We start from the raw sequence: 71,854 nt of genomic DNA, 5'->3' as shown, positions 1-71,854 counted from the left end.
TGTGTAGATATACCACCTTTTCTGTATCCATTCCTCTGTTGAAGGGCATCTGTGTTCTTTCCACCTTCCGGCTATTATAAATAAAGCTGCTATGAATATAGTGGAGCATGTGTCTTTGTTGTATTTTGGAGCATCTTTTGGGTATATGCCCAAGAGAGGTATAGCTGGGTCCTCAGGTAGCTCAATGTCCAATTTTCTGAGGAACCTCCAGACTGATTTCCAGAATGGTTGTACCAGTCTGCAATCCCACCAACAATGGAGGAGTGTTCCTCTTTCTCCGCATCCTCGCCAGCATTTGCTGTCACCTGAGTTTTTGATCTTAGCCATTCTCACTGGTGTGAGGTGAAATCTCAGGGTTGTTTTGATTTGCATTTCCCTTATGACTAAAAATGTTTAACATTTCTTTAGGTGTTTCACAGCCATTTGGCATTGCTCAGCTGTGAATTCTTTGTTTAGCACTGAACCCCAATTTTAAAAGGGTTATTTGTTTCCCTGCGGTCCTACTTCTTGAGTTCTTTGTATATTTTGGAGATAAGCCCTCTGTCAGTTGTAGGATTGGTAAAGATCTTTTCCCAATCTGTTGGTTGCCATTTTGTCCTAACAACAGTGTCCTTTGCCTTACAGAAGCTTTGCAGTTTTATGAGATCCCATTTGTCAATTCTTGATCTTAGAGCATAAGCCATTGGTGTTTTGTTCAGGAAATTTTCTCCAGTGCCCATGTGTTCGAGATGCTTACCCACTTTTTCTTCTATTAGTTTGAGTGTATCTGGTTTGATATGGAGGTCCTTGATCCACTTGGACTTAAGCTTTGTACAGGGTGATAAGCATGGATCAATTTGCATTCTTCTACATGTTGCCCTCCAGTTGAACTAGCACCATTTGCTGAAAATGCTATCTTTTTTCCATTGGATGGTTTTGGCTCCTTTGTCAAAAATCAAGTGACCATAGGTGTGTGGGTTCATTTCTGGGTCTTAAATTCTATTCTGCTGGTCTATCTGCCTGTCTCTGTACCAATACTGTGCAGTTTTTATCACTATTACTGTGTAATACTGCTTGAGTTCAGGCATAGTGATTCTCCCTGAAGTCCTTTTATTGTTGAGGATAGTTTTAGCTATCCTGGGTTTTTTGTTATTCCAGATGAATTTGGAAATTGTTTTATTTAACTCTCTGAAGAATTGGATTGGTATTTTGATGGGGATTGCATTGAATCTGTAGATCGCTTTTGGTAAAATGGCCATGTTTACCGTGTTAATCCTGCCAATCCATGAGCATGGGAGATCTTTCCATCTTCTGAGGTCTTCTTCAATTTCTTTCTTCAGAGTCTTGAAGTTCTTATAAGACAGATCTTTTACTTGCTTGGTTAAAGTCAAACCGAGATATTTTATATTATTTGGGACTATTATGAAGGGTGTCTTTCCCCTAATCTCTTTCTCGGCTTGTTTCTCTTTTGTGTAGAGGAAGGCTACTGATATATTTGAGTTAATTTTATATCCAGCCACTTTGCTGAAGTTGTTTATCAGCTTTAGTAGTTCTCTGGTTGAACTTTTGGGATCACTTAAATATATTATCTTATCATCTGCCAATTGTGATATTTTGACTTCTTCTGTTCTAATCTGTATCCCTTTGATCTCCTTCTGTTGTTTGATTGCTCTGGCTAGAATTTCCAGGACTATATTGAACAAGTAGGGAGAGAGTGGGCAGCCTTGTCTAGTCCCTGCTTTTAGTGGGATTGCATCAAGTTTGTCTCCATTTAGTTTAATATTAGCTACTGGTTTGCTATATATGGCTTTTATTATGTTTAGGTATGGGACTTGAATTCCTATTCTTTCCAGGACTTTTATCATGAAGGGGTGTTGAATTTTGTCAAATGCGTTCTCAGCATCTAATGAAATGATCATGTGGTTTTTATCTTTCAGTTTGTTTATATAGTGGATTACATTGATGGTTTTCCATATATATGCATGCCTGGGATGAAGCCTACTTGATCCTGATGGATGATTGTTTAGATGTGCTCTTGGATTCGCTTTGCCATAATTTTTTTTATTAACTTGAGTATTTCTTATTTACATTTCAAATGTTATTCCCTTTCCCGGTTTCCAGGCCAACATCCCCCTAACCCCTCCCCCTCCCCTTCTATATGGGTGTTCCCCTCCCCATCCTCCCCCCATTACTGCCCTCCCCCCAACAATCACATTCACTGGGGGTTCAGTCTTAGCAGGACCAAGGGCTTCCCCTTCCACTGGTGCTCTTACTAGGCTATTCATTGCTACCTATGAGGTTAGAGTCCAGGGTCAGTCCATGTATAGTCTTTGGGTAGTGCTTTGCCATAATTTTATTGAGTATTTTTATGCCGATATTCATAAGGGAAATTGGTCTGAAGTTTTCTTTCTTTGTTGAGTCTTTGTGTGGTTTAGGTATAAGAGTAATCGTGGCTTCATAGAAGGATTTCGGTAGCACTCCATCTGTTTCAATTTTGTGGAATAGTTTGGATAGTATTGTTATGAGGTCTTCTATGAAGGTCTGATAGAATTCTGCACTGAACCCATCTGGACCTGGGCTCTTTTTGGTTGGGAGAACTTTAATGACTGCTTTTATTTCTTTAGGAGTTATAGGGGTGTTTAAATGGTTTGTCTGCTCCTGATTTAACTTTGGTACCTGGTATCTGTCTAGGAAATTGTACATTTCCTGCAGATTTTCAAGTTCTGTTGAATATAAGCCTTTGTAGTGGGATCTGATGATTTTTTGAATTTCCTCTGATTCTGTAGTTATGTTTTCCTTTTCATTTCTTATTTTGTTATTTTGGACACACTCTTTGTGTCCTCTTGTTAGTCTGGCTAAGGGTTGATCTATCTTGTTGATTTTCTCAAAGAACCAACTTTTGGTTCTGTTGATTCTTTCTATGGTCCTTTTTGTTTTTACTAGGTTGATTTCAGCTCTGAGTTTGATTATTTCCTGCATTCTGCTCCTCCTGGGTGTGTTTGCTTCTTTTTGTTCTAGAGCTTTTAGGTGTGCTGTCAAGCTGCTGATGTATGCTGTCTCCTGTTTCTTTCTGCAGGCACTCAGAGCTATGAATTTTTCTCTTAGCAAAGCTTTCATTGTGTCCCATAAGTTTGGGTATGTTGTACCTTCATTTTCATTAAATTCTAAGAAGTCTTTAATTTCTTTCTTTATATTTTCCTTGACCAGGTTATCATTGAGTAGAGCATTGTTCAACTTCCATGTATATGTGGGCATTCTTATTTTGTTGAAGACCAGCTTTAACCTGTGCTGGTCTTATAGGACACATGGGATTATTTCTATCTTTGTGTATGTATTGAGGCCTGTTTTCACTTTTTTTTTTTTCGGAGCTGGGGACCGAACTCAGGGCCTTGTGCTTGCTAGGCAAGCGCTCTACCACTGAGCTAAATCCCCAACCCCAAGGCCTGTTTTATTACCAATTATATGGTCAATTTTGGAGAAAGTACCATGAGGTAGTGAGAAGAAGGCATATCCTTTTGTTTTAGGATAGAATGTTCAATAAATATCTGTTAAGTCCATTTGGTTCATGGCTTCTCTTAGTCTGTCTATGTCTCTGTTTAATTTCTCTTTCCATGATCTGTCCATTGATGAGAGTGGGGTGTTGAAATCTTCCACTATTATTGTGTGAGGTGAAATGTGTGCTTTGAGCTTTAGTAAGGTTTCTTTTATGTATATTGGTGCCCTTGTATTTGGAGCATAGATATTTAGGATTGAGAGTTCATCTTGGTGGATTTTTCCTTTGATGGATATGAAGTGTCCTTCCTTATCTTATTTGATGACTTGTTGTTGAAAATCAATTTTATTTGATATTAGAATGGCTATTCCAGCTTCCTTCTTCAGACCATTTTCTTGGAAAGTTGCTTTCCAGCCTTTCACTCTGAGGTAGTGTCTGTCTTTGTCTCTGAGGTATGTTTTCTGTAGGCAGCAGAATGCAGGGTCCTCATTGTGTATCCTTTGTGCAATCTATGTCTTTTTATTGGGGAATTGAGTCCATCGATGTTGAGAGATATTAAGGAATAGTGATTGTTGCTTTCTTTTATATTCGTATTTGGAGGTGAGATTATGTTTGTGTGCTTCTCTTTGTTTTGTTGCCAAGATGATTAGTTTCTTGCTTTTTCTAGGGTGTAGCTTGCCTCCTCATGTTGGGCTTTGCCATTATTATCCTATGTATGGCTGGATTTGTAGAAAGATATTGTGTAAATTTGGTTTTGTCATGGAATATCTTGGTTTCTCCATCTGTGTTAATTGAGAGTTTTGCTGGATACAGTAACCTGGGCTGGCATTTGTTTTCTCTCAGTGTCTGTATGACATCTGTCCAGGATCTTCTGGCTTTCATAGTCTCTGGTTAGGAGTCTGGTATGATTCTGATAGGTCTGCCTTTATATGTTACTTGACCTTTTTCCCTTACTGCTTTTAATATTCTTTCTTTATTTTGTGCATTTGGTGTTTTGACTATTATGTGACAGGAGGAGTTTCTTTTCTGCTCCAATCTATTTGGAGTTCTGTAGGCTTCTTGTATGTTTATGGGCATCTCTTTCTTCAGGTTAGGGAAGTTTTCTTCTATGATTTTGTTGAAGATATTTACTGGTCCTTTGAGCTGGGAGTCTTCACTTTCTTCTATACCTATTATCCTTAGGTTTGATCTTCTCATTGAGTCCTGGATTTCCTGTATGTTTGGACCAGTAGCATTTTCTGTTTTACATTATCTTTGACAGATGTGTCCATGATTTCTATGGAATCTTCTGCTCCTGAGATTCTCTCTTCTATCTCTTGTATTCTGTTGGTGATGCTTGTATATGGCTCCTTGTGTCTGCCTTTGGTTTTCTATATCCACGGTTGTCTCCCTTTGTGATTTCTTTATTGCTTCTATTTCCATTTTTAATTCATTCAACTGTTTGATTGTGTTTTCCTGGAATTCTTTCAGGGATTTTTGTGATTTCTCTCTATAGGCTTCTACTTGTTTATTTTTGTTTTCCTGCGTTTCTCTAAGGGAGTTCTTTATGTCTTTCTTGGAGTCCTCCATCATCATGATCAAATGTGATTTAAAATGAAGATCTTGCTTTTCTGGTTTGTTTGGTTAGTCCATGTTTGCTTTGGTGGGAGAATTGGGTTCCGATGATGCTATGTAGTCTTGGTTTCTGTTGCTTGGGTTCCTGCACTTGCCTCTCTTCATCAGGTTGTCTCTGGTGTTACCTTGTTCTGCTATTTCTGACAGTGGCTAGCCCGTCCTTTAGGCCTGTGTGTCAGGAGTGCCATAGACCTGTTTTCCTGTTTTCTTTCAGACATTTGTGGGAACAGAGTGTTCTGCTTTTGTGCATGTAGTCTTTCCTGTCTACTGGTCTTCAGCTGTTCCTGTGGGCTTGTGTCCTGAGTCTACCAGGCAGGTCACTTTGAGCAGAAAAGTTGGTCTTACCTCTGGTTCTGGGGCTGAAGTTCCTCCTGGGTGGCTGCTTTTGAGCTCTCTGTGAGGGCGGCACCAGAAGGGCCTGCCTCCCTGTTTTCCAAGGGCCCTGGTACACTGGGGTCTCAGAGGGCGTTAGGTGTTTTCCTCTCAAGTCAGAAATGTGGGCAGAGTGTAGTCTCTTTTGGCTTCCCAGGCCCGTCTGCCCCTCTGAAAGTTTAGTTCTCCCTCCCACGGGATTTGGGTTCAGGGGCCTGTTGACCAGGTCCCTTCAGATCCGGGAGGTTTCTGGACCGCAGGGGACCTGCCACTTGATTGCCCCTATCTTCCTGTTCGAAGAGGCACTATACAGTTCCTTCTTGGGTCAGGGATGTGGGCAGGGGTGGGCAGTATTGGTGGTCTCTGCTGCTCTGTAGTCTCAGGAGTGTCCATCAGTCCGGCTGGTGAGCTCTCTCTCCCTTGGGATTTGGGAGCAGGGAGCTGTGGGCAGGGATCAGTGAGGTTTGGGCTCTAGCTAAAAACGGGAAGTGTCCGGTCCCAGAGGACTTCTGCCTCTGTGCGTCCTGAGTCCACCATGCAGGTCACATGGAGCAGGAAAGTTGGCCTTACTTCTCTTCCCGCGGCTCAAGTTGCTCCTGGGGGGCTGTTTTTGAGCTCTGCGTGAGTGGATAAACTAAAAGGCCTGCCCCCTATTTTTTCTCCTTTTAATAGGAAGTGGGAGCATCCGCATTTTGGTCATCCTTCTTCTTGAGCTTTCTGTGGTTTGTGAATTGCATCTTGGGTAGTTCCAGCTTTTGGGCTAATATCCACTTAACATGAGTGAATATCAAGTGTGGTTTTCTGTAATTGGTTTACCTCACTCAGGATATTTTCCGGTTCCAACCATTTGCCTACGAATTTCATAAAGTCATTGTTTTTGATAGCTGAGTAATATTCCATTGTGTAGATGTACCACATTTTCTGTATCCATTCCTCTGTTGAAGGGCATCTGGGTTCTTTCCAGCTTCTGGCTATTATAAATAAAGCTGCTATGAACATAGTGGAGCATGTGTCTTTGTTATATGTTGGGGCATCTTTTGTGTATATGCCCAAGAGAGGTATAGCTGGGTCCTCAGGTAGTTGAAAGAGAAGTAAGAGTCCAATAATTTCATACACACAGAGAAACATGCATACATAATACTCACATATGTTTATGCATACAGATCTACAGACAGAGATATACACATTATCCACACATAGAATGATTAGAGCAAAGCTCCTGTGAGCATGGTACAAACATTCCACACATACATACAATACATACATACATACATATATACATACATACATACATACATACATACACACACAATTATTAGATGGATCAAGCTCCAAATACATCCAGGCATGCTGTAGATATGTACATATGTACATACATACATACACACATACAAGCATAGATACATACATACATTCACATAGTTGATGAGGTGAAGAAACTTGTTCCACCACTCATTCACAGAAACCTTACACATACACACAGACACACACACAGACACACAGACACACACACACACAGACACACACACACACACAGACATACACACATAGACAAACATGGTTGATGGATGGAACGAACAATGCCCCAACCTTCCACTCACACAAACCTTACACATACAAATTGTTGAGGGATGCTTCAATCCCCATTTCTTCCAAGGCTTATACATCTCAGTGAAATCTTTCAAGTGGTACGAAATTACAATGTTATTACATTTTAGTATTCCTCTACTAAAAGGTCATGACAAAACAATGTTTTTTCCAATACTATTATAGGAAATAACATTACGTAGTACGGGTAAAGAAAACAAATTATTCCCCAAACCCTTATACATTTGTAACTAAGCAACTTGTTATAGATTAACAAAGAGCAAGCAATCTCGAACACATGGGCACTGGAGAAAATTTCCTGAACAAAACACCAATGGCTTATGCTCTAAGATCAAGAATCGACAAATGGGATCTCCTAAAACTGCAAAGCTTCTGTAAGGCAATGACACTGTTGTTAGGACAAAACAACAACCAACAGATTGGGAAAAGATCTTTACAAATCCTACAACAGATAGAGGGCTTATCTCCAAAATATACAAAGAACTCAAGAAGTTAGACTGCAGGGAGACAAATAACCCTATAAAAAATGGGGTTCAGAGCTAAACAAAGAATTCACAGCTGAGGAATGCCGAATGGCTGGGAAACACCTAAAGAAATGTTCAACACCTTTAGTCATAAGGGAAATGCAAATCAAAACAATCCTGAGATTTCACCTCACACCAGTGAGAATGGCTAAGATCAAAAACTCAGGTGACAGCAAATGCTGTCGAGGATGTGGAGAATGAGGAACACTCCTCCATTTTTGGTGGGATTGCAAACTGGTACAACCATTCTGGAAATCAGTCTGGAGATTCCTCAGAAAATTGGACATTGAACTACCTGAGGACCCAGCTATACCTCTCTTGGGCATATACCCAAAAGATGCCCCAACATATAACAAAGACACATGCTCCACTATGTTCATAGCAGCCTTATTTATAATAGCCAGAAGCTGGAAAGAACCCAGATGCCCTTCAACAGAGGAATGGATACAGAAAAGGTGGTACATATACACAATGGAATATCACTCAGCTATCCAAAACAATGACTTTATGACATTGATAGGCAAATGGATGGAACTGGAAAATATCATCCTGAGTGAGGTAACCCAATCACAGAAAAACACACATGGTATGCACTCATTGATAAGTGGATATTAGCCCAAATGCTTGAATTACCCTAGATGCACAGAACACATGAAACTCAAGAAGGATGACCAAATGCAAATGCTTCACTCCTTCTTTAAAAGGGGAACAAGAATACCCTTGGCAGGGAATAGGGAGACAAAGTTTAGAACAGAGACTGAAGGAACACCCATTCAGAGCCTGCCCCACATGTGGCCCATACATATACAGCCACCCAATTAGATAAGATGGATGAAGCAAAGAAGCACAGGCCAACAGGAACCGGATGTAGATCGCTCCTGAGAGACACAGCCAGAATAGAGCAAATACATAGGCGAAAGCCAGCAGCAAACCACTGAACTGAGAACGGGACCCCCGTTGAAGGAATCAGAGAAAGAACTGGAAGAGCTTGAAGGGGCTCGAGACCCCATATGTACAACAATGCCAAGCAACCAGAGCTTCCAGGGACTAAGCCACTACCTAAAGACTATACATGGACTGACCCTGGGCTCCAACCTCATAGGTAGCAATGAATAGCCTTGTAAGAGCACCAGTGGAAGGGGAAGCCCTTGGTCCTGCCAAGCCTGAACCCCCAGTGAATGTGATTGTTGGGGGGAGGGCGGTAATGTGGGGAGGATGGGGAGGGGAACACCCATATAGAAGGGGAGGGGGAGGGGCTGGGGGTGTTGGCCTGGAAACCAGGAAGGGGAATATCAATCGAAATGTAAAGAAGAAATACTCAAGTTAATAAAGATTAAAAAAAATTAAAAACAAGTAAAATAAAAAATAACCAATTTAAAAAAATAAAAAAATAAAAATAAATAATTTATGCTTCATAGTAAAGGCTGATAACCATTAAGAACATAAAACAAATAGCAAACAAACAAAACAAACAAACAAAAAAAACCAAAGAGCAAGCAAGCAAGGTAGTTTTCCAGCCAGTTTCTCTTACTGGTCGGCAGCAATGTATGGTTACAAAGAAAGGATTAACCATTTTATTATTTAATTAAAGATAATCTTGTAAAAATCATAAGGGAATCACAAATATAATCTTTTATATAAAATTGTTTATATCTAACATAAATACTCAAAATGCATATCTACTCATCAGCAATTCCTAATAAATCGTATCAGGGAGCTGAGGGCAAAAATGGGTATACGAAATCAATCGTCAAAAAAAAAAAAAAAGAAAGAAATCAATCGTCAATAGTGCAGACTCAGTGAGAATCATTTCAGCCATTGTTCTTGTTCCCTGACCATGGAGTTCTCTTGCTTAACTAATAAGAGTGTTTCTTTCTGAAATTGTTTCCTAAGATTTTTTTCTTTTTACATCAGAGTCAGTAGTAAGAGCATCACAGTCTACCTTCACTAACAGTTTCATTTTTCCAAAATTTTTCAAAGTGTGGTGGACTGACAATCTATGTCTCTAAGTTCTTTCCTAATGTGGTGACTGAATCATTTATCTGCTCCACCAGCAATGCGTGAAAGAGATCAAATATTATTATTGTGTTTGCCAGAGATACTGCCCAGTGGAGGACTGGAAGCTTCCTTAGAGTTGTGATATAATTCTTGGTCTTTTTTTTTTTCCTTTTTTTTTTCCGGAGCTGGGGACTGAACCTAGGGCCTTGAGCTTGCTAGGCAAGTGCTCTACCACTGAGCTAAATCCCCAACCCCCTGTGATATTAAGAGGGATGCGAGGGCAGCAAGCAGAGCAGAACACCATAACAGTATCAAGTCCTCAGGACACGTGGTTCTCGGGTCTGAGGCTCACCCACGTGGCTGTGGTAATCTGTGGGCAGTATTCCTTGAGCTCTAAAACCAATCATTGTTCCTAATGCATGGCCCTTGGCTTGGCATTATTTTTTGCTTCCTGTGTGTGGTAATTACACACACACACACACACACACACACACACAGGCAGACTCCAAGAACTTCATACACACAACACATATGCATACACACTACACACTAATAAACAGTATGGATAGTGATAATATCCTGGAATTTTATTTTACTGTTTGAAAGGGTTTTATGGTTCTAGTGTTTGTGAAGTGGTTAAACATGGCTGTTGCACACTGTTCAGTGCTTTTTCCAAAGTGTTTCTGGTGGAATGTGATTACACCTGATTCATATGATCTGAATATTCATACTCCTGATCATTTGGACTTGACCTCCTGTTTTTCAGTCAAGCTGTAGTCATGAACATCTTCCCCCTCTTCTTTTTTCAGAAATAAAGATTAATTATTGTGTATGTGAGTGTTTTGTCTGTATATACTTCTTGGTACCAAATGCATGCTCAAGGATCCTGGACAAGGGCATCAGATTCCCTAGGACTGGAGTTAAACACAGCTGTGAACCACTATGTGGATGCTAGGAATTAAATCCACATCTTCTGCAAGAGTGACAAGGGCTTTTAACCACAGAATCTTCTCTTTAGCTCCCACCTTCCATTTCTTGATGGTTGTAGAATTAATTATTCATTTGCTGCCATTCACTCTGCGGCCATGACCTGAAGGCGATTTTACTAACAAATAAATATATAAATGTTAACTTGTTTTACTAGCTTAACTTATTCTTCGAAAGTAATTATAAGGTGAATGGAGAGGAACGGTTAAGATACTATCTGAGTAGAAGTACAGGCTGACAGGAACCAGATGTAGATCTCTTCTGAGAGACACAGCCAGAATATGGCAAATACATAGGCGAATGCCAGCAGCAATCCACCGAACTGAGAACGGGACCCCCTTGAAGGATTCAGAGAAAGGACTGAAAGAGCTTGAAGGGGCTTGAGTCCCCATATGAACAACAATGCCAACCGACCAGAGCTTCCAGGGACTAAGACACTACCCAAAGACTATGCATCAACTGACCCTGTGCTCCAACCTCATAAGTAGCAATGAATAGCCTAGTAAGGGCACCAGTGGAAGTGGAAGCCCTTGGTCCTGCCAAGGCTGAACCCCCATTGAACAGGATTGTTGCGGGGAGGGTGGTAATGGGAGGAGGATGGGGAGGGGAACACCCATATAGAGGGGGAGGGAGAGGGGTTGGGGGATGTTTGCTTGGAAATCGGGAAAGGTAATAACAATTTTAATGTAAATAAGAAATACCCAATTTAATAAAGATGGAGAAAAGAAAGATACTATCTGAATTCAAATCTCAGATTTAAACTTCCAAGTCAACATTGGCAGTTTCCCAGTCCATTTCCAATGCAGAACATACAAAACAGAGTACTGCATCATAGGCTCTCATAGGAAGTGGGAAGGAACATTTATGAAAAGCATCAGGGACAATTTATATATGGAATATAGTCCTCATGGTAGGTGAGCTTGAGTCAATGATCTAGAAACGGGGAGAGATAAAATTTTAACAATGTATTTTGGGGCTAAAGTCTATACTTTCTTTTTTCTGCAAAACTGCCTTTAGAGTTCTTTCCCATACAGTTCACTTCCTGGACATATACTCACTAAAGCCAAGTACCTTCTGGAAGGCTACCTTCAGCTCCTGTGTCCTAAGGGCATATACCACTGGGTTAAGAGATGGGGGGATGACAATATGCATCACATTGAGGAGAACTGGGATGAGGGGAACCCTTCTTCCTGCTAGGTGAGTGACGGATAATATAACAATAGCTGTGTAGTAAAACAAAATGAGAATGAGGTGGGAGCTGCAGGTACTGAGGGCCTTAGATATTGCCTCAGTGGAGTTCAGCCTCAGTACTGAGCAAATAATCAAAGCATATGATGCACAGACCAGAATCATGTCACTTCCAACCATAATCCAGGCCAAGGTCAACTGGTAGAACCTGTTAACAGTGATATCATCACAGGCCAGACTAATAACGCCCAAGTTAGAGCAAAGGCAGTGATCTATTTCATTTCTGGAGCAGTACTGTCTCTGGGCAGCTAGTACAGGGACTGGCATGGATAACAGGCTGTTCCTTAGCAGCATGGTCAGTGTGGCTTTGATTACAAAAGCTTCAGTGACTATGGAAGGATACCTGAGGGGATAACAAATGGCTACGTATCTATCTATTGCCATGCACAGGAAGATGCTTGACTCCATGCACATAAAAGTATGGATTGCATAGATTTGAGCAAAACACTCAGGGAGGCTGATGGTCTTGGCATCAAACCACAAGATGGCCAGGATCTTGGGGGTGCTGGTGGTAGCCAAGCCAATATCTACTGCAGCCAAGATACCAAGAAACTGGTACATTGGCTGATGCAGGCTCGGCTCACAGTAGATGGTGATCAAGATAAGGATATTGGCACCAAGAGCTACAATGTAAAGCAGAGCCATAGGCAAGGAGATCCAGTGCTGGAAGTCATGAATGCCTGGGAATCCCAGCAGAATGAACTCGGTCACGTGGAAGTCTGAGCTGTTGGTTTCATGCAAGGCAGTACCCATTTTATGGAGTGTCTGGTTCTCAGCATCTGTCTGTAGATTGAATGAAACAGAAAAATTCTATTGTTATTTAGGCTTAAGGAGTGATACATGTCTCACCCATAATACAGTCATTTGACAATATGAATTCTCAATAAGACCTTTAGAAAAAATTCCAAATAAGTACAAAAAACCCAAACATTGATTGTTTTTGTTATCTTTTCCCCAACATCTTTATGGTGGTTTTTACAGATTATTAAATGTCTACTTAATTATATACATATTTAAAACTTGCATATTGCATTATTGAAACAAGTAATGTATATGATCAATGAAGAGTAATTTTATCAATATTGAGTTCAGAAATGCTATTAATTCTTAATAGTTGAGTTTTTTCTTTATATCATAACTAGTTTTCATGGATTTCATTTGTCTATTAATGTGAGTTATTTAACCAAATTTATTTTAATAATGAATCATAGGTTCTGGTTCCTCATCAAATGATTATTATGCCTCTTATGTCATATAGTAAAGACATACATAAACAGATATTTGTGTGAACATGAACACACTGGCACACAGCACAATTCCGTTCTTGGTATACACTTTCTTTATTTCTGATTATTGTTGTATAAAGCTCAGTAAGCTTAGTAGACACCAAATTTCCTTCCTTTTACCGTTCTCTTCAGTTTAATCTCCCATGCATGTACTCACTTTCATACAAACTTCAGAGAGTCTTGGTCAATTCATAAAACAGCATTGTTTTGTTTGTGGTTACAAATGTTTGAATTTTGGAAAAGAAGTGTCACTTTTGCATCAAGTCTTTTATTCACAAACATGGACCATTTGTTGTCTTAGTTACATCCTTTAACATTCACAGTAAAACTGTGCACTGGGAGCTTGAGAGAGTTCTCTGTGGACAAGAATGCTTGGTCCTCTTCAGACTGTAACTGAGTTCTCAGTGCTCACTCATGTCTGGGCTCATGAACCTCTATGATTCCAGCTCCAGTGGACTTGACTCTTTGTGGCCTCTTATCTCACTCCCACGCATATGTGCACAAATATACACTCATACTTGCACACAAGTAGTAAAAAATAAAGCTTCAGGATGCTGTGTTGTGATGTTCTTATAATTATTAATATCTTGCGATCTTTTAAAGCAAATACGATTTTTATCTATGTTATGTACTGTTGTGTTGATCTTTATTATTCTCATTTTTGTTATTTAATTTTGTATACATCAAGTGTAATAAGCATTACTGCTTCTATTTTCTAATTTACTTTTTGTTATAGATGCTCATATAATTCAAACAGGTCTCAAGTTGACTCTATCCTAAGATGACTTGAAATGCCAGATCCTCCTGCCTCTTCATCGTAAGGATTCCGATTACAGGATCATGTCAACATTGTTCTCAATTTAAAAGCTCTGTGATTTTTGTTCATTTTGTATTTTCCCAAGTAAACAATTAATGCTGGTTAAGAGTGCCTTATATTTTAATTTTTTTGTCCTTTATATCATCCATTTTCTAAAGTATCATTAATTTCTACCATTTCTCATTAGTACATTCTCTACAATATTTCTTTTCTACATGAAACAAAGTTGCACAAAAATGTATTTTTCTTCTTCTCAAGTATTTATAATATTTATTTCCCTTTATTCTATTTTCATGTGTCAAAGTAATGGTTTCAATTCATGGACAGAATATCAGTGTAAAACAATGCCATAATGAGCACTTGTAAATCAAGTTTTGAATTTATGTTAATTGGAATTCATTAGGATTTGATTGAATTCATATTAAAAATTGTCTTTGACACTATATATCTTTTATCAAATATAAAACAATAGTCTGGAATTTATTGTTATTGTTCTAGGGCTGGAGAGATGGCTCAGCAGTTAAGAGCACCCGACTACTCTTCCAGAGGTCCTGAGTTCAATTCCCAGCAACCACATGGTGGCTCACAACCATCTGTAAAGAGATCCGATGCCCTCTTCTGGTGTTATTGTTCTGGGGAAGCTGGTATACTTTACTACAAGTCACCTTGTCTGTCACTCACTGCTCAGTCTAGACGTCAGCCTCATTTCTCTCTTGCTTTCTGATCACAGTTCCCAGTCCTGAGAGAAGGCAAGTATTGAAGAGAACAAATTTTAAAAACAAGAGAAAAGATAAGGAAAGGAATTAAGAGGAAAGAAAAGAGAAAAGCAATTGTGGAAGCCAGAGATGAGGACTGTAGTCAGAGACTAGGGTTGACCTACAGGACAGGGACTCTGCTGCCTCACCTCTCAGAGACCAGGACTCTGTCCTTCCCCTCTGAACCTGCAGCCCCTTCCCTGGCTTACTCACCCATCAGGAGCGTGTGATGAGGCTTCCTGTTACAGGGCCCTGCAGCAGCTTCTGCTTTCCATGCTACAGTACCTGTGCTCATCCTACCATCCTGGACACTTCCCTTCTCTCACTCCTCAGCCCTGAAGTCTGGGGCTTACATAACTCCCTAAGTCTCCTGCTTGTGAGGTGCTGATTCTTGGGCCCTTTTTATTCTATCCGTAAGCGTGAGTCCCATGCTTCACAGGTTGCTATGGGAATAAGACTAAAGTGCTCTCTGGCATGTAGCCCTGGTGCCAGGAGCAGCCTGTAAGACTACTTTTCACTCCAGTTTCCTGAGGGAATCCATGCCAGTCTCATCGATCTCTCTCCTAGTTATAGGGTTATGTTAAGATCACTGTTATCATTAGTTAACATTTCTTCTAAAAACACACCCTACATTCTTCTACTTATTTGTGTTCTACTGACTTTTAAATCTCACAGTCATTTCCTTTGTCTTAACCTAAGCATTGTCCTTGGTAAAGGACTCAAAACGCTGAAGATTATTTCCTTTCTTTTATGACAATTTCGAAGGTGAAATTGGAATAAAGAACAATGAGATTATATTCTTTGTCAGAAGCACTAATCTGTCTTTGTAAAGGCTGTTCTTTTTGGTAATTTTCACCAACCAATCTATTTTGAAAAGAAATGAATTTGCTCTACTGTGCTTGGTGATGGCTTGCTGGACAGATGACTCAGTATTTAAGAGGACTGATTGCTTTTTTACAGGACTTGGGTTCAATTCCCAGCAACCAGATGTTGGCCTACAACCATCTCTAACTCCAGTTACAGGGGATCTGATGTTGTTCACTGGCAGCAGACATGTACTTAAGTGTTGTATAGTCATATATGTAGGTAAAAACCTTTATACACAAAGTAAATAGATCTTTAAAATGGACTCAAATTCTTTATGCCTTCAGTGGAGTTCTATGACAAGTGTATAATGGGATGGAATATACATATGCTTTGGTCAAAGTTGATGTTGTGTGAAATGAACTTTGAATGACAGAATAAAAGCAATAAACCCCAGGATGTTAGTGCTTAATACAACAAATTTGTTTGATTTTGGTGACGTTCTTGTTGATGCTCATCAGAATACTGGTGAATTCAGAGGTACACTAGAATCAACACATTGATACTCTAACCTACTTTCAGAGGAGTCTTCTGGGGTTCTTAGATGAGTAGTCAGGAAGTTGGTCTAGTGATGGGAAGCAAGTGTAGATAGACAGATGTAATCCTTGTCTGATTTTTAAATCCAATGTTGATGTGATGATTAGCAGTGACAACAAGAAATGTGTGGCTACTTTAGCCTTCTGTCCAGACTATTGTGGAACTAGCTAGTGTGTTATATGGTCTCGCAGCATGTACTGATATTTTCTGGTTGGGATAGGTACTTATCCTGGTTTTCAATTGGTATATATGCCAATGGCACAAATGCAAATATCAATAGAGACCTGTAACATGTTCGTTTCTGAAGCAATTTTTCTGGATTTATTTATTTACATTTCAAATATTATTCCCTTTGCTGGTTTCTTTGCCTAAGCCCACTAATCCATCCCCTCTCTCCCTTCTTTTATGATGGTGTTCCTCCTTCCCAACCACCCCCTTTCTTCCCTGACAGTCCACTACACTGGGGGTCCAGCCTTGGCAGTACCAAGAGCTTCTCCTCCCATTGGTACCCAACAAGGCCATCCTATGCTGCATGTGCAGCTGGAGCCATGGGTCTGTTCTTGTGTAGTCTTTGGGTACTGCTTTAGTCCCTGGGAGCTCTGGTTGGTTGGTATTATTTTTCTTATGTGGTTGCAAGCCCCTCTAACTCCTTCAATCCTTTCTCTAACTCTTTATATTGGGACCCGTTCTCTGCTCAACGGTTTGCTGTTAGCATCGCCTATGTATTTGCCATGTTATAGCTTAGCCTCTCAGGAGACCGCTATATCACGCTCCTGTTCGCATGCACTTCTTGTCTTCATTGTATTGTCTAGGTTTGGCGGCTATATGCATATACATACATACATACATACATACATACATACATACATACACACATACATACCTACCTACATACATACATACATACATACATGAATGCACACCCCCCCCCCCACATATACATTATGTGCTGAATCCCCATGTGGGGCAGTATCTGAAAGGTCATTCCTTTAGTATCTGTTCCAATCTTGGTCTCCCTATCTCCCTCTATGAATATTCTTATTCCCCTTTTAAAGAAGGACTCAAACATCTTTAAAGAAGGACTTTGGTTGTTCTTCTTCTTAATGTTTGTGTGGTCCGTGGATTATATCTTGGGTAATTCTAGCTTTTGGGCTAATATCCACTTATCAGTGAATGCATGTGTTTTTTGTTTTTTGTTTTTTTTTTTTTTTTTGTTAATGGGCTACCTCACTCAGGATGACATTTTCAAGTTCCATCCATTTGCCTGTAAATTTCATGAAGTCATTGTTCTTGATAGCTGAGTAGTATTCAATTGTGTAGATGTACCACATTTTCTATATCCATTCCTCTGTTGAAGGGCATCTGGGTTCTTTCCAGCTTCTGGCTATTATAAATAAGTCTGCTATAAACATAGAGGAGCATGTGTCTTTGTTATATGTTGGGGCATCTTTTGGGTATATGCCCAAGAGAGGTATAGTTGGGTCCTCAGGTAGGTCAATGTCCAATTTTCTGAGGAACCTCCAGACTGATTTCCAGAGTGGTTGTACCAGCTTGCAATCCCACCATCAATGGAGGAGTGTTTCTCTTTCTTCACATCCTTGCCAGCATCTGTTGTCACCTGCGTTTTTGATCTTAGTCATTCTGACTGTTGTGAGGTGTAATCTCAGTGTTGTTTCGATTTGCATTTCCCTGATAACTAAGTATGTTGAACATTTCTTCAGGTAACTCTTAGCCATTCGATATTCCTTCGCTGAGAATTCTTTGTTTAGCTCTGTAACTCATTTTTTAGTAGTGTTATTTGTTTCTTGGAGTCTAACTTCTTGAGTTCTTTGTATATATTAGATATTAGCCCTCCATCAGATGTAGGGCTGGTAAAGATCTTTTCCCAATCTTTTGGTTGCTGTTTTGTCCTTTCCCTTACAGAAGCTTTGTAGTTTTATGAGGTCCCATTTGTCAATTCTTGATATTAGAGCATAAGCGATTGGAGTTCTGTTCAGGAAGTTTTTCCCAGTGCCCATGTGATCGAGACTCTTTCTCACTTTTTCTTATATCTGTTTTTATATGGAGGTCCTTTATCCACTTGGACTTCAGGTTTGTATCGGGAATAAGAATGGATGGATTTGCCTTCTTCTACATGCTGACTTCTAGTTGAACCAGCAACATTAGTTGAAAATTCTATCTTTTTTTCTGTTGGATGATCTTAGCTCCTTTGTCAAAGATCAAGTGACCATAGGTGTTTAGTTTTATTTTTGGGTCTTCAATAGCATTCCATTGATCTACCTTTCTGTCTCTGTAACAATACCATGCAGTTTTTTTTTAAATTACTCTTGCTCTCTAATACAGCTTGAGGTCAGGTATGGTGATTCTCCCAGAAGTTCTTATATTATTGAGGTTAGTTTTTGCTATTATGGTTTTTTGTTATTCCAAATGAATTTGCAAATTGTTTTTTCTAACTCTATGAAGAATTGAGTAGGAATTTCAATGGCGATTGCATTGAATCTGTAGATTGCTTTTGGCAAAATGGCCATTTTTATTATATTAATCCTGCCAATTCATGGAGTTCTTTCCGTCTTCTGAAGTCTTCTTCAATTTCTCTCTTCAGAAGCTTGAAGTTCTTGTTGTACAGACTTTTCACTTGCTTGGTTAGAGTCATACTGAGGTATTTTATGTTATTCGTGACTATTGTCAAGGGTGTCATTTTCCTAATTTCTTTCTCAGCTTCTTTATCCTTTGAGTAGAGGGAGGCTATTGATTTGTTTGAGTTAATTTTTTATCCAGCCACTTTGCTGAAGTTGTTTATCAGCCTTAGTAGTTCTGGTGGAACTTTTGGGTTCACTTAAATATACTGTTATTTTCTGTGCAAATAGTGATATTTTGACTTACTTATCCTAAGGAAAGAATTAAACTGGTGGTGTGTAAATAATAATGCTGTTAAGCTTATTACCTGCATTACAAGTTAATTATCAGCTTGACAATACAGAGTCCAAGTCTCTATTGTCAGAGGGGACAAATCAAGTAAACACACATGTCTTAGAGACAATGTGATATTGTTTTAAATTGAAGAAGACGAGTGATTAATTCCAATTCAGGTCTAACTGTGGTATGCCTTATAGTATCCCACTGTATAAATACACTGACAATGTTCTAGTTTAAAATGGCATGGATCAGGGGTTTATACTCCCTTGTGACTGTTTATTCATTCAGCTCAAACTATTTCCTCTCATCTGCTCTGGCATGGACTCAAAAAACAACATATGTTGATTAAAGAATTGTGCTATGGTACAATAACCATGGTATCTTTTATACAAACAGCACAAGTTGATATATGCGATAGTGCTGAAATATATCTGCATCATACTTTTAAGTTTGTAAGCTTTCAGAGAAGAAAACGTGTTCCAGATGATTGAGAGACCAAGACACTCCTGCAAAAGGGCTGAGATATTTAATGAGAAAGGATGTTTTTTGAAAGACTATGGACGTCATTACGTTGGGTTATCCTTCATGTACTTCATAAGGACAATCAAACCAATGATTCATATGGGTGTGGCCTGATCTTTTTAATAAACTCTGAACCTCTGTCTCAAGGGGAGGCTTCAAGGCCTGACACTATTACCGATGATATGGTGTGCTTACAGACAGGAGCCTAGCATGGCGGTCCTCCAAGTGATCCAATAAGCAACTGACTGAGACAGATGAGGATACTTTCTCCCAACCACTGTACTGATGTCGGGCACACCTGGGGTTGAAATAGGGGCAGGATTGAAAGAGCTGAGTAGGAGAGAAAACCCACAGGAAGATCAGCAGTTGCAACTCTCCTGGACCCCTGAGATCTTTCAGATACTGAACCACCAACAAGGCAGCATAGAGGAGCTGGTCCAAGTCCCTGACTCATTTATAGCACAAAACTGCCTGTTCTGGCCTCAGTGGGAGAAGATGCACTTTATACCACATAGACTTGAGACCTTCCTCTTAAAGACAGTTGTGATGAAGAATGATATGAGGAACTGTGGGAGGTTAGACTGTGACATGTTAATGAATGTAGTGTAAAGAAAAAGTAATAATATCTTTACTTTATTAGTACTCAATCATAAGCATTAATAAGTAATAATACTTAATACTTTAAGTTATAAAATACTAAAGACTGATACAAGCATGCTAGGTAATGTAAAAGCTTGATAGATCATAGATTTTTGTGTGTAATTAGCAATCCTCATGACTTTTTTTTCCTTTTTTTTGGATATTTTCTTTATTTACCTTTCAGATGTTATCCTCTTTCATGGCTTCCCCTCTGGTAACCCCCTATCCCATGCCCCTCCAACTGATGCCTGAAAAGGACATCCTTTGCTACATATTCAGAAGGAGCCATGGGTCTCTCATGTCTACACTTTTGTGGGTGGTTCCTTCACCTGGAATACTGTGGGGGAGAGGTTCTGGTTGGTTGGTCTTATTGTTCTTACTATGGATTGCAAACCCCTTCAGCTCCTTCAGTCCTTTTTCTAACTCTTCCATTGTGGACCATGTGATCAGTACAATGGTTGGCTGAGCACATCCACCTCTGTATTTGTCAGGCACTAGCAGAGCCTCTCAGAAGACAGGTATATAAGGCTCCTGTCAGCATGTACTTCTTGGTATTTGCAATATTTTCGGAGTTTGGTAACTGTATATGAGATGCATCCCATGGTAGGGTAGTCTCTGTATGGCCTTCTCTTCAGACTCTATTCCACACTTTGTCTCTGTTTTTCCTCCTGTGACAATTTTGTTCCCCCTTCTATGAAGCATCCATGCTTTGGTCGTCGTCGTCATCTTCTTCTTCTTCTTCTTCTTCTTCTTCTTCTTCTTCTTCTTCTTCTTCTTCTTCTTCTTCTTCTTCTTCTTCTTCTTCTTCTTCTTCTTCCTCCTCCTCTTCTTCTTCCTCTCCTCCTCCTCCTCCTCCTCCTCCTCCTCCTCCTCCTCCTCCTCCTCCTCCTCCTCCTCCTCTTCTTCTTCTTCTTCTTCTTCTTCTTCTTCTTCTTCTTCTTCTTCTTCTTCCTCTTCTTCTTCCTCTCCTCCTCCTCCTCCTCCTCCTCCTCCTTCTGCTTCGCTTCACGTGGTCTGTGAATTGTATCTTGGATATTCTGAGCTTTTGTGTTAATATCCACTTATCAGTGAGTATATATGACAACCAACAAATTGGGAAAAGACCTTTACCAATCCTACATCCAATAGACAGCTAATATCCAATATATACAAAGAACTCAAAAAGTTAGACTCATAGAAACATATAACCATATTAAAAATGGGGTACAGAGATAAATAATTCTCAGCTTAGGAATATCAAATGGCTGAGAAGCTCCTAAAGAAATGTTCAATATTCTTAGTCATCAGGGAAAGGCAAATGAAAACAACCGTGAGATTCCACCTCACATCAGTCAGAGTGGTTTAGATCAAAAAGTTAGGCGACAGCAGATGCTGGTGAGGATGTGGAGATAGAGGAACACTCCTCCATTGTTGGTGGGATTGCAAGCTTCTACAACCACTGTGGAGAACATTGGGGCTGTTCTTCACATAATTAGACATAGTACTACCTAAGGACCCAGCAATGCCACTCCTGGGCTTATATCTAAATAATGCTACAAAATATAACAAGGACACATGCTCCACTCTGTTTATAGCAGCCTTATATATAGTATCCAGAAGCTGGAAAGAACCTAGATATTCTTCAACAGAGGAATGAATATAGAAAATGTGGTATAAGAGGCGAATGCCAGCAGCAAACCACTGAACTGAGAATAGGTCCCCTATTGAAGGAATCAGAGAAAGAACTGGAAGAGCTTGAAGGGGCTCGAGACCCCAAAAGTACAACAATGCCAAGCAATCAGAGCTTCCAGGGACTAAGCCACTACCTAAAGACTATACATGGACTGACCCTGGACTCTGACCCCATAGGTAGCAATGAATATCCTAGTAAGAGCACCAGTGGAAGGGGAAGCCCTGGGTCCTGCTAAGACTGAACCCCCAGTGAACTAGTCTATGGGGGGAGGGCGGCAATGGGGGGAGGGTTGGGAGGGGAACACCCATAAGGAAGGGGGGGGGAGGGGGATGTTTGCCCGGAAACCGGGAAAGGGAATAACACTCGAAATGTATATAAGAAATACTCAAGTTAATAAAAAAAAAATAAATAGCACGAGTAGATACTAGTTTCTAAAAAAAAAAAAAAAAAAAAAAAGAAAATGTGGTATATTTACACCGTGGAGTATGTCTCAGCTTTTAAAAACAATGACTTTATCAAATTCTTAGGCAAATGGATGGAACTTGAAAATGTCATCCTGAATGAGGTAACCCAACCACAAAAGAACACACATGGTATGCACTCATGATTGTTTTTATTGTAAAACATTTTGCTGTGTTAGAGATAAAGGCTTTTTAAAAATTTAAACAGAAGTAGGATATGTTACATGATGTTTGATTACTGTACAGTAGTGGAAAGAAAATTCTTTAGTAAGCAGAACTAGCCCAAGAGAGATGCTCTGTGGACTATACCCAGGAAAGTCATATGAATGAGCCCCTCTCAGTTTTTTTTGAATTTATAGCACAGCATCATGTGCCCTTGATGATGGACATGGATTCTGACCTTAGCCCTTTATTTGGTGGGTTTTGGTCTGGTCTTGTCCCTCCCTTCTGGAGTGAGAGTGTTTGTAAAATATAATTGGATTTTGGAAAAGCATAACTTAATTTCTCTCTCTCTCTCTCTCTCTCTCTGTCTTTCTTTCTTTTCTTTCTTCCTTTCTTTTGGGCTTACAGAAAGTACACCTTAAGTCTCAAGGTGTACTTGGAACTTTGAGAAATGTGGAAATATTGAGACTTCAAGAACTCATGAAGGTCTATGCACTTAGCAGTACATGCATTTTTGCATCATGAGATGGACATGGGCCTTTTGTGTTGAGGCATAAAATATTATAGTTAAGATACCAAGATTCTTCTGGAAAGGCTTATATGATTAAGGTATGGTCCCTAGCTTGTGACAATATTGAGGCAATTGGATTATGAAAGTACTAACATCATCAACACCTTAATCTATTGATAAATTCATAGTCACATGAGCTCTTAGGAAATGGTGCCTAGTTAAAAGACTTAGGTCATTAGGAGCATGGACTTGAAGGGTCTTGTCCTTAAACCTCTTCCACTCTCTCTATTCTCACACATGCTTTTCTATTCTGATACCTCTGCCTTACCAGAGACATGAAACAACAGAACCAGCTGAGAGTGACTGGGCATCATTAGCTTAGTCTTAGTATGATTGAAGAATGTCAAATAAACTCACAGGTCAAGTTTTGCCTTATTCACAGGGGATGGCCATGCTATCCAACTCACTCTTCGATAGAAAAGAGGATCCAACTCCATGGGAGTCAATAGTCTATCTTTTGGCTTCCAAATTACTGGCACAGTTCTTCTTTTTATTTTTATTTATTTTTATTTTTTTTTTCAGAGCTGGGGACCGAACCCAGGGCCTTGCGCTTCCTAGGTAAGCGCTCTACCACTGAGCTAAATCCCCAGCCCCCCAGTTCTTCTTTTTGAAGAGTCTATGGAATTGCCATGGTATTGTGTCAGAAATTCTCCTACTGTACACAAATTGTCCTGTTCCAGTACTTTGCCTTTGTTACTCATACTTGGATATTTAAATAGGCAACAAACAAATTTAGTCTTTTAGTTCTCTGTTCCTGCCAAGCATCACTTTCCTATAGAACTTCTATTTTTCTTTATGGTGTCAGTGAACTATCAGGCTCCATTGGACTTTTGAATTTCACTAGAGAAGTTCAAGTCAAGTTGACTTTTTAAAAATACTTTCCTTTATTCTTTATAGAGCTCCAGGGAAAATTAATTCAAGAGTTTGTGAACTGAAGAAATAAACCCTATTCATCTATTCCTAGTTAGTTGTGTTGAGTGTGTCTTGAAGAGGGTTTGAAAGTACTGTCATTTACAGTGATGTAGAATTGCTGCTGGTGTCTTTGTTTTCCTCATGAATGGAAGAATCTGTATCTGGGACCAGAGGCCATGGCTATGTCCAGAGTTTCCTGTTTCTATAAGTTACTCTTTAAATTATTGTTATGTAAGGGTACATTTGGCCGATGACATTGTAGAAATTGAATCATTTGATCTTTTCGAAGAATTGAATCTTCTCAAAAGAGAATATTCAGTTTTTCACAGGGATATTTTTCTATTTTAAAGAGGAACAGTGATTGAAACTTTTGTGTTTTACTGTTTTTGAAGGGAAATAGAGGGACTGTGGTTCTGGGGAGTGCCGTTTTAGGGAGGACTGGAAGGAGTCGAGGGAGTGGAAGATGAGATAGGAGTACATTATTGTACAAGAGAAGAAGAATGTAGAAAAAGCAGATAGAATTTCTTCTGGATTCTGTACACTATTGCTTTTCCTTGCAATATCTTATTATTTTCTTCCTAATGACTGGCATTGTTATCCATATTGTGGAAAAAAACTGAGGCAGGCAACTCTTGGTGGTCAGTGCTTAGAGCAATTGATTGGGGTGGGTTAAGTAAGATACCTGTAGTAGTTGCTGCCAAAGGTAGCCAACGATTACAGAAATTACTCAGCAGACATTTTTTTTCTTAGGGAGCAAAGCTTAATTTACTGGTGCTAGCACTCCCTGTTGCCAGCAGAACATCTTTCAACTCCTTAGGTCTGGCAAGAAAGAGAAGGAAAGAGAGACAATTCACACACACACACACACACACACACACACACACACACACACACACTGAGTTGATGAAATAGAATTAAGAGTCCAATAATTTCATACATACAGACATACATTATACACAGACATGCATGCATACATACATACTCACATACATACATTCCTACTGTTCCACAGACAGACATATACACGTTATTCACACATGGAATGGTTAGAGCAAAGCTCATGTGAGCATGCTCCAAACATTTCACACATACATACATACATATACATACATACCCACAATTGTTGGATGATGAAAGCTCCAAACACACCTAGACATGCTGTATATACATATGTACGTACATACATACCTAAAAATGTCTATATATACATAAATACACACATACATATTTACATACATACATACATACATACATACATACATACATACAATCTTGGTTGATGGATGGAAGGAACAATGCTCCAACCTTCCACTCACACAAACCTTCAAACCTTACACATACACATAGTTGAGGGATGCTTCAATCCCCATACTTTATTCTTTCTTCCAAGGCTTATATATCCCAGCAAAATCTTTCAAGTGGTATGAAATGACACTGTTATTACATTTTAGTTTTCTTCTACTAAATGGTTATGACAAAACAATGTGTTTTCCAATACTATTATAAGATATAACATTATGTAGTACAGGTAAAGAAAACAAATTATTCCCCCAAACCCTTATACATTTGTAACTAAGCAACTTCTTATAGATTAACAAAGAGCAAGCAAGCAAGGGAGTTTACCAGCCAGTTTCCCTTACTGGTAGGCAGCAAGGTATGGTTACAAAGAAAGGATTAACCATTTTATTATTTAATTTAAAGGCAATCTTGTAAAAATCTTAAGGGAATCACAAATATAATCTTTTATATAAAATTATTTATATCTAACTTAAATCCTCAAAATGCATACCTACTCATCAGCAATTCCTAATAAATCATATCAGGGAGCTGAGGGCAAAAATAGGTATAAGAAATCAATCATCGGTCTGAGACACCGCCGGAACCTGAAGGGACCGACTGGATAAACAGTTCTCTGCACCCAAATCCCATGGGAGGGAGAGCTAAACCTTCAGAGGCAGACAGGCCTGGGAAACCAGAAGAGACTACACTCTGCCCACATCGCTGACTCCAGAGGAAAACAACAAATGCCATCAGGGACTCTGGTGCACGGGGGCTCCCGGAAAGGGCAGCGCAGGTCCTCCTGGTGGCTACCCCCACGGAGAGCTCATAAGTAACATCCCACGAGCAAAGCTGAGCCTCAGGACCACAGATAAGACCAACTTTTCTGCTCCAAGTGACCTGCCTGGTGAACTCAGGGCACAGGCCCACAGGAACAGCTGAAGACCTGTAGATAGGAAAAACTACACGCCCAAAAGGAGAACACTCTGTTCCCATAACTGGCTGAAAGAAAACAGGAAAACAGGTCTACAGCACTCCTGACACACAGGCTTATAGGACAGTCTAGTCACTGTCAGAAATAGCAGAACAAAGTAACACTAGAGATAATCTGATGGCGAGAGGCAAGCGCAGGAACCCAAGCAACAGAAACCAAGACTACATGGCATCATCGGAGCCCAATTTTCCCACCAAAGCAAACACAGAATATCCAAACACACCAGAAAAGCAAGATCTAGATTCAAAATCATATTTAATCATGATGCTGGAGGACTTCAAGAACGGCATGTAAAACTCCCTTAGAGAAATAAACATAAATAAACAAGTAGAAGCCTACAGAGAGGAATCATAAAAATCCCTGAAAGAATTTCAGGAAAACATAATCAAACAATTGAAGGAATTAAAAATGGAAATAGAAGCAGACAAGAAAGAACACATGGAAACAACCCTGGATATAGAAAACCAAAGGAAGGGACAAGGAGCCGAAGATACAAGCATCACCAACAGAATACAAGAGATAGAAGCGAGAATCTCAGGAGCAGAAGATTCCATAGAAATCATCGACTCAACTGTCAAAGATAATGTAAAGCGGAAAAAGCTACTGGTCCAAAACATACAGGAAATCCAGGACTCAATGAGAAGATCAAACCTAAGGATAATAGGTATAGAAGAGAGTGAAGACTCCTAGATCAAAGGACCAGTAAATATCTTCAACAAAATCATAGAAGAAAACTTCCCTAACCTAAAGAAAGAGATACCCATAAGCATACAAGAAGCCTACAGAACTCCAAATAGATTGGACCAGAAAAGAAACACCTCCCTTCACATAATAGTCAAAACACCAAATGCACAAAATAAAGAAAGAATATTAAAAGCGGTAAGGGAAAAAGGTCAAGTAACATATAAAGGCAGACCTATCAGAATCACACCAGACTTTTTGCCAGAGACTATGAAAGCCAGAAGATCCTGGACAGATGTCATACAGACCCTAAGAGAACACAAATACCAGCCCAGGTTACTGTATCCAGCAAAACTCTCAATTAACATAGATGGAGAAACCAAGATATTCCATGACAAAACCAAATTTACACAAAATCTTTCTACAAATCCAGCACTACAAAGGATAATAAATGGTAAAGCCCAACATGAGGAGGCAAGCTACACCCTAGAAGAAGCAAGAAACTAATCATCTTGGCAACAAAACAAAGAGAAGAAAAGCACACACAAAAAAAACCTCACATCCAAATATGAATATAACAGGAAGCAATAATCACTATTCCTTAATATCTCTCAACATCAATGGTCTCAACTCCCCAATAAAAAGACATAGATTAACAAACTGGATACGCAACGAGGACCTTGCATTCTGCTGCCTACAGGAAACACACCTCAGAGACAAAGACAGACACTACCTCAGAGTGAAAGGCTGGAAAACAACTTTCCAAGCAAATGGTCAGAAGAAGCAAGCTGGAGTAGACATTCTAATATCAAATAAAATCAATTTTCAACTAAAAGTCATCAAAAAAGATAAGGAAGGACACTTCATATTCATCAAAGGAAAAATCCACCAAGATGAACTCTCAATCCTAAATATCTATGCCCCAAATACAAGGGCACCTACGTACGTAAAAGAAACCTTACTAAAGCTCAAAACACACATTGCATCTCATACAATAATAGTGGGAGATTTCAACACCCCACTCTCATCAATGGACAGATCATGGAAACAGAAATTAAACAGAGACGTAGACAGACTAAGAGAAGTTATGAGCCAAATGGACTTAACGGATATTTATAGAACATTCTATCCTAAAGCAAAAGGATATACATTCTTCTCAGCTCCTCATGGAACCTTCTCCAAAATTGACCATATAATTGGTCAAAAAACGGGCCTCAACAGGTACAGAAAGATAGAAATAATCCCATGCGTGCTATCAGACCACCATGGCCTAATGCTGGTCTTCGATAACAATAAGGGAAGAACGCCCACATATACGTGGAAGTTGAACAATGCTCTACTCAATGATAACCTGGTCAAGGAAGAAATAAAGAAAGAAATTAAAGACTTCTTAGAATTTAATGAAAATGAAGGTACAATATATCCAAACTTCTGGGACACAATGAAAGTTGTGCTAAGAGGAAAACTCATAGCTCTGAGTGCCTGCAGAAAGAAACAGGAGAGAGCATCTGTCAGCAGCTTGACAGCACACCTAAAAGCTCTAGAACAAAAAGAAGCAAATACACCCAGGAGGAGTAGAAGGCAGGAAATAATCAAACTCAGAGCTGAAATCAACCAAGTAGAAACAAAAAGGACCATAGAAAGAATCAACAGAACCAAAAGTTGGTTCTTTGAGAAAATCAACAAGATAGATAAACCCTTAGCCAGACTAACGAGAGGACACAGAGAGTGTGTCCAAATTAATAAAATCAGAAATGAAAAGGGAGACATAACTACAGAATCAGAGGAAATTCAAAAAATCATCAGATCTTACTACAAAAGCCTATATTCAACAAAACTTGAAAATCTGCAGGAAATGGATAATTTCCTAGACAGATACCAGGTACCGAAGTTAAATCAGGAACAGATAAACCATTTAAACAACCCCATAACTCCTAAGGAAATAGAAGCAGTCATTAAAGGTCTCCCAACCAAAAAGAGCCCAGGTCCAGACGGGTTTAATGCAGAATTCTATCAGACCTTCATAGAAGACCTCATACCAATATTATCCAAACTATTCCACAAAATTGAATCAGATGGAGCACTACCGAATTCCTTCTATGAATCCACAATTACTCTTATACCTAAACCACACAAAGACCCAACAAAGAAAGAGAACTTCAGACCAATTTTTCTTATGAATATCGACGCAAAAATACTCAATAAAATTCTGGCAAACCGAATCCAAGAACGCATCAAAACAATCATCCACCATGATCAAGTAGGCTTCATCCCAGGCATGCAGGGATGGCTTAATATATGGAAAACCATCAACGTGATCCATTATATAAACAAACTGAAAGAACAAGAGCACATGATCATTTCATTAGATGCTGAGAAAGCATTTGACAAAATTCAACACCCCTTCATGATAAAAGTCCTGGAAAGAATAGGAATTCAAGGCCCATACCTAAACATAGTAAAAGCCATATACAGCAAACCAGTTGCTAACATTAAACTAAATGGAGAGAAACTTGAAGCAATCCCACTAAAATCAGGGACTAGACAAGGCTGCCCACTCTCTCCCTACTTATTCAATATAGTTCTTGAAGTTCTAGCCAGAGCAATCAGACAACAAAAGGAAATCAAGGGGATACAGATTGGTAAGGAAGAAGTCAAAATATCACTATTTGCAGATGATATGATAGTATCTTTAAGTGATCCCAAAAGTTCCACCAGAGAACTACTGAAGCTGATAAACAACTTCAGCAAAGTGGCTGGGTATAAAATTAACTCAAATAAATCAGTAGCCTTCCTCTACACAAAAGAGAAACAAGCCGAGAAAGAAATTAGGGAAATGACACCCTTCATAATAGACCCAAACAATATAAAGGACCTCGATGTGACTTTAACCAAGCAAGTAAAAGATCTGTACAATAAGAACTTCAAGCCTCTGAAGAAAGAAATTGAAGAAGACCTCAGAAGATGGAAAGATCTTCCATGCTCATGGATCGGCAGGATTAACATAGTAAAAATGGCCATTTTACCAAAAGCGATCTACAGATTCAATGCAATCCCCATCAAAATACCAATCCAGTTCTTCAAAGAGTTAGACAGAACAATTTGCAAATTCATCTGGAATAACAAAAAACCCAGGCTAGCTAAAACTATCCTCAACAATAAAAGGACTTCAGGGGGAATCACTATCCCTGATTGATATCAAGCAGTATTACAGAGCAATAGTGATAAAAATTGTATGGTATTGGTACAGAGACAGACAGATAGACCAGTGGAATAGAATTGAAGACCCAAAAATGAACCCAGACACCTATGGTTACTTGATTTTTGACAAAGGAGCCAAAACCATCCTATGGAAAAAAGATAGCATTTTCAGCAAATGGTGCTGGTTCAACTGAAGGTCAACATGTAGAAGAATACAGATTGATCCATGCTTATCACCCTGTACAAAGCTTAAGTCCAAGTGGATCAAGGACCTCCACATCAAACCAGATACACTCAAACTAATAGAAGAAAAGCTAGGGCAGCATCTCGAACACATGGGCACTGGAAAAAATTTCCTGAACAAGACACCAATGGCTTATGCTCTAAGATCAAGAATCGACAAATGGGATCTCATAAAACTGCAAAGCTTCTGTAAGGCAAAGGACACTGTTGTTAGGACAAAATGGCAACCAACAGATTGGGAAAAGATCTTTACAAATCCTACAACAGATAGAGGCCTTATATCCAAAATATACAAAGAACTCAAGAAGTTAGACCGCAGGGAGACAAATAACCCTATTAAAAATGGGGTTTATCCCCCAGTGAACTAGATTGTAGGGGGGATGGCGGCAATGGGGGGAGGAGGGGGAGGGGACCACCCATCAAGAAGGGGAGGGGGGAGGGGATGTTTGCCCGGAAACCGGGAAAGGGAATAACACTCGAAATGTATATAAGAAATACTCAAGTTAATAAAAAAAAGAAAAAAAAAAAGAGAAAAAAAAGAGAAAAAAAAAGAGAAAAAAATGGGGTTCAGAACTAAACAAAGAATTCACAGCTGAGGAATGCCGAATGGCTGAGAAACACCTAAAGAAATGTTCAACATCTTTAGTCATAAGGGAAATGCAAATCAAAACAACCCTGAGATTTCACCTCACACCAGTGAGAATGGCTAAGATCAAAACCTCAGGTGACAGCAAATGCTGGCGAGGACGCAGAGAAAGAGAAACAGTGCTCCATTGTTGGTGGGATTGCAGACTGGTACAACCATTTGGAAATCTGTCTGGAGGTTCCTCAGAAAATTGGACATTGAACTGCCTGAGGATCCAGCTATACCTCTCTTGGGCATATACCCAAATGATGCCCCAACATATAAAAAAGACACGTGCTCCACTATGTTCATAGCAGCCTTATTTATAATAGCCAGAACCTGGAAAGAACCCAGATGTCCTTCAACAGAGGAATGGATACAGACAATGTGGTACATCTACACAATGGAATACTACTCAGCTATCAAAAACAATGGCTTTATGAAATTCATAGGCAAATGGTTGGAACTGGAAAATAACATCCTGAGTGAGGTAACCCAATCACAGAAAAACACACATGGTATGCATTCATTGATAAGTGGCTATTAGCCCAAATGCTTGAATTACCCTAGATGCATAGAACACATGAAACTCAAGACGGATGATCAAAATGTGAATGCTTCACTCCTTTAAAAGGGGGAACAAGAATACCCTTGGCAGGGAATAGAGAAGCAAAGATTAAAACAGAGACAGAAGGAACACCCATTCAGAGCCTGCCCCACATGTGGCCCATACATATACAGCCAGCCAATTAGACAAGATGGATGAAGCAAAGAGGTGGAGGCCGACAGGAGTCGGATGTAGATCTCTCCTGAGAGACACAGCCAGAATACAGCAAATACAGAGGTGAATGCCAGAAGCAAACCACTGAACTGAGAATAGGACCCCCATTGAAGGAATCAGAGAAAGAACTGGAAGAGCTTGAAGGGGCTCGAGACCCCATATGAACAAGCAACTAGAGGTTCCAGGGACTAAGCCACTACCTAAAGACTATACATGGACTGACCCTGGACTCTGACCTCATAGGAAGCAATGAATATCATAGTAAGATCGCCAGTGTAAGAGAAATCCCTTGGTCCTGCTAAGACTGAACCCCCAGTGAACGTGATTGATGGGGAGAGGGCGGCAATGGGGGGAGGGTGGGGAGGGGAACACCCATAAAGAAGGGGAGGGGGAGGGATTAGGGGGATGTTTGCCCGGAACCCGGGAAAAGGAATAACCCTCGAAATGTAAATAAGAAATACTCAATTAAAAAAAAGATAAAATTAAAAAAAAAGAAATCAATCATCACTGTTCCAGCCTCAGTGAGAATCACATCAACCAGTTCTGCTATTGTTACTGTTCCCTGACCATAGAGGTCCCTAGCTTACCTAATAAGAGTTTCTCTTTCTGAAATTGTTTCCTAATATTTTTTTTAAATCAGAGCCAGTAGCAAAAGCATCACAGCCTACCTTCACTAACAGTTTTATTTTTCCAAATGTTTTCTAAGTGTGGTGGTCATACAATTTATGTCTCTAAGTTCTTTCCTAGTGTGGTGACTGAATCATTTACCTGCTCCACAAGCAATTCATGAAAGTGATCAAATATTATTATTGTGATTGCCAGAGATACTGTCCAGTGAAGGACTGGAAGCTCCCTTAGAGTTGTGATATAATTATTAGATTAAGAGGGATGTGAGGGCAGCAAGCAGAGCAGAACACCATAACAGCATCAAGTCTTCAGGTCATGTAGTACTTGGGTCTGAGGCACATTCTTGTGGCTGTGGTAATCTGTAGGCAGTATTCCATGAGCTGTAAAACCAATCACTGTTCCAAATGCATGGCCCTTGGCTTGGCATTTTCTTTTGCTTCCCATGTAATTTACACACACACACACACACACACACACACACACACACACACACACACACACACACACACACAGAGTAGGTGAAACAGAAGGCAGACGCCAATAACTTCATACACACAAGCACATATGCATTCACACTAACACACAGTATGGACAATGATAATACCTTGGATTTTTATTTTACTCTTTGAAAGGGTTTTATGGTAGTGTTTGTGAAGTGGTTAAACATGACTGTTGCATACTGTACAATGTTTTTCCCAAAGTATTTCTGGTGGCATGTAATTACACCTGATTCACATGATCTGAATAATCATACTCCTTTTCAACTGGACTTGATCTCTTTCTGTTCCTCAGTCATGGACATCTTCCTCTTCTTTTTTCAGAAATAAAGATTAATTTATTTTACTATATTGTGTATGTGAGTGTTTTGTCTGTATATACTTCTGGGTAAAAAATGCATGCTCAAGGATCATGGACAAGGGCACCAGATTCCCTAGGACTGGAGTTAAACACAGCTTTGAACCACTATGTGGATGCTAGGAATTAAATCCACATCCTCTCCAAGAGCAACAAGTGCTTTTAACCCCAGAGTCATCTCTTTAGCTCCCACCTTCCACTTCTTGATGGTTGTAGAATTAATTATTCCATTGCTGCCATTCACTCTGTGGCCATGATCTAAAGTCAACTTTACTAAAAAATAAATACATAAATGTTACCTTGTTTTATTATCTCAACTTAGTCTTCAAAACTAATGATGAAGTGAATGGAGAGGAAGGTTTAAGATACTATCTGAGTTCAAATCTCAGGTTTAATCTTCCAAGTCAACATTGGGAAAGTTTCCCAGTCTATTTCCACTGCAGAACATACAAAAAACAGTACTGCATCATAGGCTCTCATAGGAAGTGGGAAGGAACATTTATGAAAAGCATCCGGACACAATTTATATATGGAATATACTACTCACCGTTTGTGAGCTTGAGTCAATGATCTAGAAATGGGGAGAGATAAAATTTTAACAATGTGTTTTGGGGTTAAAGTCTACTTTCTTTTTCCTGCAAAACTGCCTTTAGAGTTCTTTCCCATACAGTTCACGTCCTAGACATCTACTCACTAAAGCCAAGTACCTTCTGGAAGCCTATCTTCAGCTCCTGTGTCCTAAGGGCATATACCACTGGGTTAAGAGATGGGGGGATGACAATATGCATCACATTGAGGAGAACTGGGATGAGGGGAACCCTTCTTCCTGCTAGGTGAGTGACAGATAATATAACAATAGCTGTGCAGTAAAACAAAATGAGGATGAGGTGGGAGCTGCAGGTACTGAGGGCCTTAGATATTGCCTCAGTGGAGTTCAGCCTCAGTACTGAGCGAATAATCAAAGCATAGGATGCACAGACCAGAACCATGTCACTTCCAGCCATAATCCAGGCCAAGGCCAACTGGTAGTCCCTGTTAACAGTGATATCATCACAGGCCAGACTAATGACCCCCAAGTTAGAGCAAAGGCAGTGATCTATTTCATTTCTGGAGCAGTACTGTCTCTGGGCAGCTAGTACAGGGACTGGCATGGATAACAGGCTGTTCCTTAGCAGCATAGTCAGTGTAGCTTTGATTACAAAAGCTTCAGTGACTATGGAAGGATACCTGAGGGGATAACAAATGGCTACGTATCTATCTATTGCCATGCACAGGAGGATGCCTGACTCCATGCCCATAAAAGAATGGATTGCATAGATCTGAGCAAAACACTCAGGGAGGCTGATGGTCTTGGCATCAAACCACAAGATGGCCAGGATCTTGGGGGTGCTGGTGGTAGCCAAGCCAATATCTACTGCAGCCAAGATACCAAGAAACTGGTACATAGACTGATGCAGGCTCGGCTCACAGTAGATGGTGATTAAGATAAGGAGATTGGCACCAAGAGCTGCAATGTAAAGCAGAGCCATAGGCAAGGAGATCCAGTGCTGGAAGTCATGAATGCCTGGGAATCCCAGCAGAATGAACTCGGTCACGTGGAAGTCTGATCTGTTGGTTTCATGCTGGGCAGTACCCATTTTATGGAGTGTCTGGTTCTTGGCATCTGTCTGTAGATTGAGTGAAACAAAAATTCTATTGTTATTTAGGTTTAAGGTAGTGATATATATCTCACCCACAATACAATCATTTGACAATATTAATTCTCAATAAGACCTTTAGAAAAGTTCCAGATAAGAACAAAAAACCCAAACATTGATTGTTTTTGTTATCTTTTCCCCAACATCTTTATGGTTGTTTATCCAGACTGTTGAATGTCTGCATAAGTATATATATTTAAAACATGTATATTGTATTATTGTAATGAGTAATATACAGAATCAGTGATGGGAAATTTTTATCAATATTGAGTTCAGAAGCACTATTAATTCTTAATAATTGAGTTTTTCATTTATAACATAACTAGTTTACATGGAATTGATTTTTCTATTAATGAGAGTTATTTAACCAAATTTATTTTAATAGTGAATCATAGGTTCTGCTTTCTCATCAAATGATTATTATGCCTCTTTTTTCATATCATAAAAACATACATAAACACATATTTGTGTGCACATCGACACAATGACACACAGCACAATTCCTTTCTGGGAATACACTGTGTCTATTTCTGATTATTGTTGTGTAAACATCAGTAACCTTAGCACACACCAAATTTCCTTCCTTTTACCGTTCTCTTCAGTTTAATCTCCCATGCATGTACTCACTTTCATACAAACTTCAGAGAGTCTTGATCAACTCATAAAACAGCATTGTTTTGTTTGGGGTTCCAAATGATTAATTTTGGAAAAGAAGTACCATTTTTGCATCGTCTTTTATTCACAAACATGGACCATTTGTTGTCTTAGTTACATCCTTTAACATTCACAGTAAAACTGTGCACTGGGAGCTTGAGAGAGTTCTCTGTGGACAAGAATGCTTGGTCCTCTTCAGACTGTAATTGAGTTCTCAGTGCTCACTCATGTCTGGGCTCATGAACCTCTATGATTCCAGCTCCAGTGGACTTGACTCTTTGTGGCCTCTTATCTCACTCCCAAGCATATGTGCACAAATATACACTCATACTTGCACATAAGTAGTAAAAAAATAAAGCTTCTGGATGCTGTGCTGTGCTGTTCTTATAATTATTAATGTCTTGAGACCTTTTAAGTAAACATGATATTTATCTATGTTATGTACTTAAACATATTTTTTCTGGCATAGAATCATCTGTTGTGTTGATCTTTATTATTCTCATTTTATTATTTAATTTTGTATAATTAACTGTAACAAGCATTGGTGCTCTTATTTTCTATTTATTTATTTACTTTTTGATATTGATGCTCATGTAATCCAAGCAGGCCTCAAGTTGACTCTGTATCTGAGGATGACTTGAAATGCCTGATCCTCCTGCCTCTTCTTCTCCAGTATTGGGATTACAGGATTGTGTCACAATGCCCAACTCGCTTTGTTCTCAATTTAAAAGCTCTGTGATTTTTGTTCATTTTGTATTGTACCAAGTAAATAATTAATGCTTGTTATAAGTATCTTATATTTTAAATTCATTTTGTCCTTTATATCATCCATTTTCTAATGTATCATTATTTTCTACAATATCTCATTAGTACTTTTTCTAAAATATTTCTTATAGATGGAACAAAAGTTGCACAAAAATATAGTTTTCCTGTCCTCAAATATTTATAATATTATATCCCATTATTCTTTTTTCCTGTCTCAAAGAAATCGTTACAATTCATAGACAGAATATGTGTAAAACATTGCCATCATGAGCACTTCTTTTTTTTTCCATCTTTATTAACTTCAGTATTTCTTATTTACATTTCGATTGTTATTCCCCTTCCAGGTTTCCAGGCCAACATCCCCTAACCCCACCCCCTCCCCTTCTCTATGGGTGTTCCTCTCCCCATCCTCCCTGCATTACTGCCCTCCTCCCAACAGTCTAGTTCACTGGGGGTTCAGTCTTAGCAGGACCCAGGGCTTCCCCTTCCACTGGTGCTCTTACTAAGATATTCATTGCTACCTATGAGGTCAGAGTCCAGAGTCAGTCCATGTATAGTCTTTAGGTAGTGGCTTAGTCCCTGGAAGCCATCATGAGCACTTCTAAATCAAGTTTTAAATTTATGTTAATTGGAATTCATTAGGATTTAATTGAATTCACATTAAAAATTGTCTTTGACACTATATATCTTTTATCAAATATAAAACAATAGTCTGGAATTTATTGTTATTGTTCTGGGGATGCTGGTATACTTTACTACAAGTCACCTTGTCTGTCACTCACTGCTCAGTCTAGTCGTCAGCCTCATTTCTCTCTTGCTTTCTGATCACAGTTCCCAGTCCTTATTGAAGTAAAGAGCTGAGAGAAGGCAAGTATTGAAGAGGACAAATTTTAAAAACAAGAGAAATGATAAGGAAAGGAATTAAGAGGAAAGAAAAGAGAAAAGCAATTGTGGAAGCCAGAGATGAGGACTGTAGTCAGAGACTAGGGTTGACCTACAGGACAGGGACTCTGCTGCCTCACCTCTCAGAGACCAGGACTCTGTCCTTCCCCTCTGAACCTGCAGCCCCTTCCCTGGCTTACTCACCCATCAGGAGGGTGTGATGAGGCTTCCTGTTACAGGGCCCTGCAGCAGCTTCTGCTTTCCATGCTACAGTACCTGTGCTCATCCTACCATCCTGGACACTTCCCTTCTCTCATTCCTCAGCCCTGAAGTCTGGGGCTTACATAACTCCCTAAGTCTCCTGCTTGTGAGGTGCTGATTCTTGGGCCCTTTTTATTCTATCTGTAAGCGTGAGTCCCATGCTTCACAGGTTGCTATGGGAATAAGACTAAAGTGCTCTCTGGCATGTAGCCCTGGTGCCAGGAGCAGCCTGTAAGACTACTTTTCACTCCAGTTTCCTGAGGGAATCCATGCCAGTCTCATCGATCTCTCTCCTAGTTATAGTGAGAATGTTAAGATCATTGCTATCATTAGTTAATATTTCTTCTCAAAAACACACTCTATTTTCTACTTATTTGTGTTCTACTGACTTTTAAACCTTAGTCCTTTCATTTGTCTTAACACATGTTTTGTTCTTTCTAAAGACCTCAAAATGCCAAAAACTATTTCTTCTCTTTTATGACAACTTTTGAATGTTAATTTCGACTAAAGAACAATGAGACCATTTTCCTTGATAGAAACCCTAATCTGTCTTTGTAAAGGCTGTTCTTTTTGGTAGTTTTCACCAACCGATCTATTTTGAAAAGAAATGGATTTACTCAATGGTGGTTGTTGATATCATGCTGGACACATGACTCAGTGGTTAAGAGCACTGATTGATTCTCTAGAAACTTGGGTTCAATTTTCAACACCCATATTGTGGCTCACCAGCATCTGTAACTCTAGTTCCAGGAGGTATGATGTTGTCCATAGGCATAAGAAATATACTTAAGTGTTGTATTAGCAAAAGCTTCATACACAAAGGAAAATAAATAGATCTATAAAAATGTACTCAATTTCTTTATGGTATTAGTGAAGTTATATCACAATGATATAATGGCATAGAATTATGCAAATGTTGTGTCAAAGATGATGAATTGGTGATGAACGTTGAATGACAGAATAACAAACTGTACCCCAGTTGGTCAGACTCTTTTACAAATCATGTGTATGACTTTGAGGGAGAGGATCTTATTCATGCTCATCAGAACAAACACTTCCAATTTCAGAGGTGGACTGGAATCAACAAGTTAGTGCTCTCGCCTACTTCCTGGAGGAGTCTTCTAGGTTTTCTGAGATGAGTAGTCAGGAAGCTGATCTAGTGATGGGAATCTTGATGGGAAGTACGTATAGGAACACAGATGTAATCTTTGGCTGCTATTCACATTCAAAGTTGATGTGATGATTAGCTGTTACAGTGAGAGATGTAAGGCTTCTGTAGACTTCTGTCTAGATTAGTGTGGTGTTTGTTAGTGGGTTATATGGTACCCAGCAGGTACTGATATTTCCCTGTTGGGATAGGTGTGAATTCTGAATTTCAATTAATATTTATATCAGTGAAAAAATTCAAAGATCAATAGAGGCCTAGAATGTGTGTGTCAGTGTGTGTGTGTGTGTGTGTGTGTGTGCGCGCACGCACGCGTGTGTGAATGTGTTTCTGGAATGTTTTATTACTGTGCTACATCTACAGTTCAGAAAAGTTTTTCCTTTTTTATTAATTATTTTTTTATATCCATGTTATTGCTCTCCTCCCTGTCCTCTGTTTCAGAGTTCTTCCCCTTGTCCCTCTCCTTTGCCTTTGAGAGGTTAGCCCTGCCCCCTGGTATCCTCCCACTCTGGGACATCAAGACTCTACAGGATTAAGGCACATACTCTCTCAGTGAGGTCAGACAAGGCAGTTCTTTGCTACATATGTGCTGTGACCTTTGATTGGCTTGTGTGTGCTCTTTGGTTGGTGGCTCAGACCCTGGGAGCTCCCAGGCATTCATTTTAGTTGATATTGTTGTTCTTCCTAAGGAGTTACAATCCCCTTCAGCTCCTTCAGTTCTTCCTCTAACTCTTCAATAGGAGTCCCCAACCTGAGGTCCCCAACCTCAGTCCAAAAGTTGGCTGTAAGTATCTGCATTTGTTTTAGTCAGCTGTTGGTAGAGCCTCTCAGAGGCTAGGCTAGGCTTCTGTCTGCAAGCACAACATGGCATAGTGTCAAGTTTTGGTGACCTCCCATGAGATGGATCCCAAGTTGACCTGGTCACAGGATGTCCTTTCCTCCAGTATCTGCTCCATTTTTGTCTCTGCATTTTCGTTAGGCAGGAACAATTTTGGGTCAGGAATTTTGAAAATGGGTGGGTAGCCCCATCCCTCAACTGGGACATTGACTACCTACTGGGAGCCTCTCATATCCCAGGTCTCTGGGATTTTCTAGAGGTTTCCCCCACCCCCAGTCCCAACCCCACAGCTGTATATTTTCATTCATTCTCCTGGCCCTCTGGCCTTCTCTCCTGTCTCCCCCTGTATCTGATCCCACCCTCTCCCCCATCCAATCTCCTACCCAGATCACTCCCTCCCTCTGCCTCCTGTGATTATTTGGTTGTCACTTCTAGGTGGGATTGAAGCATCCACACGTGGGCCTTCCCTTCCTTCTTTCTAAACTTCATAAGGTCTATGAATTGTATTGTGGATATTCTGTGCTTTTAGGCTAATATCTACTTATCAGTGAGTATATACCAGGCATGCTCTTTTCAGTCTGGGTTATCTCGTACAGGATGATATTTTCCATCTCTATCCATTTACCTGCAAAGTTCATGTTGTCTTCATTTTTAGTAGCTGAATAGCATTCCATTGTGTAAATGAACCACATTTTCTGTATCCATTCTTCAGTTGAGGGGCAGCTGGGTTGTTTCCTGGTTCTCTTACTATGAATAAGTCTGTTATCAACACAGCAGATCTCTTATCTTTTTGATACAGTGGAGCATCTTTTGGGTATATGCCAGGAGGTATAGCTAGGTCTTCAGGTAGACCTATCTTGAGTTTTCTGAGGAACCATGAAGTTGATTTCTAGAGGGGTTGTACCAGTTTGCAATCCTACCAGCAATGGAGGAGTGTTCCTCTTTCTCCACATACTTGCCAGCATGTGCTTGAGTTTTAGATCTTAGATATTTGGATTGGTGTGTGGTGGAATCTCAGGGTCGTTTTGATTTGCATTTCCCTGATGACTAAGGATGTTAAACATTTTTTTATGTGCTTCTTAGCTATTCAATATTCCTCTGTTGAAAACTCTCTGTTTAGCTCTGTCACCATTTTTTAAATTGGGTTGTCTGGATTTTAGGAGTCTAACCTCTTCAGTTCTTTATGTATTTTGAATATTAGCCCTCTATTAGATGTAGGGTTAGTAAAGATCTTTTTCCAATTTGTAGGTTGCCATTTTGTCCTATTGACAGTGTCCTTTGCCTTACAGAAGCTTTTCAGTTTTATGAGGTTGCATTTTTGAATTGTTGATCTAAAAGTATGAGCCATTGGTGTTCTCTTGAGGAAAATTTCCCTGTACCATTGTTCTCAAGGCTTTTTACCACTTTTTCTTGTATTAGAATCAGCTTATCTGGTTTTATGTTGAAGTCTTTGATCTACTTGGATTTGAGTTTTGTGCAGGGTGACAGATAGGAATCTATTTGCATTCTTCTACATGCAGACCACCAGTTAGACCACCAGTTTAACCATTTGTTGAAGATACTTTCTTTTTCCACTGTTTTTGGCTCCTTTGCCAAAGATCTAGTATCTATAGGTTTGTGGGTTTATTTTTGGGTCTTCAACTCTATTCCATTGATAGGCCTGTTTGTTTTTGTATCATTACCATGCTTTTTAAAAAATTTTATCACTATTGCTTTATAGTACAGTTTGATGTCAGATGAGAATATTTTTCACTATCCTGGGGTTTTTGTTTTTCCATAGGAAGTTGAGAATTGCTCTTCCTATGTCTGTGAAGAATTATGTTCAGTTTTCTTGGGGATTGCATTGAATCTGTAGATTGATTTTGGGAAAATGGCTATTTTCATTATGTTAGTGCTACTGATCCATGAGCCAGGGAAATCTTTTCAAAACCTCTGAGGTCTTCTTTGATTTCTTTCTTCATGGACTTGAAGTTCTTATCATACAGACCTTTCACTTGCTTGGTTAGAACTGTACCAAGATATTTAATATTATTGTTGCTATTGTGAAGGGTGTTGTTTCTGTAATTTCTTTCTCAGCCTGCTTAGCATTTGCATAAAGGAAGGCTACTGATTTGTTTGAGTTAATTTTATATCCAGCCACTTTGCTAAAGTTGTTTATCAGTTGTAGGAGTTCTTTAGTAGAATTTTTAGGTTACTTAAGTATACTATCATATCACCCACAAATAGTGATACCTTGACTTCTTCCTTTCCAATTTGTATTCCATTGATCTCCTTTTAGTTGCTTTAGCTAAAACTTAAGTACTGAATTGAATAGGTAGGGAGTGGATGGGCCTCCTTGTCTTGTCCCTGATTTTAGTGGGATTGCTTCAAGTTTCTCTCCATTTAATTTGATGATGGTTATTGGATGTAGTATATTGCTTTCATTGTGTTTAAATATGTGCCATGAATTCCTGATCTCTCCAAGACTTTCAACATGAAGTGGTGTTATACTTTCTCAAAGGCTTTTTCAGCATTTAAAAATCTTGTGATTTTTTTCTTTGAGTTTTGTTTATGTAATGATTTTAATAAATTGAACCATCCCTGCATCCCTGGAATGAAGTGTACTTGATCATGGTGAATGATTATTTTGATATGTTTTTGGATTTTTTTGGAAGAAACTTATTGAGTATTTTTGCATTGATACTCATAAGTGAAATTGGTCTGAAGTTCTCCTCCTTTGTAGGATCTTTGCATGGTGTAAGTATCAGAATAACTGTGACTTTATAGAGTGAATTAGATAGTGTTCCTTTGGTTTCTATTTTGTGGAATAGTTTGAGCAAGGCCTGTTTTAGCTTTGCTTTGAAGGTCTGACAGAACTCTGCACTAAAATCATCTGGCCTTGGTCTTTTTTTTTTTTGGCGGGGGGAGGTTTTCAATGTTTACTTTTATTTCCTTAGGGGTTATGGGACTATTTAGACAGTTTACCTGATCTTGATTTAACTTTGGTACGTGACCATTGTCTAGAGAATTATTCTTTAAATTTTTTTTTAATTAGATATATTTCTTTACTAACATTTCAAATGTTATTTCCTTTCCCAGTTTCCTGTCCATAAGCCCCAATCCCACCTCTCCCATATGGGTAGTCCCACAATTCATCCCCTGAACTGTCTCCCCCTCCAGTACTCCCCTGCACTGGAGGTCCAACCTTGTCAGGACCAAGGGCTTCCCCTTCCACTGGTGCTCCAACAAGGCTATTCTCTGCTACATATGAGGTTGGAGCCTTGGGTCAGTTAATGTATAGTCTTTCAGTAGTGGTTTAGTGCCTGGAAGCTCTGGTTGGTTGGCATTGTTGTTCTTATGGGGTTGCAAGCTCCTTCAACTCTTTCAATCCTTATTCTAATTCCCCACAAAGGGGTCCTGTTTTCAGTTCAATGGTTTGCTGCTACATTGACCTCTATATTGGAAATGCTCTGGTTGTGTCTCTTGGGAGGGATCTATCTCCAGTCCCTTTCAGCAAGTACTTTATAGCTTCATCAATATTATCTACTTTTGGTGACTGTGTGTGTATGTATATAGATGGGCCACATGTGGGGCTGGCTCTGAATGGCCGTTCTTTCAGTTGCTGCTCTAAACTTTGCTTTCATATCCCCTTCTATGGATATTTTTCCCCTATTAAGAAGGAGTTGGAGCATCTGCATTTTGGTCACCCTTCTTCTTGAGCTTCTTGTGGTCTGTGGATTGCATCTTGGGTAATTTGAGCTTTATGGCTAATATCCACTTACCAGTGAGTGTATACCAAGTGTGTTTTTATGTGATTGGGTTATTTCACTCAGGATGATATTGTCTAGTTCATTCTATTTGCCTATGAATTTCATGTAATTCCAATTTCTTTATGAAGGCATTTATTGCTATGAATTTTCCTCCTTGCACTGCTTTCATTGTATCTTATAAATTTAGGTATGCTGTCCCTTCATTTCTATTTTTACTTTTTCCCTGATCAGTTTATCATTGAGTAGAGAGTTGCTCAGTGTCCATGAGAGTGTGGGTGTTCTCTTTTTGTTGTTATTGAAGTCCAGCTTTAGTCTGTGGTGATCTGATAGAATGCCTGGCATTATTTCAATATTCTTGTATATGTTGAGGCTTGTTTTGTGTTCAATTTTATGGCCAACTTTGGAGAAGGTTTCATGGGATGCTTAGAAGAAGGTATATTCTTTTGTTTTGGGGTAAAATGTTTTGTAGATATCATTATATCCATTTGGCTCATAACTTCTGTTAGTTTCACTGTCTTACTTTAGTTTCTGTTTCAATGACCTGTCCATTGGTGTGAGTGCAGTGTTGAAGTCTTCCACTATTATTGTGTGAATTTCAATGTGTGTTTTGAGATTTTGAATAGTTTTCCTTCTAAGAGGCAGCCAGTGTTGTCTCTGGTTGAGGCGGGGGTGGGGGTGGGGCTCTCGTCTGAACCTGGTTAGAGCAAGCCTCCTGTGTCCCTGGTTAGAGCAGGCCTTCTATGTCCCTGGTTAGGTTGAACCTCCTAGGAGACAGGCAGGCTTTGTGGTCCTGGGGCAGTATCTGTCCCAGTTGCCGATGGAGGTGCAGACTGGAAGGGCTATGGATGTCAGGCAGAGTGGGATGAACCAGATAGCATAGGGGTCGCAGTCTCAAATGTGTCCCTGGTTATGGCAGACCTTCTTGAAGGCAGGCAGGCTGTGGGAGGGGGCAAGCAGGTCAATCTGCCCCAGGTGGAGGTACAGACCAAAAGGAAGATGGGGCTTGGGCAGAGAGGATAGATCTATGTCGGCTGGGCTCTGAGGGTGTCCCAGTTAGCCTGGGTATTATGGCAGGGGTCTCACCTGTGTTCCTGATTACAACAGACTTCCTGGAAGACAGGCAGGCTATGCAGTGTAAGAGGAGACAGGCGCACCGGTCTGCAAATTTTTTCTTTTTCTTATATAAGAGGTTCTAGTGAACTTGAGACATTACAAAAAGAGAAGTCCCTTTAATTTTGACCTTTTAGGAAAAGTAGCAGAAACAGCTCATCTACTTTTGCTGTTTCTCTTCCCTTCTTTTTTTTTCGTTTCCCCAAAACCACCTCTGTTCAAGAAAACATTTATTGTATGCTATGAAATGAATTGGTGCTCAATTCTAGAATGATAGGTATAATTTAATTTAATGGGTAAACTAAGTTTATTGTAGTTTTTCCCTTTATTGCTGTATCCAGTAAGTTTCCAATGGATTGAGTTGCTCTTATGAGAATATAAAATTTAGTCAGGGTCAAATTGTTTCCTAAAATATTAGAGATTTTGGAATATATCTGTGTTTTAAATAAGAAATGATTGTATTCCATATTTCCTATCTGAAACATTTTTCCTTTCTTTTGTTCCTTCTTTTTTTATTTTTGTTTTAAATTTGTTTGTTTTTGAAACAGGGTTTCTTGTTGTAGACTTTGTTCCTGGCACTCATTTTTTATACCAGGCTGGCCTCAAACTCAGGGATTCACCTGCCTCTGTTTCCCCAGTGTGCAACCACTGTGTAGCAGTTTTTTTTCTTGTATCATGTCCATCAGAATATGAGGATGCCAAGGGTTTCTAACTTAAAACAACATCTATATTTCAAATATTTTTTCTTCTTCACATAATTCATAAATTAAGTGAGGTGGATGGCCTTGTCTTGCGTTACTTCACTGTAAAGGTCAAATGGTCCAGTGCCTACTGATTTGGCTTGGATTCCTTCAGAATGGTGGTGACATTGTTCAGCATACTATGGGTATAGGGGAAGAGCTAGAGACTTCTTGGATAAGTAACTGGACTTTTGAGAGTTCTCTCTCTCTCTCTCTCTCTCTCTCTCTCTCTCTCTCTCTCTCTCTCTTGGAAAAGCCTTCATGAAAGGAGCCCTGGGCAAGAGATAGGAACTTTCTTTTTGAGCTTGCAGGAACCACAGAGAAACATCTGACAGGATTCAGGTAGAACAGTATTCAGTGAATGAAAACTAAGAAGCCCTCTTCAGTTTGGAAGAGCAAGAGAAAGATAGAATAGGCTTAATAGAATAACACATAAAGAAAGAGATTTCTAATGGGCTCAATTCACCAATGAAAAGACATAGGCTAACAGACTGGATACATAAACAAGACCCAGAATTTCGCTGCATACAGGAAACACACCTCAGTGACAAAAACAGATACTTCCTCAGAGTAAAATGGTGGGAAAACATTTTCCAAGCAAATGGTCCCAAGAAACAAGCTGGAGTAGCCATTCTAATATTGAATACAATAGATTTTCAAACAAAAGTTATCAAAAAAGATAAGGAAGGACACTTCATACTGATCAAAGGAAAAATCCACAAAGGTGAACTATCAATACTGAATATCTATGCTCCAAATGCAAAGGCACTCACATTTATACAAGAAACTTTACTAAAGTTCAAAGTACACATTGTCCCTCACACAATAATAGTGGGAGACTTCAACACCCCATTGTCATCAATGGACAGATCATGGAAATAGAAACTAAACAGAGACACAGTGAAACTAACAGAAGTTATGAAATAAATGGATTTAACAGATATCTATGGAACATTTCATCCTAAAACAAATAATAATAATAATAATAATAATAATAATAATAGTATACTTAAGTGTCCCTCAAAATTCCACCAGATAACTCCTAAACCCGATTAACAACGTTAGCAAAGTGGTTGGCTATAAAATTAAATCAAACAAATCAGTAGGCTTTCTCTACTCAAAGGTTAAACTGGCTGAGAAAGAAATTAGGGAAATGACACCCTTCACAGTAGTCACAAATAATATAAAATATCATGGTGTGACTCTAACCAAGCAAGTGAAAAGGTCTGTATGACAAGAACTTCAAGTCTCTGAAGAAAGAAATTGAAGAAGATCTCAGGAGATGGAAAGGTCTCCCATGCTCATGGATTGGCAGAATTAATATAGTAAAAATGGCCATTTTGCCAAAAGCAATCTACAGATTCAATGCAATCCCCAACAAAATTCCAACTCAATTCTTCATAGAGTTTGAAAGAGCAATTTGCAAATTCATTTGGAATAACGAAAAAACAGAATAACGAAAACTATCCTCAACAATAAGAGAACTTCTGGGGGAATCACCACCCCTGACCTCCAGCTTATTACAGAGCAATAGTGATAAAACTGCATTGTATCAGTATAAAGACAGGCAGATAGACAAATGCAATAGAATTGGAGACCCAGAAATGAACCCATACACCTATGTTCACTTGATCTTTGACAAAGGTACTAAAACCATTCAGTGGAAAAAAGACAGCATTTTCAGCAAATGATGCTGGTTCAACTGGAGTTCAGCATGTAGAAGAATGAAAATCAAACCATTCTTATCTCCTTGTACAAAGCTCCAGTCCAAGTGGATCAAAACCTCCACATAAAACCGGATACACTGAATCAAATAGAAGAGAAAGCGAGGAAGATTCTCGGACACAAAGGCACAGGGGAAAATTTCCTGAAATATTTCTGCATGATACTTTTAAATGATTGTATGTTTTCAGAGAAAAGCAAGTATTTCAGATGATGCAGAGATCAAGACAAACTTAACAAGACACTCCTGCAAAAAGGGCTGAGACAGACATTTACTAAAAAAAAGATGTTTGTTGAAAGAGTGTGAAGGTCATCACATTGTCTGATGTTTCAGGTACTTCATAAAGACACTCAAACTGCTGAGTTCATATGGGTCTGATGCAAACATTTCACAAACTTTGAATTCAAAATACTTAAAAGTCTTTCAGATGCAAATGAGATGTGCATTGTGAACATTTGATTGGTTATATCGGTTTTTATTTGTTTATTAACAATCCTCAAGACTATTTTATTGCAAAAAGTTTTACTGTGTTAGAGATGAAGCCTATTTTGTATTTAGTCAAAAGGGGGAGAGGTACATGATATTGGAGGGAAGAATGTGCCCCAGAAGCAGAGCTAGCCCAGGAGACATGCTCTGTGGACTATACCCAGAAAAGCCATGTGAATGGGGCTCTCTCAGTCCTTTGGAATTTATAACACAGCATCATGTGCCCTTGATGATGAACATGGATTTTGATGTTGACTCCTTACTTGCTGGGGTTGGGTCTTGTCATGTCCCTTCTTTCAAGAATGATAGCAGTATATCATTGCATTGTAGAAGCATGTAATTTTCTGTTTTGGGGGGCTCACAGAAAGAATCTGCCTTGAGTGTCAAGAGGGATTTGGGACTTTGAGAAATGCAGAAACATTGAGACGTCAGGAACTTATGAAGGTCTATGCATTTTGCATTAGAAAATGGATATGCATTTTGCATTATGAGATGGGCATGGGTCTTTAGGGCTAAGGCATACAATATTATAGTTAAGATATGAAGGTTTTTCCCAAAAGGCTCATGTGATGAAAGCATAGTTCTTAGCTAGTGGCAATATTAAGAGGCAATTGGATTATGAAAGGACTAACATTATCAACAAATTAATCTGTGGAAGAGTTCTTATGTGCATCAGCTCTTAGGAAGTGGAGGGGGTAGTTAAAGGATGTAGGTAGGATACCAGGAGTGTGAATTTGAAGGGTCTTGTCCATAAACCTTTGCTACTCTCTCTACTTTCTTATAGCCAGGAAATGAACAACCTCCTTACCTATGCCTTTCTATACTGATATCTGTCTTGCCACAGATGTGAAAGCAATGGAGCCAGCTGAGAATCACTTGAAAACCTAAGTTCCCATTTTTATTTCTTCGATTTGTTTTTATCAAATACTTTGTGACAAAGATGGAATGTGGCTAACATAGTCTTAGCATGAGTGAAGAATGCCAGAGAAGTGCATAGGATCAAATCTTGCCTTATTCAGAGGAGGCCCATGGCATCTGACTGACTTTTCCAAAGGAAAGATGATTCTACTGCTTAATTGTCAGTGGTTTAAAGTTCTCGCAATTTATTGGCAGTTGTTCTTTTCCCAGAGTCTATCCTAAAGTCATGGTATTGTGTCAGGAAATCAACACATTGTCCCAAGCCAATATTTCATCTTTGTTGCTCCAAACTTGAATATTTAAATAGGTAACAAATTTATTTATTTGCAAATTGCTCTTTATTACTTGTCTGTTCTATCCAATCGTCACTTGCCAATAGAGATTCTTTTGTTCTTTATGGTGCCAGTGAATTATCAGAACCATAGAACATCTATATTTTACTAGACAGAAGTTTAGGTCAAGTTGAAATTTTTTCTTTTTGTAATGCTTGATTTCTTCTTTGTAGAGCTCTAGGGCCAAATTAATTCAAGAGTTTCTGAACTGAAGAAATAAACCCTGTCCAACTCTTATTAGACAGTTGTGTGGAGTGAGTCATTGCAGAGGATTTAAAAGTACTATAGTTACAGTTGAAGGAGAATTGCTGCTGGTACTTTGTTTTCCCCAAGAATCGAAGAGCCCATAATCTGGGACCAGAGACCATGACTATGTCCAGGTTTTCACCTTCTAAAAGTTGCTCCTTAAATTTTCATTCTATAAAGCTACATTAGGTTAAAGGAAATGTAGAATTGATTCATTTCATTTCTTCGACATAAAGAGAAAAATCAGGTTTTCATGGTAATATTTTTCTACATGAGCTTCATACAAACTTCTGTTTTTCTTTTTCTTTTTCTTTTTTTGGTCTTTTTTGTAGAGAAATGTAGGGCTAGTGGATCTGGGGTAGATTGGAGGTAGGAGGAACTGGAAGAAATGCGGGGAAGGAAGGATGTGATCAGGATATATTATTGTATAAGAGAAGAAAAAAGGGAAAAAACCCCTTCTGATTTCTCTTCACTGTAGACATGTCTTGGGGAATATGTTATTATTTTGTTGTTTGCTTTCTGAGGGTGTGTGGACAGTGATAATTACTGTGAGATTTTATTTTAGTGTTTGGAAGAGTTCAGAGTCTGAATGCTCTTCTGTAGTTAAACATGGCTCTTGAACACTGTTCAAATGCTTTCCTCAAACTACCAGAGCCTATAATTGTACCTTAGTCATGTGATCTGAATATTCATACTCTTGAACAATTGGAGTTGACCATTTTCTATTCCTTAGTTAAGTTGTAATCATGAACATCTTTCTCCTATTTTTTCCAAAATATACTTACTTTATATTATTATACTTTATTATATTATGCATATGAGCATCTTGCCTGTATGTTTATCTGGGTACTAAATACATGCCTGAGGATGTCAGAAGAAAACATCAGATCACCTGGGGCTGGAATTAAACATAGATGTGCAACCACTATGTGGGTTCTGGAAATCAAATCCTGGTCCTTCACAAGAGCAACAAGTGCTTTAAACTACTGAGTCATCTATCTCCCACCTTCCTTCTCTTGATGTTGATAGAACTGATTATTCCATTGCTCCCATTTACCTCTACTTCCATGCTCAGTATGGGATTTTACTAAAAATGAGTATATACAATCTTACCTTATTTTTCTTAACTTACTTTTGAAGATAAATAATGAAGTGAGTGGGACAGAAGAGTTAAGAGCAGAGACTGGATAATATCTGAGTCCAAATCTCAGGTTTGAACTTCCTCGTCAACCTTGGCAGTTTCCCAATTCATTTTCCTTGCCTATAGAACTCACAGTGTGCAGTAATTGCATGATAGTATATTACAGGAGGTGAGAAGGTGCATTAATGAAAAGAATCCAGCAACACTTTGCATATTGAATGTAAAATCAAAGTGGATGAGCTTGGAAACTGGCAAAAATGTATTTTGGTGTTAAAGCCTATACTTTCTTTGTCATGCAATACTGCATTGAGTGTTCTTAAACATATAGTCAGTTTATTTTCTGGATACATAATCACCCAAGACAAATACCTTCTGGAAGCCCACCTTCAGCTCCTGTGTCCTAAGGGCATATACCATGGGGTTAAGGGATGGAGGGATGACAATATGTAACACATTGAGGAGAACAGGGATGAGGGGAACCCTTCTTCCTGCTAGGTGAGTGACAGATAATATAACAATAGCTGTGTAGTAAAACAAAATGAGGATGAGGTGGGAGCTGCAGGTACTGAGGGCCTTAGATATTGCCTCAGTGGAGTTCAGCCTCAGTACTGAGCGAATAATCAAAGCATAAGAAACACAGACCAGAATCATGTCAATTCCAAGTATAAACCAGGCCAAAGTCAACTGGTAGTCCCTGTTAACAGTGATATCATCACAGGCCAGACTAATAACCCCCAAGTTAGAGCAAAGGCAGTGATCTATTTCATTTCTGGAGCAGTACTGTCTCTGGGCAGCTAGTACAGGGACTGGCATGGATAACAGGCTGTTCCTTAGCAGCATGGTCAGTGTGGCTTTGATTACAAAAGCTTCAGTGACTATGGAAGGATACCTGAGGGGATAACAAATGGCTACGTATCTATCTATTGCCATGCATAGGAAGATGCCTGACTCCATGCCCATAAAAGTATGGATTGCATAGATCTGAGCAAAACACTCAGGGAGGCTGATGGTCTTGGCATCAAACCACAATATGGCCAGGATCTTGGGGGTGCTGGTGGTAGCCAAGCCAATGTCTACTGCAGCCAAGATACCAAGAAACTGGTACATTGGCTGATGCAGGCTCGGCTCACAGTAGATGGTGATCAAGATAAGGATATTGGCACCAAGAGCTACAAAGTAAAGCAGAGCAATAGGCAAGGAGATCCAGTGCTGGAAGTCATGAATGCCTGGGAATCCCAGCAGAAAGAACTCGGTCACGTGGACCTCTGAGTTGTTGGTTTCATGCAAGGCAGTACCCATTTCATGGAGTGTCTTCTTCTCAGAATCTGCTGTAGATTGAGTGAAATAGAAAATTACTATTGTTATCTAGGTTTAAGGCAGAGGAATAGGTCTAACCTACAATGTTCTGATCTTTTGAACATACTGAATTCGCAGTAAGACCTTAAATTGTGGGAAGGGTGACCAGAAGGGGACAGTGTGCAGGATTTAGAGTGATTAAGTTAAAACCAAAGCAAACCAACCAACCGAACCAAACCAAAATCCTAAAAATCTCTAGAAAAATTTGACAGAGGAACAAAAGAACCCAAACATTGATTGTTATCATTACTTTTTCCCAATTTCTGTTTGGTGGTTTACATGATATAAAATATCCACCTTATACACTATTTACATTTACATATTACACCTTATTTACTATTTACATAAATGTAAATTATTTACATTTCATTATGTAAACAAGTAACAGTTATATAATATTATTTTCCCTCAAAAATTCTTTTTACCTATATACATTTCTGAATTAATATTAATTCTTAATGATTGACTTTTTGTTTTATCACATGGAATTGTTTGGTTTATTCACATAGAATTGATTTTGGTATTAATGACAGACATGTAAACATGTTTATTTTGAATAATCAAACATAGGTTCTGTGTCTCTCATCGAATGATTTGAATGCCTCTTTTTTCATATAGTGGAGACACATGTAGGTACACATGTGTTTGCACATGGGCACCCTCACACACAGCACAATTCTATTCTGGGAATCCACTGTTTCTATTACTGATTATTTTTGTATAAAGATTAGTAAGTTTAATAGACACCAAATTTCATTCCTTTCAGTGTTCTCTTCGATTTTAATTCCTATGCATGCAATAACTTTCTAAATTCAGAGTTTCTGTGTTGATTTATAAAATAGCACCCTTAATTTGAGGTAGCATATGGATGAAATTTTGAAAAAAAGGAGGTATATTTGTACCAAGTCTTTGCCTTCATAAATATGGATTATATCTTCCTCTCTTTACATTTTTAAAAAAATTGTCATTCGAAAATTTGTACTGTGTGGTTCAATTGACATCTCTGTGTGCAAGAGTGGTTTCTGCTCTTCAGGACTGGAATTGAGTTCTCAGCTTCACTCATAAAGACCTGAAATTCCTGCTCCAGTGGACTTGGCACCTTTTTCTGGCCTCTGAGAGCACCCCCACATATATGAGCACATACACCCTTACACTTATACGCAAGTAATAAAAAGTAAATCTTCAGGATGTTCTTCTAATCATTAACATTTTGAGATCTTTTAAAAACAAATATTATTTATCTATATTTTTAAAAATATACTTTTTTCTGGCATATGATCATCTGTTGAATGAATCTTTACATTGCTATTTTTGTTATTTCTTTTTGTGTACATTAACTTTAATAAGCTTGTGATGTTACTATTTTGTAAGCTTTATTGAGATAGATTCTCATATAACCCAAACTGGCTTCAAAATTAGTCTTCATCCAAAGATGACTTGAAACTCCTGATCCTTCCTCCTCCACATCCTAAGTGCTGGGACTACAGGATTGTGCCATTATGCCCTACTGAGTTTGTGCTCCCTTTAAAACTCTATGATTTTTTAAAAATCTTGTATCAAGTAAACAATCACTGCTGCCCAAAAGTACCTTATATTTCTTATTTTACACATTGCAGTTTTTTTTATCTTCTATATCATCCCTTTTAGTAAAGTATCAGTAATATCTACAATTTCTCATTGGTAGTGCTTCTAAAACATTTCTTTTATAGATAGAACAAAAGGTTACATAAACACAGCATTTTTCTCTTTCTAAATATTTATGTCCCTTATTTTGTTTCCTGTGTCACTGAAATGGTTTGAAATTCATAAATAGAATATCAGTGTAAAACAATGTTATTATGAGACTATGTAAATCACATTTTTAATTTATGTTAATGGGAATTAAGATAGGACTTACATTAAATACAATATATTTTATATTTTTGCCTTTGATCGTTTATATCTTTTTTCAAACATTGTGAAATAATCTTTAGAGTTTAATGTTACTGGGGAAAGTGGATAAGGAGTATTATTATAAGTCCTATGGTCTCTCACTGATCAGTCTAGACTTCAGCCTTATTTCTCTCTTGCTTTTTGATCACAAATCTCAGTCTCTACCTAAGTGAGGAGGTCAGTGATAGGAAGTATTGATGATGATAAATCTTAAAAAGAAAGGAAAAGAAAACCAGTTGTGGAAGCTAGAGATGATGTCTGTAGTCAGAGACAGGATTGCACTAAAGGCTGGGGACTCTGTTGCCTCACCTCTCAGAGATCAGGACTATTATAAGACAGGGTCTCTGTCCTTTCACCTCTGAACTTGAAGGCCATTCCCTGGGTTACTTACCCGTCAGGAAGGTGTGGAGAGACTCCCTGTTACAGAGCCCTGCAGCAATTTCTGCTTTTCATGCTACAGTGACCTGTGTTCATCCTACCATCTCAAACACTTCTCTTATTCCTCACATCTGGAGTCTGGAGGTTTAAATAACTCCCCTAGTTGCCTGCTTCTGGGATGATGATTCTTGGGAACTCCTTACTCTATTCTCAAGAGCCCAATACTTCACATGCTGCCTTGGGGATATGACTCAAGAGCTTTATGGCAAGTAACCCTGGTCCCAAGAGCAGTCTAACAGACTAACACTCTAGGTTCTTCAGACGTTAATTCACTCCAGTCTTAGCAATCACCCTCTAATTATAGGAAGGTTTTGAATGGTATGATCAATATTTTTAGTCAATATCTCTTCTAAAGGCTACAGTCTGTTTTAGTTCCTTTTATTTGGGCTCTGCAGACTTTTAAAAATTGCAGTCATTTCTTTTGTCTTAAGCCAAGTGTTGTACTTGCTAAGGAATTCAAAATGCTGATAACTATATTCCCTCTTTTATGACAAGTTTTGAATGTTAATTTAGAATAAAAAACAAACGAGATCATTTTCTTTGACAGAAGCACTAATCTGTCTTGGTAAAGGCTGTTTTTTTGTGATAATCTTCACCAACCAATCTATATTGAAAAGAAATGAATTTACTCTATGGTGGTTGGTAATGACATGCTGGACAGATGGCTCAGTGTTTAAGAGCACTGATTGCTCTTCTGGAGGACTTGGGTTCAATTCCCAATGCTCACATGAAGGTTGATGTCATTATGCAGGTAAAGGCAGGTAGAGAATAGAACAAGGCCTATTATTGGATGAGAAGGAAGGAGGGTGTGTGGGGGGCAGTTTTAGAGAGGAGAGGAGACTGAATCAAGGAGGGGAGCAGCAGAGAGAACAAGGAGGCAGATGCTAAGATTTCTCTCTTCACATTTACAGGTTGTTATGACTATTCTTAAGGGATGGATGTGTACAGAATTTTGTATGTCTAGATAAATTAGATCGTATCTAGGTGGGTGGTTTACATCCTTTTATCATTTGGTTGTAAGTTAATTGTGTGGATGTATTGTACATTGAGTAATTAATATATAAATCTGGTTGTTGGGTTAAAGTTTGTTGATTCATGACTTCACCGTGTTGTTCGGAGTGTGAGCAGAGTCCATGACAGGAGGTCGTGCAAGGCTACGGAATACATGGTGAGTCTCACGCATGGTAACAACCCACCAAGGGGACAGCATGTGAAAATGGCTGACAGAGAAACAGCTAGAGCATGGAGTGGGAACTCGTGGGAACCACTTCTGCTGCTTTTTTAATTTTACCACAACACCCACATGGTGGCCCACCAGCATCAGTAACCCCAGTTCCAGGGGATCTGAGGCCCTCCACAAGCACTAGACACATACCCAAGTGTTGCACAGACACGTAGGCAGGCCACAGTTTCATGTGCCACAAACAGTAGCTTTATAAATGTACTCAATTTCTTTATAATATTGATGGAGTTAAATGATGACAACGTAATGGGATGGAATTGTTGATTTTGCCTGAAATGAACTTTAAATGACAGAACAATAAAAATGAAGCCCAATCAAGTCAGACTCTATTATAAAATGTTTATGACCTTGGAGAGGGAGAGTCTTGTTGATGCTCATCAGAACAAGCATTTCTAAATTCAGAGGTGGACCAGAATCAACAAGTTAATGCTCTAGCCTACTTCCTAGAGGAGTCTTCTTAGGTTTCTTAGATGAATAGTCAGAAAGCTGGTCTAGTAATGCTTGATAATAATAAGTATAGGAATATAGATGTAATTCTTGGCTGCTTCTCAAATTCAAAGTTGATGAGATGATGAGCTGTTACAATGAAAGATGTAAGGCTCCTGTAGGCTTCTGTCCGAATTACTGTGGTGCCAGCTAGTAGGTTATGTGGTAGCCTGGCAGGTACTGATATTTTACTGGTTGGGATAGGTACTTATTCTGGATTTCAACTTATGACAGTGAAAAATACTCAAATATCAACAAAGGTCCATAATAAAAATGTGTGTGTGTGTGTGTGTGTGTGTGTGTGTGTGTGTGTGTGTTTCAGGAGTGTTCTATTACTGAGCTAAATCTCCAGCCCTGAAACTTTCAAATTTAGATCCACTATTTCAAAGTTCTTATACCAAAGGGTTTATTTTATTACTGCAGAATCAATGAAAAAGTATTTAGCTGTTTTCTGGAGTGATGTATTCCAGTTACCAAACAGAAAGAGAATGTATTGATTCAATGGAGGCAAGTGGACTATATGCCGTATGCCCATAATAGTCTTTTCTGTATCTGTTGGTGATTCAATGTCAAATAGTGAAATTTAATGGAAAGAACACAAATTTAAATGTTGCAATTACATAATCATAATGGCTTGTTTAACATTGATGTCGTAACTGTGAATTCTATTTTTAATAAGCTCATTGCATCTTGTGTACATATGTACGGATTTGCCTTTTTTTATAAAACACCTGTAGGCCCTTTAAATTGTACTGTCCTTTCAGTTTTCCCCAAGGTAAAGTTTGTCAGTAGAAGGCATGAAGGGAATTTAGAGGAAAAATATTTATTTTTCTACATTCATATTCATAAGAATATTTTCCCCACCTTCCTGGTATACTGGCAAAAAATTAAAACTGTATTGAGAAAAATTACTTTTATAAAAAGATTATATCTTGTGTGCTATTAAGAAGGCTCATATGCACATATCAGATACAGAAGAAGTTTGTAAAAACCCTGTAGATTGAAGATAATTTTTTACAGTGTTCTGTTCTCTCAGGCTTTTGTATGACCACAATGTCAGCATATGACAGCTTCTTACTTCTGCCTTTTCAATCTTCACTCTTGCTGTCTTATTGACATTATTAGAGCCTCTAGTACAGTGGTCAGTAGAAGTGCTGACAATGTCAAACAATGGAAACCCCAAATTTAGGGGAAAGTGTTCAGCTTTCACTTTCATGTACCACATTAGCAGCGTTTGTAATATACAGGCTCATCTTTATGTGTGTGAAGTTCCCTGCTGCTTCCTGTGTGCTGAGTTTGCAGTTTTTGTCTGTGTCTATAGAATAAGACTATGATTTTTTCTCATGTATTTTCTTAATATGCTGAATTATCTTGAGGTATTTTGAATGTCAAATTATCTTGAATTTTTGTTAGTAAATCTCCTTATGTGCTCTTTATATACTGTTCTTTCCACTTATTGCTGAATTTTACTTAACTAACTAATTTGTTGAGAATTTTATGTCTGTTGTGTGAAGGATATTGATCTAGACTTTCTTATTTTTCAATCGTTATATTATTGTTAGATTTTTAGTAGCTTCATAGCATGGTTTGAGAAATGTTGCCCTTTAAACTCTCATTTTCTTCTCTTTCATGTTATTTATTAAATGCATTTAAAGTTAATTAATGTTAATTATAAAAAATAATGTGTTTCATTATGACATTTTCATTGATGTATATAATGCATTTCACCTATACTATACTCAGCACTTGATATACCTCTTGTCCTCTTGCCTCAATGGTCCTGTTGTCCTTCCAGGTATTTTCATGTTTAGATCTAGTGTCCAGAAACGAGAAGATACAACATTCATTGTTCTGAATTTAGCTTATTTTGCTTAATATAATAATGTCCAGACATCCACTTTCTTGCAGATGATATAATTTCATTCTATGAGGCAGATGCCTCAATAACACTCCATTGTGTAAAAAAAAATCACATTTTATTTGTCCATTCATTTCTTAATGTGGTCACAAGCTAATTCCATATCTTGACTGCTTTGAATAGTGCCACCACAAACAGATGTACATGCTTCCTTTCTTTTGGTTGTTTATCTATGAGTGGTACACTCGGAAAATGCAGCATTATGTTCTCTTTTATATTTAAGATCGTGTTTGTATACATAAGTTTGTGTGTATATCTGTGTGCATACATGTACATTCTTGCCTGTGGATGTGGGTATGTGCATAGTGAGCCTATGGAGCCAGAGGACAGCCTTAGGTGTTGATCCTCCCCTTTCTCCTTGTCTGAGACAGGGTGTACTTGTTCTTTTCTTTTCCATGCCAAATAGGCTAGTCGAGCTGGGTTACGAGCTTCCAGGGAATACTCCTCTCTCTATCTCGCATCTTCATGTAAAAGTCTGGAAGTTACAGGTACTCATGCTACACGTTCAACTTTCAGTGTGGGCTCTAGGGATTGGAACTCAGTTCCTCAAACTTGTTTGTAAGTGTTGGCAGGCACTTGTGGCCACAGAACTGTCTCTCCTCACCACTAACTCTGATTTTCTATAGGCTTCAATAGAACCATGATCACTTCCTTTTCTATCATTTGACACACTTTGCCTGTAAATCCTTGATCAATCTTGCTACTATTTTTTGTCCTATTGCTCTGGATTTTTATCCCTTTTCCTGAATCTAATATACATTCTTTCGTTTTACCAAATAGTCATTGGTGTTGGATGGATGGAGGGAACTAGATGGGAGAGGGGTTTTGGTGGGGAATCAGGATGGGGAAATGGTGTAGGGAGAGGGGGTGTTGGAGAGGGCTAGAAGTGAGAATGACAGTCAATGGGCGGGGGGCACTTCTGGGAGTAGCTGGAGACCTAGGACTGACATGTTCTGGGAAGTCCCTAGTGAGATTCCTACCAGAGGATAATATAGAGACTGAAATGGCCACTTCCTATAGCCAGGTGGGACTTCCAGTGGAGGGAGGGAAACAACAACCCATCTACAATACCTTCAACCCCAAATTTGTCCTGCCTATAAGATACATAGGGATAAAGAGGGGACAAAGGTTGAGGGAACAACCATCCAATGACTTGTCTAATTTGAAATACATCCCATGTAAGATAGCCAATCCCTGACACTATTAATGATATTCTGCTATGCTTACAGACAAGAGCCTAGTCTAAATGTTTCCTGAGTGGCTTTATTTAGCAGCAGATGGAAACGGATACAGAGACCCACAGCCAAACATTAGGTGGAGCTCTAGGAGTCTTGTGGAACAGTCAGAGATAGAATCAAGCCAGCTGTGGAGGTCAAGGACACCACAAGAAGACATACAGAGTCAACCCTGGGTTCATAAGGCCTTATAGAGACTGAGCCACAACCAAAGAGCATGCAGGGGCTGGACCAAGGCTCCCCTATTTGTAGCAGATGAGCAGCTTGGTTTTCATGCGGGTTCCATGAGGCTGTCTCTGACTCCGTTGCCTACCAATGGATCCCCTTCCTCTAACTGGACTACCTAATTGGGCCTTAAAGGATGCATTTAGTCCTTCTGGGGTGATAGGGCGCTTCCTCTTCTTTGAGGAGGGGAGGGATTTTTAAGGATGGAATTTGGGGAAAAAAGGGATAGAAGTTAAGGATATAAAATGAATACATATATTCAGTTCAACTTAAAATTTATATTACTTCCTTTTATGCCCAGAATACTCTGAAGGAAGCCTCTGACAGCACTGTTGTGTGTATGAACGAGATTGCCCTACTAGATCACTTTCATGTCTGTTTCAATGTCTTTCTTTACTCCATATTTACTGTGAAATACTCTTTGTGGAAAACTTAAGACCTCTTGTAGACTGAAACTAGCCTTCCTTTAGAACAGTATTTGCCCCTGCTGCTGTTCCAGAAAATGAATGGATCCCTCTACTTTTGGGCTGGAGAGATGGTTCAGTCATTAAGAGCACCAGCTGCTCTTCTAGAGGACATGGGTTTAATCTCAGCACCCACATAGTAGCTCACAACCATCTGTAACTCTAGTTTCAAAGGATCCTTACACCAATTCTGGCTTCCTCAGATGCCAGGCACACATGCAGTATGCAGATATACATAGAATGAAAACATCTATACACACAATACAAAAATAAATAATTAAAACAAAAATTCCCTACTTTCTGAGTTTTGGTGTCCCCTTAATGCTACTGAGTCATCCTGGCACCTTCTCTAATGTTGTCTCATTTAGGAAGCCTTGTCTGATCCCTACGGAATAATTAGACAATGTATCTCTAAGGTGTTTCTCTATCCAAGCTGGGGTCACCCGTCCTTACTTGGCATTCTCCCTTGCCTACAGTAGGGCTGTGTTCTGCTTTGATACACTCCTTCTATGTGATCCAGTTTAAAATTTCTATATTCTGACCCACAATTTTTTTTTAAAATTTATTCTTCTCTCTTAGATACATCTAACCACGGTCACCTCTTTCCATACCTCCAGCTCCCTCAGCTATCTCCCATTGCTCCTCTATCTCCCATTTTCCCATCAGAAAGGAGCAGGCCTCCCAGTGATATCTACCAAACATGGCATAACAAGATGCATTAAAACTAGGTACGAACCTTTCTATCAAACTTGGACAGGGTAACCTAGTAGGAGGAAAGGAGTTCCAAGAACAGACAAAAGAATGAAAGACACTCCCTTTTCCACTCTTTGGGGTCCCACAAAAAACCCAAGCTAAACAACCACAGCATGTATGCAGGCTCTCCCACAATCTTTTTTTTTTTTTTTCTTTTTCTAAATTTTTTATTATATATTTCTTTACTTACATTTCAAAGGTTATTCCCCTTCCCGGTTTCCTCTCCATAAGCCCCATTCCTTCTCCGCCCCATCCCTCATATGGGTATTCCCCCTACACATCACCCTTATTGCCCTCCCCCATATTCCCCTGTACTGGAGGTCCAACCTTGGCCAAACCAAGGGCTTTCCCTTCCACTGTTGATATTCTCTGATACATATGCAGTTGGAGCCCTGGGTCAGTCCATGTAGAGTCTTTCGGTAGTGGTTTAATCCCTGGAAGCTTTGGTTAGTTTGCATTGTTGTTTTCACAGGATTGCGAACTCCTTCAACTCTTTCAATACTTCCTCTAATTAATAGGGGGTCCTATTCTCAGTTCGGTAGTTTGCTGCTAGCATTGACCTCTATATTGCACATGCTCTGGATGTGTCTCTCAGCAGAGATCTATATCCTGTCCCTTTCCGTATGCATTTTTTAGCATCATCAATCTTATCTAGTTTTTGGTTGCTGTATATATGTGGACCACATGTGTGTCAGGCTCTGAATGGCCATTTCTTGAGTCGCTGCTCTAAACTTTGCTTCCATATTCCCTCCTATGAATATTTCCCCCTTTTAAGAAGGAGTGGGAGTATCTGCATTTTGGTCATGCTTCTTCTTGAGCTTCCTGTGGTCTGTGGATTGCATCTTGGGTAATTTGAGCTTTTTGGCTACTATACACTTATCACTCTCCCACAATCTTAAGAGGAACTCAGACTTAAAAACAAAAACAAAAACAAACAAAAAACCCCAACATCGTTCATTAATCCAAGTAAAAAACCTCTTGATTGTGTTTAAGTTATCCCTATTCTGATCTCTTGATGTTTTGTAGAATACCCAACTTTATCTGAAAGTTTCGAGAGCTTGAATCATGCAGCCCATACTCTGAACCATCTTTTACCCTTTTCTATTATTATCTTTAATCTTTCCTCACAGTTTAATACCATTTTATTGAAAATTTATTTACTTGCATCATCTCAGTGATTGTCACACAAATAGATTCTGGGGAGTTTTCATTGCACTAGGTTTTTAGTTCATCTCAGAGATTCCCTTCTCACCCAGTCTCTGCCATTTCTCTCTTATTCCATCCGCCCCTAAACCTGATTCCTCCTGTTACCATACCCTGTCCCATGCCTTCCCCCATTCCTCATCCACCCATGATTTCTCATCTATTTCCCCCTTCAGTGAGAGATTCATGTGCTTCCCCTTGAGTCCTCCTTGCTTTTTAGCTTCTCTGGGTCTGTGGATTATAGAATGGTTATCCTGTACTTTATGGCTAATATCCACTTATATGTGAGTACATATCATGTTTGTCTTTCTCGGCTTAGATTACCTCATTCCTGACATTTTTCTAGTTCTATTCATTTGCCTGTAAATATCACGATGCCATTATTTTTAGCAGTTGCACAACACTCTCTCGTGAACCACATTTTTTTTTTAATATTCTTTGGTTGAAGGACATCTAGGTTGTTTCCAGTTTCTGGCTATTTTGAATAAAGCTGCTATGAATATAGTTGAACAAGTAAATATCTGTTGGGGGACAATCTGGAACTGCTATATATTTAAATGCTAAATTCTGTACCTCAAGATCTGGCTGTTCCAAGAAGAGCTAATTCCCATGCATACCAGCTTTTGTTGTGCAAACTTTGCTTCCCAATTTAAAACTATTGGTTAAATAAGAATGTCTACAGCCAATTACTGGAAGGAATAGAATTAGGCAGGTTCAGTTACCTGGCTGGGGATTGCAGGTAGGGACCAGGAGGAGAAGAAAGTGGTAAAGGGGAGGAGTGTGGAGGTAGAGAAGACTGGAAGAGCAGGAGGTCTACATTAGTTATAATGGACCAGCAGCATGGGCCTGAGTAAAATTCCCAGCCCCCAACCCAGCCCAGGACAGCAGGCTGCTGGAGTAGAAATAACCCATGAAGATTCAAACAGCAAGTCTTTGGGTTATATAGCAGGGAAGTGGCCAGTCCAGCCATTAGAAAAGTAGATTAAGGGTTATCTCCCGACCTCCAGTAATTTCTCTTTTATGGTCTTTGAGCTGAGAATCTTCTCCCATTATTTTTAGATTTGTTCTTTTCATCATGCTCCAGATACCCTGGATGTTTTGTGTCAGAAACTTTTTGTGTTTGACATTTTCTTTGACTGATCCACCAATTTCAATTGTATTTTCTACTCCTGAGATTCTCTCTTCCCACTTTCTGCTGGTGATGCTTGTGCCTACTCCTTGTTCGCTTACCTACAATTTCCATCTTCTGGATTCCCTCAGTTTGTAGTTTATTTATTTATTTTTTTATTTTCATTTTCTGGTGTTGAACAGTTTTCTTCATCTTCTTTACATGTTTGATTGTATATTTCTTTTTTCTTTTTTAAAGATTTATTTATTTTATGTCTGTGAGTACATTGTTGCTATCTTCAGACACACCTGAAAAGGGCATCAGGTCTCATTACAGATGGTCGTGAGCCACCATGTGGTTGCTGGGAATTGAACTCAGGACCTCTGGAAGAGCAGTCAGTGCATACCCTTAACTACTGAGCCATCTCTCCAGATCAATTGTGTATATATATTTAAAGGATTTATCAGCTTCCTCTTTAAGAGTATCTATCATCTTCAAAAGATTCAATTTCGGGTCATTTTCTTGTAAAATCCAGGGCTTCCTGTAGTAGGAGAGTTGGGCTCTGATGGTACTATAGTGACTAGGCTGTTGTTGATTGTGTGTTTATGCTGGCCTCCAGGCATCTAGGATTTATAATACCCTTGTGGACTCCAGGAAAGCAGAAGTCTCCTGCTGGAGTTGTGGGCCAGGAGGGATATTGAGCCTAGGAGAGGGGGTGCTGTTTGGAAACGGTTCAGCTGGCTTTGAGGAGTGTTATCAGGTGTGGGTAATGCCTTACTTGGGGTTCCTAGTGCCAGTGTGGTTTCTGGTAAAGCATAAGACTCCCACTGAAGTTGTGAGCAGGGATATGGAGTCTAGGGGAAGGGGCCAAGGTATTATCATTTTGAAGAGACAAAAATATGTCTGAATCCTAACTAAATTTATATGCATCCTGTGGCATAGTAGTACCTGGCTTTAATCTCAGCACTATGGAAGCAGAGGCAGGCAGATAGCTAGGAGTTCAAGGCCAGCCTGATCTACATAGCAGGTTCCAGGTCAGTCAATGTTATAATGAGACCTCTCAAAAAATTGTTGTGCACACAGCTGAGGAATGCCAAATGGCTAAGAAACACCTAAAGAAATGTTCAACATCTTTAGTCATAAGTTAAATGCAAATCAAAACAACCCTGAGATTTCACCTCACACCAGTGAGAATGGCTAAGATCAAAAACTCAGGTGACAGCAGATGCTGGCGAGGATGTGGAGAAAGAGGAACACTCCTCCATTGTTGGTGGGATTGCAGACTGGTACAACCATTCTGGAAATCAGTCTGAAGGTTCCTCAGAAAATTGGACATTCCACTACCTGAGGACCCAGCTATACCTCTCTTGGGCATATACCCAAAAGATGCCCCAACATATAAAAAAGACACGTGCTCCACTATGTTCATAGCAGCCTTATTTATAATAGCCAGAAGCTGGAAAGAACTCAGATGCCCTTCAACAGAGGAATGGATATAGAAAATGTGGTGCATTTACACAATGGAATATTACTCAGCTATAAAAAACAATGAGTTTATGAAATTCATAGGCAAATGGTTGGAACTGGAAAATATTATCCGGAGTGAGGTAACCCAATCACAGAAAAACACACATGGTATGCACTCACTGATAAGTGGCTATTAGCCCAAATGCTTGAATTACCCTAGATGCACAGAACACATCTTTAAAAGGGGAACAAGAATACCCTTGGCAAGGAATAGAGAGGCAAAGATTAAAACAGAGACAGAAGGAACACCCATTCAGAGCCTGCCCCACATGTGGCCCATACATATACAGCCACCTAATTAGACAAGATGGATGAAGCAAAGAAGTGCAGGCCGACAGGAACCGGATATAGATCTCTCCTGAGAGACACAGCCAGAATACAGCAAATACCAGCAGCAACCACTGAACTGAGAACAGGACACCCGTTGAAGGAATCAGAGAAAGGACTGGAAGAGCTTGAAGGGGCTTAAGACCCCATATGAACAACAATGCCAAGCAACCAGAGCTTCCAGGGACTAAGCCACTACCCAAAGACTATACATGGACTGACCCTGGACTCTGACCTCATAGGCAGCAATGAATATTCTAGTAAGATCACCAGTGGAAGGGGAAGCCCTTGGTCCTGCTAAGACTGAACCCCCAGTGAACGTGATTGTTGGGGGGAGGGTGGTAATGGGGGGAGGATGGGGAGGGGAATACTCATAAAGAAGGGGAGGGGGAGAGGTTAGGGGGATGTTGGCCCAGAAACCGGGAAAGGGAATAACATTTGAAATGTAAATAAGAAATACTCAAGTTAATAAAAAAAAATTAGACACAATGAAAAAAAATTGTTGTGCACATCTTACTTAGGGGTTCTATTGCTGTGGTAAGATATCATAAGCAAAAGCAACTTGGAGAGGAAGAGTTCATTTCTCTTACCACTCTAAGGTCACAATCCATCAGTAAGGGATATCAGGGCAGAAACATGAAAAACAAGCCAGTAAGCATCATTCTTCTCCAATGTTTGCTCAACTCATTTTCTTTGACAACCCAGATCACCCACTCAGGAATGGCACTCCCTACTCTAGATAGGCCTACTCACATCAATCAATAATTTGAAAAAATGCTCCATAGAGTTTCTTATATATCAATCTAGTGGAGACATTTTCTCAATTGAGGTTCCTTCTCCCCAGATGACTCTAGCTTGTGTCATGTTACTATAAAACTAGCCAGCAAAGCTTCACAGAAAAAAAAATCATTTTCCCTAGTTAGAGAATTCCTGGATTTGAAGAATCTGTGAAGAGTGAGGCATGCCATCATATATCTTTTCCTCCGAGGGCTGAATATACAGTTCTCCAATTCCTTCCTCTCAAATGTAAAATCCAAATCTTCCATGGTCCTAGATAACCCCCATCTCTGGTAGGTTGATCTGCCATTTTTATTAAGGGTGATTTAGTGGCTGATAAGTGAGTAAAGTATAGAAAGCTCAATTAATAGGCTTGAGTTGTTAGAAGACATATGGGGAACAACACCAACAGCACTTGGCTTAGTCTTGGACCCATCATTGCAACTTTAGATACAGGACTATTGGCACATTCCCTGGCCTAGCTCTCCCTTACATCAAAAGCTGCCTATACACATTGATCTACTTTTCTCATGGTTCTTCCTGTCCCTCTGAGGGTCTCCTTGGTAATGTTCTGTGCTTCCCCCAAGGCTACTTACTCTTCCCCATTGCCCTGCTTTCTTTAGCATCTTGGACAAGATTTTTCTAGATCATCACCAGTTTTGGTACTCACAGTAACCATGGCAATAGTCCTTTCCTTGTTTCTGTATGTAGGATCTTGTGCCCTTTTCCACAAGGCACACTGGAATATGCTGTTCAAAATATTCCCTGCTGGGGCTCTTCCCATGGGACTCAATAAAAAGAAAGGATATTAGACTTTTCTTGAAGAGAAGGCAGAAATATTAATTGGTATCTAGATGGTTGAAAATGCACTTTGGATCCCTACAGACAATATCACAAAAACATCCTATTAAATACCCTATTCTTGGGCCCTTAATAATACCTTAACCTCTTACCCTTCTGTAGGTCAATCAATGCAGTTCTTTGGTGAGTAATGTGTCAGGGTAGGAAGGAATACTTATAAAGGCTTTATCCATATTTTAACTGTCCTATAGTCTGGGTGATCTGATAGTCTATAGTGAAGTGGCATGGTCTAATTGTCGTAAAGCAAAAATTAAAAGAACAACATAGGTAATACTATATAGCATGTTAGAAGCCTAGTTAGACCTCTGTGTGGTGTTTTGTGGGACAGACAAGGAAGAAATGAGTATTTGAAAATTCCTCAGCAAAGTACGTTTCAGTCCTAGATTAGGAGATTTTTTGGAGGCCTGCTCCTTTTTGATGTCTAGGAGACGAGTCATAGGAAAACATTTATGAAGGCACTCTGGAATTGAGATTTCTCTTGTTCTTTAACCCTTTTCCTTTTTTTCCTTACCTCCTTGATTCAACTTTTGAGTTTTTGGGTCAGACATTTACTTGAAGTACCTGGAAAAATAACTATATTTTCTGGTTCCAAGGCTACCAGGTATAATTATTTCTAAATTTTCTGAAGACAGAGGCTTAAGGGTGGACTGTTTAGAAGATAATTTAAAGCAGACGTTCAGGTAATCAGTCACTCTTGCCTTCAGCCTCTATTCCCCTCACAGCATCACACCCTGGGGGTGATTAGGAGAATAGTGTGCCACTGAGAAGGGATAGAGGAGCATGATGGGTGGGAGTGGGTACAGTATTTTTGAATAGGTAACTCCAGTTACTACAATCCTGTCTTGAAATCCCCCAAATTTCTTACCTTTAGCCAGAGTGCTTCCAGGATATCATTTATTATTTACAGTCCAATTAAAGTGATATTTTTGAAATTTGACAATTTTTAATATTAAACCTCATTCAATTTCACTATGCCCTTGAAAGGCAGATTTTAATATAAGCCTTTCACATGCGAGGAGGCCTATTTGGAAGTTTGAAAATGCCTAGGTGCTTTTCTTAATCTTAGCACAACTGACCTGTCAGAAAAGATGTTCTTCGATGCCTGATGCATTTATTCCGTTATCTTGGGACTCTAGGCCACTCTATAAATCCCATGTTCTAGCCTTCCCAACTCTTATAATCACACAGCCTCCTTGGCAGCTGTGATTGAAGGAAAGGAGAATAATTATATGGCTTCCATTAGGAGGAGAGGCAAACTCCTTAGCCACTTTAAAACTGTGCTTTCTTGAACTACATTCTGAGATGACTTTTGTTTCTTTTATCCAGAGACTCACTTTTGTCATCACTGGGCCTGTAAGATCAATGGCTATTCCTTTCACACCTAGCATGTGATATGTGATTCACTTTCCTTATAACCAAAGCTTTCATACATGTATGTTAATCTTGCCAGTCAAGTAACATCAGGAAGACTGAGATGCCATTAAGTGATATTCATATTCTAGACAGTTTCAGATGTGTGGTGGGTTAAGGTTTGATGATCACCTGAGGACAGTGCTAATTAAGTCTTTATATTTTTGTGTCACTAGGCTTAACTGTCACTTGAAAGGTCATGCTACCTGAGGTATGAAGATGTCAGAGAGACTCATAATGCCCCAGTCACTGCTCCTCAGTCCTGTTTCATCTCATTTACCCACTTTTAGTCATGGTCCAAGGGTCCTAGATTGTTCTTGCCCTGTAAGAGCTACTGTGACACAGAGACAGGAGGCAATCTTCTAGTTTCAGGGGTCAGTGGATGACGGCTGTGGATTTTGTTCATTTATGCAGATGTGTGTGCCACTGGTTCACTTATTTCTTCCTAGATTGCTGTGTGTCTAATAACCCACATTGATGAGATTTATTAGGGAGCATCTTGTGAACACAGAGAATGCTGCAAACTGTTGCTGCGGTAACATCAAATAACTTCATTCTCCCCTTCAGTATGTGGCTATGATATATTCTTTGGCTTTTATGTTACCTATGTATGCATGACCTTCTGTTTACTCCAGGTTACCAAAATGCTATATGCCAGCATACTACCACCTTGAAGGAGAGGGGGATATGGCAGGTGAGGCACTCAGTCACTGATATATTGGGTCGGAAAGCAAGTGAATAGGATTAGAATAATGCAAGGAAGGGTCTGATCAGCATTGGTGTCTCTGGGGATTGCATATTATTGTCTAATTTTGGCAGCCAAAAAAATCCAGAAGAGTGAGGGGCTCTAAATAAAGACTTTGCAGGTGTTAGCATTTTGGGCAGTTTATGTGGTCAAGATAAAGACTTGATGATACCAAGGCCAATGATATACTAGCATTTGGAGTACGAGTTTGACAGGAATAATTTTAAACTGATAATTCTTACTTGATATTCATTCACAGATACATAAATTAGCCCAGAACACACAAATTGTGGATTTAAGCTTTGAATCGGATTGCTGAACTTCTCACCAAATGTTCAGAAATATAGAATACATTGAAAATTATTTTTGAGCCTTTCTTTAGAACTATGAGGTAAAAGTGACGTGGTGCTGGTGTAGTTATCAGTGAGACTGTTGAGCCTGACTTTAATAATCTGCACTCATTGGATCTTGTATCTTTGTCTTTCTTTACAGTGGCTCTTTGCTCTTTGTGTGGGATAGGAACCATGACTTTTTCCAATAATTCTCTTCTTCTTCCACATACTTTCTTCTTGACTGGCATCCCAGGACTGACTGCTGCTCATGTTTGGATATCCCTTCCCTTCTGCTTCATGTTTGTCCTGTCACTAACTGGGAATGCCGTCCTGCTTTCTCTCATCTGGAAAGAACACAGGCTCCATCAGCCCATGTTTTTGTTTCTTGCAATGCTTTCTTTTGTTGACCTGGTCCTCTCCCTCTCCACGCTGCCCAAGATGCTAGCTATTTTCTGGTTTGGTGCCACAGCCATCAGCTCCTATGCTTGTCTGTCCCAAATGTTTCTCATCCATGCATTCTCTGCCATGGAGTCAGGGGTGCTGGTGGCCATGGCCTTGGATCGCTTTGTGGCTATCTGCAACCCATTGCATTATGCAACCATCCTTACCCTTGAGGTTGTTGCCAAGATTGGAGGCCTAGTGGCACTGCGAGGTGTGGGTTTAACCATCTTCTTTCCGAGCCTGGCCTGTCGACTGTCTTTCTGTGCTTCGCACACAATTGCTTACACTTACTGTGAGCACATGTCAGTGGTGAAGCTGGCTTGCGGGGCCACAAGTGTGGATAGTCTCTATGCTTTTGCTGTGGCAATCTTTCTTGGTGTGGGGGATGTGGCCTTTATTGCATACTCTTATGGACAGATTGTGAAGACAGTGATGCGTTTTCCTTCCCCTGAGGCACGTGGCAAAGCAGGAAGCACATGCACAGCCCATGTCTGCGTCATCCTCTTCTTTTATGGACCTGGCTTTCTTTCTGTGGTCATGCAGCGCTTTGGGCCATCCACAGCCTCTGCTGCCAAGGTCATTCTTGCCAATCTCTACTTGCTTTTCCCCCCTGCTTTGGACCCCATCGTATATGGGATTAAGACCAAGCAGATCAGAGAGTGTCTGTTAACAATTATAGGCTCCAAGAAGATTGAACCCACTTGACTGTCATTTTGTCAACTGGACCTCAGGAATCCCTTTTCCATAGAATTGAAGCTCTACTAACCATGTCATTGGCCTAAAGGAGTCAGAAATTATCCTGGGTTAGTGTAGGAGAGGAAATCTCCTCTGGAATCTCTGATGCTTGCATATTGGAATTAAGAAAGGTGCGAAATCTCAGTTATTCACTAAACAAGTGTATAACTTGGATCATTTTCTTCTAAGAGTTGATACTTTCTGTTGATAATATAGATACATCATATAGCTAAGAAATAGGATATTAGTTGGGCATGCAACTACAGGAGGGAAGATGAGGCAGAAGAATCATGAGTTTGAAGTCAACCTGGGCTACATGAAGAATTGAAATCTCACCAGGGATACATAGCAAGACCATGTCACACACAGAAAACAATTGTTACACACCTGGCATTTAGTGAGAAAATAAGGCAGTTCCCATCATGTTGCATGCCCACTTGGCAAATAGATCCTTTCTGCTGGAGAAATTCAGATTTCAGAGACGTATCAAATTACAGCAATATCTTGAGTTTGAGTTAAGAAAAAAAAAACACTTTAGACAGACCAGTGGTTCTCAGACTGTAGGTCGCAGCTCCCTGAGGGTCAAATGTCCCTTTTATGGGAGGGTGGTGATGTTGCAGCTTTAGGAAGGTTGAAAATCAGTACGGGATTCCAGAATTGCAGATGAAACCTCGTTTCTTTATTTTATATACTCTTTCAGGTTAATTTTGGGATAGACAATTTTTCCTCCAATATTATAGATTTTTAACCCATGAGAATAAGAATAATAATAAGAATAATTTTTTATTTTCTCATTTTTGAGTGTGAAAAGTAAAGAGTACAGCATAAAATATTGTCCACAGTAATTTTTCTTAACTCTCATCCTATTTATTTATTTTCTCTCTTCATTTCTAATCCTCTCACTTATTTCTCTGCACACTCCTCCCATTGCCACTCTCTTTAATGTATTTGGTGTATGTTTAATAATATTACATGTCCTTGAAATACGTACATAATATTTCCCTTGTGTTGTGTATTCTGTATTTGGAGTGCCTTTTTTGGGGGGGCAGTCCTCAAATGTTTGTGCTCCCTTCAATCAGAGTTAGCAGATATGCCTGTTCTTAATCCCACTGTTGTTTGTTTGTTTTATTAATTTGTATTTGCTTTGGGGAAGTTTTCCAACCACTTCAAGTCACTAGTTTTCCACTGCCAGAAATCTTGGTTTGTTTCTTCCATTCTTTATTATAATTTACTAATGTATATGTATTTTTGAATGAATGAGTTTTTTCTGCATCCACAGCAGACAATGATCACATTCTTTTCATGGTTCCTGGTATTTGATTAGGAAATAATAAATGTTTGCTAGTAAGCAAATAGATCTTTTTAATGAACTGCTTTAGCAATAGCATATTTTCCATCAGACATATCAGAATAATATTGTTTTGGAATAAATAAAGGAATAAATAAATTTTTATATAACAACAGTGAATGTTCAGTGTATTTTATTGAAATAAAATAATCCCTCATTCTTATCAGATCACAAATACTAATGCCTTTCCTGTTGCATTTGTTTTCTGCTGTTCTTCATTTCTTTTTTTCCCTGATGTCATTTTCTTTCATATCATTTTGAACATTTCTCAGAATTTCAGCATGTTACTGAGATGAAGATCTGAGGGACAGAAGGAATAACTTCAAGATTATGCAGGTGGATTCTATAGGTGGATGAAGGATTATCTCCAAGGGACTTAGAAGTCTCTGAGGGCTTAGGATAAACCCCTTTTGCACCATCCTCTGAATATGTTGGATTAATGAAAAATATTGTTAGTAAAGGCGGATCCTGGTCACCTGCTCTTATACTGTGGTTCTTGAGAATTGTTGAAGTTTGTTCTGTTGCTAAATATTGTGATGCTAACTCCTATACTGAAAGGTCTAGTCCTACCAGTGACTTTTTGTGTTTATATCCCTTATTGTGCAAACTGTGTTCATTGACTTAAAACTATTGGTTAGATAAAGTAGGAAATAATAGGGCTTGGAGTAACCCAGTTGGAGGAGGAGAGACCAGGGGGAGAAGGATGAAGGGGATGGAGGAGAGAAGCCTCCTCTGAAGCATCTGTGAAGGGATAGGAATCATGAACACACGCCAGAAGGAACAAGTATCTGGGGTATATCACTGGGGAGGTAGCCAGGACTGCAGTTATAAGAGTAGAATAGGGGTGACCCCACCCCCAGTAATTGGTTGCTGCCAATTTCATATAGAATTGTATATAATTTAAGCATTACAATACATAGCAATAGACTAAGCCTCAACAATTCTTGTCAGAACTTCAAATCCCTCAAAACAGAAATTGAAGAAGATATTAGAAGATGGAAATGTCTCCCATACTCATGGATAGGTAGGATAAACATAGTGAAAATAACCATTTTAGTAAA

General features: G+C 39.2%; 4 protein-coding genes across 4 annotated transcripts; 1 reads left to right on the top strand and 3 right to left on the bottom strand.

Annotated features, from left to right (window-relative positions):
* Positions 1-11,610: 11,610 nt before the first annotated feature.
* Or56b6b (olfactory receptor family 56 subfamily B member 6B) lies at positions 11,611-12,576 on the bottom strand. Its single transcript, NM_001000189.1, is given in 1 exon segment — positions 11,611-12,576. A coding segment is annotated over 1 exon segment (966 nt).
* Positions 12,577-33,908: 21,332 nt separating this feature from the next.
* Positions 33,909-34,859, bottom strand: Or56b6c (olfactory receptor family 56 subfamily B member 6C). The gene is given in 1 exon segment (NM_001001034.1): positions 33,909-34,859. A coding segment is annotated over 1 exon segment (951 nt).
* Positions 34,860-50,262: 15,403 nt separating this feature from the next.
* Positions 50,263-51,228, bottom strand: Or56b6 (olfactory receptor family 56 subfamily B member 6). Its single transcript, NM_001001033.1, is given in 1 exon segment — positions 50,263-51,228. A coding segment is annotated over 1 exon segment (966 nt).
* A 17,233-nt stretch (positions 51,229-68,461) lies between these two features.
* Or52x1 (olfactory receptor family 52 subfamily X member 1) lies at positions 68,462-69,415 on the top strand. The gene is given in 1 exon segment (NM_001000188.1): positions 68,462-69,415. A coding segment is annotated over 1 exon segment (954 nt).
* The last annotated feature ends 2,439 nt before the right edge of the window (positions 69,416-71,854 follow it).

Source organism: Rattus norvegicus, chromosome 1, assembly GCF_021556685.1.
Source record: "Rattus norvegicus strain SHRSP/BbbUtx chromosome 1, alternate assembly SHRSP_T2T, whole genome shotgun sequence".
NCBI classification, from domain to species: domain Eukaryota; kingdom Metazoa; phylum Chordata; class Mammalia; order Rodentia; family Muridae; genus Rattus; species Rattus norvegicus.
This window is presented reverse-complemented; position numbering and strand designations above follow the sequence as displayed.